At 34.2% G+C, this 72,089-nt stretch overlaps 3 protein-coding genes across 3 annotated transcripts; all 3 read right to left on the bottom strand.

Moving 5' to 3' along the window:
- Positions 1 to 20,552: 20,552 nt before the first annotated feature.
- Positions 20,553 to 24,041, bottom strand: LOC149797603 (uncharacterized). Its single transcript, XM_089960441.1, has 4 exons — positions 23,920 to 24,041; positions 22,939 to 23,304; positions 21,964 to 22,029; positions 20,553 to 20,665 (listed from the first exon to the last, which is right to left on the bottom strand). The coding sequence occupies exons 2-3, from the start codon at positions 23,300 to 23,302 to the stop codon at positions 21,971 to 21,973; spliced, it is 423 nt and encodes a 140-aa protein (XP_089816567.1). The 5' UTR covers positions 23,303 to 23,304; positions 23,920 to 24,041; the 3' UTR covers positions 20,553 to 20,665; positions 21,964 to 21,970.
- An 18,373-nt stretch (positions 24,042 to 42,414) lies between these two features.
- Positions 42,415 to 44,439, bottom strand: LOC149797602 (uncharacterized). Its single transcript, XM_089960440.1, has 3 exons — positions 44,365 to 44,439; positions 43,384 to 43,749; positions 42,415 to 42,485 (listed from the first exon to the last, which is right to left on the bottom strand). Exons 2-3 carry the CDS (start codon positions 43,745 to 43,747, stop codon positions 42,427 to 42,429), a joined length of 423 nt encoding a protein of 140 aa, XP_089816566.1. The 5' UTR covers positions 43,748 to 43,749; positions 44,365 to 44,439; the 3' UTR covers positions 42,415 to 42,426.
- A 15,058-nt stretch (positions 44,440 to 59,497) lies between these two features.
- Positions 59,498 to 62,914, bottom strand: LOC149797601 (uncharacterized). The gene is made up of 4 exons (XM_089960439.1): positions 62,788 to 62,914; positions 61,843 to 62,172; positions 60,867 to 60,932; positions 59,498 to 59,611 (listed from the first exon to the last, which is right to left on the bottom strand). Exons 2-3 carry the CDS (start codon positions 62,168 to 62,170, stop codon positions 60,874 to 60,876), a joined length of 387 nt encoding a protein of 128 aa, XP_089816565.1. The 5' UTR covers positions 62,171 to 62,172; positions 62,788 to 62,914; the 3' UTR covers positions 59,498 to 59,611; positions 60,867 to 60,873.
- Between the last annotated feature and the right edge of the window lie 9,175 nt (positions 62,915 to 72,089).

Below are 72,089 nucleotides of genomic sequence, written 5' to 3'. Positions count from 1 at the left end.
ATTTTCTCTAAAAGTAGAGAGCACGATGCTAATTCATAATAACCTGATTCCACCGTGTTACATTAGGTACATGGATGACTATTGCAGAACGTTTTCTAGTGGTCGATGCTCTGAACATGTGCTCATGTAGGTACTCATCGTAGATTATATTATAAATATTTACCACACATTATTATGCGATATTTAGAATCGAACAATTTGATTCAGGGATGCCAAATAACAAATTTACATGATTTAAACAACAAGGTATGTTGTTTTGTGCCACTATGTTGGGGAGTGATCCATAATTATAGTGTACCTTGTGTACAAAACCACATTTTCAAAATTTAACATAATCGAAAGAAACAATTCCTGATCAATGGAAACTAAGGAACCTAAAATGAATTTTCTACATTGTCTTATGATTCCATATCTTCGTGTCTGGTAGGAAAAAGAACACCCACTTTCCCGCGACTACTTCCCAGACAAACAGACAAACAAATAAAAACAGCAGCATCAGAAACAAAACAAAGGAACGAAAAACAAAGATTAGCGTATGGAGAACAATGGTTATCACATTTTTCAAAGATCCCAGAACAACTAGCACCATCGTGGAACAGTAGTACAACCAAACAACCATGTCAAGTATAGGCGCCTATAATTTTCACCCCGATTCAGAGTGACAACATCCGCTTTAGTGACGCAGTGCTAAGTATCAACCAAGACAACTTTAAAGTTAAATATTATTGTATTATACCATTATTTATTTACTTGGTTTAAGTAGGAATTGATATTAACGCGGTAGACTTGACTACAGTCATGTGGCAGACTAAACTGTACACACGGCATGGTACATTGGATATTGTGTGTATGTAGCTGTACGCATCCTGTCACTGCCAAATACTCAATTGAAACACATGCGAAAATGTAATCACACAGTTGTAGCTCTCTGCAGATAAATGAGTTGAAATATTTTATGATTATGTTCTTTTCGTTGCATCAGGAGCGTGTTTGCTTTTGCTACAAACAAAGGTATTTGTTCCTATCAAGGAGCTGTCAACCAGAAAACATCGTGTTAATTTGAGACAATGGATATAGTAGGAACAAATATGGCGACCTATTGTCCCTGCACCTTTTATCGTAGAAAAATTACGGCTAATAATGACAGCCATAATTTTTTTCTTCTTCTGTTGAACCGAATACATACCACGGTTGCATGTCCATATGACCTGGGACTCACGCAATCACAACCAAAATGGCAGACAAGAGATTAAAGAGAAAATTGTTCCATTCCAGAACTCTGACAAAACATAGCCCAAATAATAAAAACCATCTATGGTTTAGAGAACTGTAGAGTTTCTGAAAAGGAATAATTAGGTCAATGGTCCTATCTCAACTTCATGAGGTTCAGGACAGTAACAAGATGGAGAACTGTACAGGTGTTTTCGATGTTTTTATTGCCTTCAGGGTTGCTTAATAATATATATATATATATATATTGTATGGAACCGGATTGTAAACTTTTCTATAAATCAGCGTTTATTAAAACAAACATGGACACTAATATTAAAGAAAAAGCCAGCAGATAAAGAATGCACAAACTAATTTTTTTTATTTGCGATAGTATGTCATAAAATGTGACGCGATGTTGTTGATGATGCAGGTCCTTCGTTATCACAGAACTAAAATTTCTGTCTACTTAAAAGTCTGCAAGCAGAAAAAAGAGTACCTTATGAAATAATTATGCATTCATTATATATATATATATATATATGTATATATATATATATGTATATATATGTATATATATATATATATATATATATATATATATATATATATATATATATATATATATATATATATATATATATATATATATATATATATATAAAGTCAAACTTTTGTCAACGATTCCAACAATTTTCAATTGCTGATAGAAAAAAATTGGATGACTCAAATAGCACTAATCAGCCTTTACTCAGATGTTTATCCAAAAGATATTAAAATTGTTTAAATAGCCAAAACAATTAGTGACACACATGTAAAGTATCATTACATTGATTGAACCAATCATCTGATCTTGCTTCTGAGAATAGAATGAATTATATATTACATTCAGTGGAGAATAAGAAACAAGTCAAAAGCGCTAGATGTCATCAATAGAAGGCAGAGTTGAAGCCTAAAGAGGAAATAAATTGTTTATTGAGTTCAGCCCATCATGACACTACAAGCATACGCGGTTCGACAGGTCCGGAATGGCCTCTCTTACTAAGAATTCCTGCTATTTGATTCAAATGCGAGAATATTCGGAAACGCGATATAATATATGCTGATTATACTTTTATATGTCGTACTGCCTTTAGTGCTTCATATATCACCTTTTAAACATTGCACTGCATTTCAACAGGATATATATATATATATATATATATATATATATATATATATATATATATATATATATATATATATATATATTTGTGTGTGTGATTTTGCGTGGGCTGGAAGGTGATATGAATTACCTTATTTCTAGCCTGTGCCTGGTTTTATATTCGTTATTAGGGGTAGGATAATAATGAGAATAATCACTGAAAGAAACAAATTTATGAAAGCATTGGATATTTCATTACTAATTTCAAAACTAGGTTCTGCATTGAGTTTTAAATGCATGTTGGTACGTCCATTTCAAGTTATATCAGCACAATAACGGCTACCTGGTACTAATTAAATGCTGAGAAATACAACTTGAAAAGTGTGACAGGGTACAAATTTATAAAAAAAATTGCATTTACTTTAAAAATAGTTCTTCTATGTACCTTTATTTTATTAGCCTTTTGAAAGGTAATACAACATGTTACACTTCCAATAGAAAACAAAATGAAACAATGAAAACTAGTAAACGAAGGATCAACTATAATAACGTGCCTTATGAAGGTCTTGAAAGAAGCTATGTGAAGGTGCCCATATTTTCAATCAAAGGAGGAGAAATATAATTTGTAGAAGTTTAAACGGTAGCAGATATGTATAATACTTTTGACATAAACTCTAACAGACAGTAGAAGAAGACGCTGCTATGGAAATGGATAGAGACAGAATTAAAGATGTCTAGATTGAATCTAATGCTGACAGATAATGATATGTCAATATATATATATAAATACAGATGAGAAAGAATCTTTTTTTGGTACAAGACTCGTAAGCAGAAGTACAGTCGAATATATAGTCGGATATAAAAAAATACACTTAAATATTCAAATAAACTATACAGAAAGGTAAAAATAAATGGACTTTGAACAAATAAATGGATACATAAAAAGGAACGCGTATATAAAGAATGAACGGAACGGGAAAATATATACATGCTAGATAATTAATTCTATGTTTTTTGACAGATACAGGGACGGAGATCGAAATAAAGCTAAATAGATGGTTATGAAATTTGAATAATGGGATTGCAGATAATTAATTGATAAATACAACGATAAAAAGATCTTGTGCTTACGTGGAAAAATCAAACTTAGAATTCCGCCAAATCCACCGCCACCCCCAAATCCACCGCCTCCTCCACCTATTCCACCGATTCCCTTCCCCGATGTGACAGGAAGAAGAAGAACGCTGCTGGTTCCAGGTCCGTATCCTTTCTGGCCAAATAAGTTGCCGCCATAACCACCACCACTGAATCCGCCTAAACCTCCGCCAAAGCCTCCTCCATAGCCTCCGCCATAACCTACGCCAAAGCCTCCTCCCAAGCCTCCACCTCTAGTACTATAACCTGCGGCACAAGCAAATGCCAATGCCCACATGAAAGTGAGAGTTTTGATAACAGATATTTTCATCATTTCTGAAACCAATGTTAAGCATAGTTTAAAAATTGAAAACTCAGTCATGTGGTTATTCCCTTTATTATTTTTCTAAGTTATTATGTTTAAAATGATGGTTGTCAATTTTTAGGCATCAACTGCCTTTAATACTCACCTACATTTGTAAGGGACATCCTAAATCATTTCTTTATATAATTATCAACTGTCTGCAATATTGTGTTGTGTTATTTAATTAATTGGTTTAGGTAATTACGATATATAGTGAACTTCTTATGTATCTGTATTCATAAAGTTACTGAATAACTAGTATGATCAAATCAGCGTTATTAGTTTGTGAATTGGTTAAGCGTAGTAAGCTAATGAGGGTATCTAAGTACTCCAATGCATATTCCAACCGTTAATTGACCATAAGTTGTTGATTAAATGAAGGAATACGGTCCATACACAAAGGGGAAAATCTGCTACTTGACATGCTTTTGTTTTCTATCCTGTTTGCTAATTTGGGACGGGTTTGCCACAATTAAATAAAAGTAAAATGTAGAATCATGTGGAGCTATTGAAAGAAAAATTTAAAGAGACAGCTTGACATCCGAAACTAACGTGCAATATCTTGAAGTCATCATATCAATTTAGAATGTTGTATATATTATTCGACAAACACCACCCATTTAAATCAAACAATATTTGAATGTATCAAAAGCACAAGAGTATCTATGGATTAAGTTTAAGGCAGTCAAATAACTCAGGACCCACTATCAAGAACGAATTCGAAATTAGTTTCAGGTCTTGCAAAAAGAAAACTTCTCTATCAATCTGTTATACACCCTGAGGCATATATAATGGACTCCCTAGATTTCGCACTTCCGAACGATGCGTAGTTTCACTGTTCAAGAGAGAGGCTATTGTTACCAGTGGAGTGTGGCACCAATAGCGGCACTAATAGTGTGGACAATTATTTTCAACGTTAATATTTACTTACTTCAATACTGTGAGATGAACAAGTTTTTGTACTTTCTATTCGTCCTGTTTCCTTACTGATAGCAATGGCCTAGTTGGATGTTCTGAGCAGATATGAAAAAGTCATGCCTATATATACATAAATAAAAAGGAATGTCAAAACAACAGTTAGGAACAAATATTGTTTTCGGTTTAGGCAGTGAAACTGCACCTTCGTTTTTACTTCCGATCATGAGACGGAACTCATTATTCTGCCATAAGGATTGACATCAGTGCAGCTGTCTAATAGGAACATAAATCAAAATCCAAATGCTACAGTGTGTCATATAGTTGGATCTACGTTTACACCTGTCCCATTTCAGTATTAATTACATATCTGACATCTCTCATGGTTCATAAAGTTTGGATGTAAAATTATTAATGTGTTAACACTCGATTTTGTTTAAGATAAATAAAAGAACTATACTAATATTCATTTGTTAGTTAATGTAACAGTTGATTATTGTGACTCGAAATGTGGGATCAGTTTGAATTAAAGTATATCACATTATTAATTATGTTCTGTAGTGAAATGAATGTTTACTACTTGCATACAATCAATATTTGTATACATACGTGTCTGTACGATCGAAAATAGTTTAGGAACCTACATGTTGTTGTTCCTTTGCTTGCAATACGCACAGCTGGATCTTTAAATGCATGTGAAGGACATTACAGAGAACGGCAAAGAAAAAACATACACTATCATACATTGCCCGTAATATAATAGATGCATACGTATTTTTGAAAAATCATAATTTGCACGGTTTAAAAATCATAGACTCTTTGTATCAAATACACAAAGATAACGGCATGTAGATGAAAGAGATTTTATGTGAGTCATCTTTTTTTAGATCACGTTGTGTTATGGTATGCCGTGAATCATTCACAATAGCTTCCATTACTTTAGTAATTTCTTTCACATAAGTATTATTGCAATTAACCTATCAAGAATTTCGTAAAGAAACATGTAAGGACACCATGGAAGACAGTAACCAAGATTTTCCTCTGATAATGTATTATGTATTTGATTTTGCGGATTTAAATATCTTTTCCTTGTCCAAATTTATGAATAAATTTACAGAGGAGAATCACGTAATATTTCAAGTAAATAATTATTAAGTCGTTATTAATAACACATTAAGAGTTCATTAATAAATGTAAACATGAAACTGAGAAAAAAAAATGAAAAAAGTGGATATTGATAAAACCGCTCAGGAGGGTAACAAGGGTCATATCACCCTCTGTGTGTTGCCAGTCAGGAGAATAAAAAAAAATAATTATGCTTCTCAGTCAGTCACCTGGTGGTCAATAACCACAATATTAACAATGTCTCATTATTCGGCAATATCCAACCCAGTATATAACACACAGGTAAGACCCATCGCAAAACTATCATCTTCGGTCTCCGCCACACACCCCACATCGTGATTATGGTTTAAATTATACGGGATTGTACACATACACCACCTGCAAGACAAGGTGAGCAGTTGATCAATTATCTATTTGAGCAGATTTTTTAGTAGCTGTCTAGAATGAAGAAAGATCAAAGAAACAATATAACATTAATCTGAAGGTGGACACAATCTATTGTACAGTATCTGCTATTGACAACAGTAATTATAACACAGCGGAAGGCATGATAAATTTGAAGCTACCATAGTAAGGACATGACGCAGATCAATGATGATCCAACAGTGAAATATGTGACACAATCCAATGCTTTGTCTATAGTCCAGTCTCTGAATAAATGACATGTAACCCATTACAATCATTTCACCGTGAAGTAATCTTTGACACAATGGAAAATTGATTACTGAGAAACAAATGCAGAGAGACAAGAATAAAATTTATTGTCACTTGATTGCACACAAAGATCAGTTCATGTGTTTCACTACAAAAAGAGAAGTACAAATGTTTAGGTCTCGGCTACTGAGAATAATTTGTCAATCTCTAAAACTTTCAGAGTACATAAGTTTCAAAACATAGTACATTGTCCTTCTTGTTAAAAACCTCAATTAATCGTCAGAAATATATGAAATCTACAATGCTACAACATAAACGGAATCCAGAGTTTAAAGTAGGTTTCCTTTTCTTTACACGACAAGACATTGGGAACTTGAAAGAACACTGTAATAGTAGTACAATTAGACTTATAGACCAAAACTCAACGGATAAAAGTATGCGACTCTATTAACAAAAACGCATAAAGATATTTTGAAGGGAAAGAAACGTAACTATTATTGGATGGTACATTTAATGTTTAAGATAACGCCCGTTAGTTTCATTGGGAATGCAGAAAAAAGGAAACTATATGAGTGTGCTTTTAATAATCATAATTCTTCCAAATCATATGCAAATAGAGGGGAAAATAGAAAACAATAGGTTCTGCAGAATGACTTATGAAAAAGAGAGCCACACGAGTTTGGGAATATTTTTGAACATTATGATTTTTATGAACATTTTAAGAAACTGGCATCAGCATTACCAGACCATAATACTGGTCATTTGAGTTGATTATGCAAATGCAAGTCGAAGGTATGACTGAGAATTTAAGCGAACCGATATTTGCAGAGTTAGATGCTTCAATTGAAATTGAAGGATTTAGCTCAGCAGTAAAAGTTGTTAATAATAAATGTACAGAAATACACAAGGTCCAGACACAATTTTGAATGAATACATTGAGTCATACGAAAGTTTATCAAACTGTTTAAAATAACATTTAGCACCAGCGGTATTTTTCATCAAGTTTGTTCAAGGGTCTTATTATACCAATGTTTGAAGTAGGTGGTCCATCCGTAGCAAATAATTACAGAGCGAAATATTTCACCGCTGCACAGAAAACGTTTTTACTAGTATATTCAATCACAAACTGCCTTCTTGGCAATTAAATACAATATTACTGCTGCATATTTTGGTTTTAAGAAGAATAGTACTGTAGATGCCATCTTTATATTAAATTATTTTATATAAAATCTAATCGACGAAAAAAAACTTATTCTGCGGCTTTATCAATTTTCAGAATCATTTGATTATGCAGAAAGTACAAGTCTATGAAATAAACTGGTAATATGCGGTGTGAGGTTGAAGATTGCAACGATAATAAGATTTACTTACAGTTCAGTGGAGTGATATGTAGTGCATTAAATCTCAGAATGAGATTATTTCGAGTGTTCACTTGGACTTCTGCAAGGAGGGAGCATAGTACCACTTATAATTGTTCTTCATTACAATGATAGGAAAACTGCATTAAAATCAAATATAGAGTAGGGTATCATTTCAGAAGATATTAGTTTATTTCTTTGATTGTTTTTTGATGATACAGTGATATCTTCAGACACATCACACGGTACACAATGATTCTTAAATAATTTACATGCATATTGTATAATATGGAATATATTTTTAAATATTAATAAAACCCAAAAGTTATGATTTGTAACAAAAGAGTAAGAAGCATAATCGTTTAAATTAAAGGAAGGTCGTGTATTTTTAGACAATGTGAATAATTGTAACTATTTAGTACTTATGTTTAACTATAGAGGGTTCTTCTCGATGTGCTACAGAGAATATTACTGGAATACGGCATAAAAGGAAACGTGAACTTAAACAGATGGGATCGAATATGAATATCATTTTGACTCAATCTGTCCTTTATAGTCTCATTCATAAATCTTAAATTGATTGGTATTATTGTTATAAACCAATCTTGCACAAAATAATACATTTTACTTAAAAATGCATATTTATCAGTTTACAATACGTACGTAAATATATGTACAATGTATTCCACCCAGAGTATCTTGTTGTATTGTCCTCACGTTCTGGCTGTCTGTTTCTCTATCTCTCTCGGATACATGTGTGTACACAGGTTTCTATCGTTATTATTCCTGTATCTCTTCCTACATGCATGCAACATCATATTCTATAAGAATTATGTGATGTAATGACTAAACGATTTTTTCCATGCTTCAAATTAAATGAAGTAACATTCTAATCTGTTTGCTACACAGAAAATGATAAATTTAACGGGCATTCTTGTCTAAAGTCCGTTCCTTAGCAAACTGACGGCATATATGATATACAAATTAAATTAGATATAACCATTATTTTGAACAAAAGGGTTTCAAATTAGCAGTATTACTTATCTTAATGCAATATCGTATTGACATCAAATATATAAAATGAAATAAGCAAAACAATAACAACCCCCAATGAAAAATGATTTGTATAATTTACATGAAAATAAGGGTTCATTATCTATTCTGGTGGTAGTCTGGTTATTATAAGAACGTAAGACGTGTTCGTTTTCATCTTAAAATAGAAGAAACAAGTCGTAACCACGTCATTTGAGGTCATGCTATTGTGATATACTTCGCTAAATGTAACGTTTTATAGCTGTAGTTATCATACAATTATCACAACTTTCGAGCTCCACAATAAGCGTTGATTTTACAAAAGTGGTTATCATTAACATTTATTTAAGCAAATAAAAAATTCAAAAAACGATACTTGAATTTTTTGTTTGTGTACTATTATCAAATTTGGAAAAGCTTATTTCTCGGTAAAACTTATGAATGTTTTTTATTTTCCTAAGATGAAATGGTTCGTGCACAAACTATTTTTGCATTAAAGTACCCAATTAATGAGATTGATATTTAATGCATTATCTTTAGAAGAGGGCCTGACTAATCTGAAATTTTGAGGCAAGAATTATTTATCAATATTTTAACTGCATCTGACAATGAAAGGAAAACAGGTAGATGAGCTGATTAAAGCGTCGAGAAAGAAGCAGTGGGAAGGTCATTATTTATTTTCAAGTGCCCATAATGACAAAATGTTTGATTTACTCTGAAATATATAAGAAAGTTGCTTTCCTGTTTATGTTTGTTTCCACGAAAACATTAAACCTCATATACAGGCTATCTTAAAAACAATATACCATGGTTTTATTATTATGTAGGGACATAGCATCGCCAGGTATTTGCCTAAATAGTTAATGTTGAATGTATATACCTATAATTTGTATTGAAATAACATTAATATAATGAAAAAGTGGGGAAGAAACGATCACCAAATTTTTGGAACGATGTTTTTTCAACTGCTGTTCCAAGAAGTAAATGAGTACTCTTGTTAATATATGGACACAAAGAGATATAATGTGATTAATCTTCAAATACATTACTGTTCCAAATATCTCGATATTTTAAGAAGACATAAAAAGACACACAAGCTAACTATGGATTGGAACCAAGAAAAAGAAATGGAATGTTTGGAGTTACTTTATAGCCACTTGCTTACTGGACCGAAAGGAAACAAATAATGCAACCCTTTGATTGTGATGTCATTGTTAAGAGGTCAACTCGTAGACTATTAATCATCCACCGTTCGCCACTCATAGTGCCAAAGTTTGCAGATTACAGTCTGACAGATGTGGGTGATTTGCGAAGAAAGCCTTGTCAATATGGAAAACAATTCAGATACTTCGAATTGCAACCAAGGCATGTTAGGAAAGAAAATTTTAGTATAATCTTAAGGAGTGGCATCAGAACAGAAACGGAGACAAAAGCATGTACGAAAGGTTATTGTATGAACATCATTTATCCACGTAAAATTATAATGTAAGATGTATGCGAATGTTTTTGGTGATTAACGCATTTTAAGGAATTTGAGTGTCACAATACATCTAATACGTTTAGTGGGTATGTAATATGTGTGTGAAGAATGATCAACCCATTATAGACAGGTATAAAGAAAGCCGCTCAGAAACGTAAAGAGTAAGATAGGCGGATGGAACGAGTATATTGATCCTTTTGGGATAAAAAAAGTTAGTAAAGTTAAGGTGGAATGTCAAAATCATAACAGTGTCAGTGTTGTTTCTCATTCTGAGCAGTCATAAGAAACAAAGTACACAAACCCATATATGCCGTCCCATTAAAATCGAATACAGACGGTACTTTTAACGTAAAGCGAAACAAAAACATACGTTGATTGTTATTCATATCTTTAAAACGCGGTTAAAAGTAGGTAATTAATCCAGATTACATGTTACACATGCGTAAATGAGTCTTGCTGTTACAGATGATCAGAAGATTGATAAGGTCAAGCAAGAATTATCCGTCTGTGAAAATTATCGAAAAGAATCCTATATTTTATGAACATATATGTATCTTGGTTCGGACAAACCTGACCTTAGATAGAAGGAAAACAAACAAAAATTAGAAATACAGTAAATTCATTTTAGGTAGTTGCTTATGTTTAAAAGATCTTACAGATTTCAATATTTGACATATAAACCTCGTTGTATAGTCATCCATTATGAAAGAAATCCTTTGTATAGACATCCATTATGAAAATATGATTTTGTGTTATTTTCATTCATTGTATTTTTTCAAAAGGCATACTGAAGGTAATGTAAAATGCAAATCTTCATTACAGCAGTAACTGTATGAATCCAAAGAATTAAAATATTGTTTTTTCCTGTGGATTTTCATTTAGATAAAAGAAAACAGCCAAACGTAACATAACTAGAAAAATCAATTTGTCCCATACAATTTGAGATTGCATAAAGCATTATATTTTAACTGGGAAGATTTAGATATAGACGTAGTAATTTAGTTATGAAAGATACTGCACCATTGTAAGCGACCCACGGTCCACTGTATAGAAACCGTACTTAAATTCCCCTCTTCTTGCAAGAGGTTTGTGGGTTGGCGGGTTTTACCTTTATTCAAGGTGTCCGCTTAATTTGGAGGTTAACCACCATCGATGTTATTCCCCGGTTAGAGTAAATAAGTGGTGAAACTCATAGTTGGAATAGATAGAGATCTAAGCAGAGATATAGAACAGACCAGCACGAGTGCCCCCAATACATGTAAAAGACAATTTGATCAATTACATAAAACAACGTTGATAATTCATTACATCAGGAACATACTCTGCTTCTAGAAATAAAACTTCCTCCAAATTACAAATTCAAATATATTTAAATAAAGTAGCCGATCTGTTTTACAAATAGATTTAGTTTATCATAAGATCGAGTGAACAATCGAAGTCAATGCCTGTAGAAATGCATAACCTGCTTCCCCTGCTCACTGCACTTCCGCTGTAGCTGTTCCTTCGACTTTCATCTGTCTTGTCTTTTTCGGTCCTCAACTCTGTGCGTAGAACTTAGTTTCACATATATATGGATCTCAGGATAATACATCTCACTATACATCTGAGGATACGTCTCAGAATACGTCTCAGAGATAATACGTCACATGATACGTCTCAGAATAATACGTCAATGTATACATCGAAGAGATAATATGTCACAGGAGCTATTTTCTCCCTTTTAAAATATATAAATACAGACAACCTAAATTTTCTGTTGTTTATGATAACAGTGGATTGCATTATCAACCTCTCGATATCAGATCTTACTATCGGTGCTAATTATATGCTAAGGCTATTAGTCGGCTCCACATGTCAAATAATGACCCTCGTTAGATTATTGGCTACTTAATCACGCATTAACACAACGCATTAACACCACATGAGGCAACATACTGAGAGAAGATGGCCGCTATCGCTTAACCGACTTTAAGCAGCTGTTTCGTTTTTTAGTGCCGTTTTCATGATATTTTTGCTTATTGCATGTTTTCGTCTTCGTTATTGTGTTCATTATGTTTTAGCTGTTAAATTCGTATGTGTTTCTTCATCTCCTTGTTCTGGAAACGAGAACAATTATACTTTTTCTCAGCTGTCTTGCTCCACTGTTTTTGAACAAACCGCCATCACGTGATACTCGCCAGTCAAACCGTTTTTGCTACGATGGACCCTCATTAATTGCTTTAAATGATCACTCCTTGGCTCTCCTCACTACATTGTGCTCTAGACAAAACGAACTGGGACTACATTCATCATTACCTAAATGTAAACAGAAGCGATGAAAGAAACGTTGTTTCAGAGCTGGCCGGCGTAGAAGAGGAAGAAGAATCATAGTTATCTCCCTTATTTAGGCACAACCATTTAAAAATAATTCGACCGTTACTTTAGATAACCCAATTCAAATCCCTATTAATTCGTGAACCTTTGTGTCAACTATCCAAGAAATACCTCTGCGCATTGCATTATTCAATGCCCAGTCAGTAGGACCACAGGAAAAGCGCACAGAAATAGTTATATTTATCAACGACCAAAATGTTGACATATTTTTCCTGACAGAAACATGGCTAAAAACATCAGGCGATGAGCCCAAGTGTTCGGATCTAACACCCATTGGTTACTCCATCAAGTCGTTTCCCCGTAATTCTAGCGGAGGTGGAATTGCTGTAATCACAAAGAACTCCATGATAAAACGTCTTAACTACACCACAACATTAAATTTCGACCACACATCGTTTGAACTAGTCCAAACCACACTCACATGGGAGGAAAGGTCAGTCCATTTGTTCTGTCTATACTGCTCTCCTTCTAGTAGAAAAAAAACAAGCAGGCTGACTATCTCTTTTTGGAGCAGTTTCCGAATCTCCTGGACTATGGAAATTCGATAGGTGGCAACCTGATTATTCTTGGAGATTTCAGCTTTTACTTTGACTGTCCCGGAAACTCAAATACATCAAAACTCATAGATTTCATTAATGTTTTCCACCTCAAACTGTCAGTTAACCAACCCACCCATAATCATGGTCATATTTTAGACTGGATTCTTCATAGACCTGATGATAACATTCTATGGTCCTCCCTGGTATCCCATGACCATGCATCAGATCACCTTTGCATTATATGCCATCTTGACGTATCAGTCCCTAACCCTCCACCGTTATCTGCCACTAAGAGAAACCTCCGTATGATAAATAGAACCAAACTAATGCACGACATCCAAGCTAACCTAACAACATGCTTTCCTCCTACCGCAGAACAACTCGATAACTGTCTGCGTTCATTGCTTGACAAACATGCCCCAGCTACCAAGTGCAGAGTATCAATTCAAAAATGTTTTCCATGGTATAGCAGTGTTAGGGACCAGCTTCGCACTGCTAAAAGAGTCCGCCGTAAAGCAGAGAGGCTCTGGCTTTCCACCAGACTCACTATTTATAAGCAAATCTATGAAGTCGCTAAGAAGAATGTCACAAATATAGTCCATGCAGCAAAATCAGCCCACTACACTACTAAGATCATGCAAAGTTCCAGCTCAAAAAAGCTATACGAAGGAACAAATCAACACCACTTCCAACTACTTTCTCTCCAGTCGACCTTCCAGACATGTTTGCAGATTTCTTCCGTGACAAAGTACAAACCATTAGAGATAAGCTTGACACCACAATTTCAATTGACTTGTCGTCACCATACAGTTGGGATACATAATTTGAGCGGCAACCATTAGCAGCATTTGAACCTGTCTCTATGGATTTTGCACGTACAATCGTGATGAAGAGTGCACAAAAGTCATGTGAACTTGATCCAATTCCAACATCACTGCTGCTTGAGTGCTTAGATCCAGTATTGCCTTCACTAACTGATGTTATTAATACCTCTCTCTCATCCGGGGAATTCCCATCATTTTTCAAAACTGCCATTGTAAAGCCTCTGCTGAAGAAATAAACACAAGACCATAACGATTTAAAGAACTACCGCCCAGTTTCTAATCTCCCATTCATATAAAAAAAATCTTAGAAAAGATTGTTCTATCCCAGCTTGTATCTCATCTGAATTCAAACAGTCTTTTTAGCAATGTACAATCTGCATATCGCCCTTGCCACACTACTGAAACTACTCGTCTAAAAGTAGTTAATGACATTCTCTCTGCGTTGGATAGCGGAAAGAGTACATTCCTCACCCTCCTTGAATTGTCTGCAGCATTTGACACAATAGACCATGATACATTACTTCACCGTCTCCAGCATGTATTTGGCATTCATCATACAGCCATACTGTGGTTCAAGTACCAAATTAGTCAACAGGACACAAATTGTATCTGCAAATTGAATACCCTCCAGCCCAGTTGATCTCTTTTGTGGTGTTCAAGGGGGGTCTGTTCTTGGACCTGTTCACTTAGTTCTGTACACTCAGTCGCTCTCAAGTGTCATATATCATCGTCCATTGTTTCACCAGCTGTACGCTGATGACACCCAACTATACAAATCTAGCCACCGAACTGAAGTTCATGCTAACATCCAAGGTGTAGAGAGGTGCATTTCTGATGTGAAATCATGGATGACATGTAACAAGCTGCAGAAGAATGATGATAAAACTGAGGCCATTCTGATCACAACATAACAAGGTCAAGCAATCTTGGAATGAATTGCCCACTGAACTCAGACACAAAAACACAGTTATCACGTTCAATAGGGCTCTCAAACCTCACTTATTTCGACAGCAAGAACAAATATAAAGACCTAATAATGTTTCCTACCTGAAATATACTCACCATGTTTTCTATTTTTTAATGTTTTTCTAATTTCATGGTGTTTGTTCTTGTAATAATATTATTATATGTTTTTAATCTTATAGGTTTTGTCTAATGTTGTAAGGCGCTTAGAGCTTCTAATGATTAGGCGCTATACAAAGTCCTTATTATTATTATTATTATTATTATTATTATTATTATTACTATTATAACGTTTCCGTGCGATCCTCAATTTATACTAGAGAGTGGATGAGATAGATTAGATATCCTACTACGTCATTTCAGTCAAGACACACTCAACCTTGATCATACGTGAAATCTTTTAAATTCGGTGAATTCTCAGATTCTCGTAACTCATATCAACAAATGTAGTGCATGAAATTCTTAGAACCTGTTAAAACTGAGGCCATTCTGATCACAACACAAATAGTTTCTCATTCACATCCTTTACCTCAAACAATAAATATCAGCAACGCCAACATCAAATTCACACAATCAGTACGAAACCTAGGTGTTACTCTGGACAGTAATCTCACATTGCACCAACATGTCATGAACATATGCAAGGCTGCATATGTTGAGCTGAGACGGATCAGTTCAATTCGCAAATATCTTTGAGTTGATGCCACTAAAACACTTGTGTGTTCATTAGTACTTTCAAGACTGGACTACTGTAATTCAATTCTGTCTGGTTCATCTCAATATCTACTCCAGAAACTTCAAAAAGTTCAACACACAGCTCCTCGGATCATACTTAGAGTACCACGATCAGAGCACACCTCCCCGGTGCTCTGTACCCTACACTGGCTATCCATTCTACCCAGAATCAAACACAAAATTTGTTCTCTGTGCTATGTTTCACTGTCGGACTCTAGCCCTACATACCTATCCAATCTCACCCATGTGTACACACCAGCAAGATACTTACGCTCCTCTTCTGACAATCGTATACTCATTATTCCCACTATGAAAACAAAGTCATTTGGACAGCGTTCTTTTGCATACCAAGGTTAAGCAATCTTGGAATGAATTGCCCACTGAACTTAGACACAAAAACACAGTGATCACATTCAAGAGGGCTCTCAAAACTCACTTATTTCGAGTGCAAGAACAAACATAAAGACCTAATACCTGAAATATTCTCAGCATGTTTTCTATTTTTTAATGTTTTTCTAATTTCATGATGTTTGTTTTTGTAATAATATTATTATATGTTTTTATTTTATAGGTTTTGTCTAATGTTGTAAGGCGCTTAGTGCTTCTAATGATTAGGCGCTATACAAAGTCCTTATTATTATTATTATTATTATTATTATTATTATTATTATTATAACGGTTCCGTGCGAGCCTCAATTTATACTAAAGAATGGATGAGATACATTAGATATCTTACTACGTCATTTCAGTCAATACACACTCAACCTTGATCATACGTGAAATCTTTTAAATTCGGTGAATTCACAGATTCTCGTAACTCATATTAATAAATGTAGTGCATGAAATTCTTTGAACATAATTTTTATGCCTTTTTCCTCAGCCAACAAAGTCGTCGTCAACTTGAACTTGCAATATGATTAACAGTGTTCTGCAATCTGTCAATTCTGACATTTACACTCTGCAATCGAAGATTTTGACTCCACCAGTCTTCTGTTGGCTAAATAAACGAATGCTTAATTAAAAATAACATTCTCCCCTCGATAAAACATTACCAATCATGGCAGTATGGCGATTTGTTACGCACCTGTCCCATAAATCTAATTAATTGTTCTCTGGTCTCAAACGAATATTTTCTGAATAGACCGACATAAATTTGCCCCTTCACAACTATATATTACGGATATGATTTTCATAATACAATATATTATGGAGTGTACAATATTACTTTTTTACAGCTTCAGTCAGTGGGATCATATATATTAGATCGAATAGAGAAAAGCTATACACTTTTGTTCTTTTCTCGCTTTAATGCACGCGTTTTAAACTAAACATGACAACATAAGGCATTGTGTAAATCAAAATTTCGAATAACAGTTACCTTTGAATTTATTCATTGAAAAAGAAGGAATTGATGATACGTATTTGAAGGAAAAATATTAACAATTATTCTCAAAGGTTCATTAAAAAATCAGCCAAAGAACCCATGACTTTGTCACCCTAAAGTATGATTTTTAAAGAAAACATGCTTAGATGTAAAGGACCTATCTTTAAGCTCTGCTTTAAACCAAGAAAATACGAAGTTGATTTTGGTTTTGTATCTGGTACACGTTCTGTTTGCTGAAATAACAAAATTCAAGTTAACGTTGTAATTTTAAATGTATACACTATTGCAACTGGCAGCGTTGAATTTAATATCAATCGATATAAGCACCTAGCTGCTGTTTGTTCTTTAGCGTTCAGTTTCCAGATTCTAATTTATTATTGGTATTCCGGAGGTTTCAGCTGGAGGGAGTAAGATGGCCATCAGGGCAAACATTTTGAAAATTCTTTCTCCGATATTAGTGATATTAAACATTTACTATTGTAATGTAGTGATTCACTTTGAGCCTAAGTTCTATTTGACCAATTTCGCTTTTAGTATATGATTTCAGTGTCCATATGGAGCATGTTTCTTTTGTGAAATTTTGGAGTTTTGACAGTTTAGAAGTGAGCTTTCTTTTTCGTGTGTAAACTGCCTCTTTCGGCGTTATTTCTAACACCGGAGAAGGTGGACAATTACAATTTAAATAGCTCTGTGACCCCAGTTATCCACGCCGACGGTGTAGGTGTATAAATAACTCAAGGGTAAAGATGAAACAATTGAATTAAATAAATGGAATTTATTGAACAATTTTACCGACAAATTTCTCAACTTCATTGTTCTCGAACAATCACAATCACTTACTATTCACAGTTGCTTATTCTCATGATATGAATTCAAGGTCTAAAATGAGAGTGTTTCCTTCAGTGTTGTCTCTGTTACTCATCTGTCTACCTCTTGTTTCTCTTTTGGTATATGCGGTACCCTTGACTACGTGAGCTCATGTTACTTCCGGATCCGTCCTTCTGACACTTATTCTCTTCCACGCTTCCTCCAGTACTTCGCGTCCACATAAATTGCTTACGACAAAAACGACCTCCTAAGCGCTCTCAACGCTTCATCTCTGTCTTCGATCGTATAGTGCCGCCTCTTATACTCACCCGGAAAACCTTTTCAGGAAGTCTTTATTACAAATCCAAGCTTAGAATGTCACTGGAGGTTCTTCCCGTCATCACTGATTGCAATAAAGACAGAAGAGTCCCTACCTGGCCTTAGAATCCCCATTTAATTAAGCTGCGAATTAGTAGTTGTGTAATTTTATTTTAATCTAAATCGTCTGGAGATTTGTTAAATATTGGTTTCACTTGTATATGGCCTCCTGAACTTACAATGTAAGGTTTTATTCTAATTGTTCACGGCATAAGCATGAAATTGATGCAACCACGCCACCCACGAAGAAAGTATTTAATGATAATGCCGACTAATATATCCTGTTACAATGAGAAAAATTATTAATTGGGTTCCTAAGATATTCTACCGATTCTTGTTTATTCTTATACGTTAATAGTATAAACACCATGCACCTTTTTCTTCGTGCGCTTAGTGAACACCTTATAAGTAGATGGTACATCAAGAAACCTGTCACATGATCTTTTTCCAAAAAATGTACTGCATTCATTTTCAGTCAGGTAGACGTACAGGAAGGCGGTGTGTTCTAAATAGTTAATTTATTTGTATGGTTCATTTTCTCTAAAAGTAGAGAGGCAAGATGCTAGTTCATAATAACCTGATTCCACCGTGTTAAAGTACGCAAATGGGATGAGTATTGCAGAACGTTTTCTAGTGGTCGATGCTCTGAACATGTGCTCATGTAGGTATTCATCGTAGATTATATTATAAATAATTACCACATACATTATTATGTGATGTTTAGAATCGAACAATTTGATTCAGGGATGATAAATAATAAATATACATGATTTAAAACCAACAAGGTATGTTGCTTTGTGCCACTACGTTGCGGAGTGATCCTTAATTTTAGTGTACCTTGTGTACAAAACCTCATTTTCAAAATTTAACCTCATTGGAAAGAAACAATTCCTGATCAATGGAAACTAAGGAACCTACAATGGATTTTCTACATTGTCTTATTATTCCATATATTCGTGTCTGATAGGAAACAAACACCCACCCTACCTCTACTCCATCCCAGACAAACAAAGAAACAAATAAAAACAGCAGCATCAGAAACAAAACAAAACAATACATAAAAAGCATTAGCGTATGAAGAACACTGTTTATCACATTTTACAAAGAGCCCAGAGCAATTAGCATCATAGTGGAACAGTAATACAACCAAACAACCATGTCAAATATAGGCACTTATAATTTTCATCCCGATTCAGAGTGACAACATCCGCTGTAGTGACGCAGTGCTAAGTAACAACCAAGATAGCGTTAAAGTTAAAATATTACTGTATTATAACATTATTTATTTACTTGGTTTAAGTAGGAATTGATATTAACATGGTATACTTGACTACAGTGATGTGGCAGTTTTCGCTCCGTCAGACTAAACTGTACACCACGGAATGGCACATTGGATATTGCGTGCATGGTGTTTGTATGAATTCTGTCACTGCCAAATAATCACGTAAATTGAAACACATGCGAAAATGGAATCACACAGTTGTAGCACTCTGCTGATGAATGAGTTGAAATATTTTATGATTATGTTCTTTTCGTCGCAACAGGAGCGTGTTTGCTTTTGCTACGGCCAAAGGTATCTAAAGGTTCCTATCAAGGAGAAGTCAGCCAGAAAACATCTTGATAATTTGAGACAATGGATAAAGTAGGAACAAATATGGCGACCTATTGACCCTGCACATTTCATCGTAGAAACATTACGGGTGATAATGACAGGCACCATCTTTTTCTCTCTTGAACCAAATAGAGAAAATTGTTCCATGCCTGAACTCTGACATAAAATAGCCCAAATAATAAAAACCATCTATGGTTTAGATGACTGTATATACTCAATGTACAGTTTCTGAAAACGAATAATTAGGTCAATCATCCGATCTCAACTTCATGAGGTTCAGGATAGTAACAAGATGAAGAACTATAGAGGTGTTTTCGATGTTATTATTGCCTTCAGGGTTTGTTGATTATATATATATATATATATATATATATATATATATATATATATATATATATATATATATATATATATATATATATATATATATTATGGAACGGTACTGTACACTATTCTATAAATCAGCCTGTATTAAAACAAACATGAACACTAATATTAAAGAAAAAGCCAGCAAATAAAGAATGCACAAAATGATTTTTTAATTTCCGATAGTATGACACGAAATGTGACGCGATGTCCTTGATGCTCCAGGATCTTCGTTACTACATAATTAAAATTTCAGTGTGCTTAATAACCTGCAAGGATAAAAAAGAGTGCCTTATGCAATAATTATGCATTCATATATATATATATATATATATATATATATATATATATATATATATATATATATATATATATATATATATATATATATATATATATATATAACTTTACATTTTATCAACCATTCCTACAATTTTCAAATCAAGATCGAAACTTGGATCACTCAATTAGCACTAATGAACTATTACTCAGATGTTTATCCACTAAATGTCATCAATAGAAGGCAGAGTGGAAGCCTGAAGAGGAAATAAATTATTTATTGAGTTCAGCCCATCATGACACTACAAGCATGCGCGGCTCGAAAGGTCCGGAAAGGCCTCTCTTAATAACAATTCCTGCTATTTCATTCAAATGCGAGAATATTGGGAAACGCTATATAATATATGCTGACTATACTTTTGTATATCGTACTGCTTTTAGTGCTTCATATATCTCCTTTTAAATATTGCACTGCATTTCAACAAGATTGATATCAGTTTCATGCCGCCTTTCAAGTTACCGGTGAGAATCAACATTTCACATCCCCGAGTTAATATATATATATGTATATATATGAAATAATTATGCATTCATTATATATATATATATATATATATATATATATATATATATATATATATATATATATATATATATATATATATATATATATATATACATATATATAAAGTTAAACATTTGTCAACCATTGCTACAATTTTCAATTGAATATAGAAGAATTTGGATGACTCAAATAGCACTAATGAACCTTTACTCAGATGTTTATCGAAAAGATATTAAAATTGTTTAAATAGCCAAAACAATTAGTGACACACATGTAAAGTATCATTACATTAATTGAACCAATCATCTGATCTTGCTTCTGAGAATAGAATGAATTATATATTATATTCTGTGGAGAATAAGAAACAAGTGAAAAGCGCTACATTTCATCAATAGAAGGCAGAGTTGAAGCCTAAAGAAGAAATAAATTGTTTATTGAGTTCAGCCCATCATGACACTACAAGCATGCGCGGTTCGACACGTCCGGTATGGCCTACCTTGCTTACAATTCCTGCTATTTGATTCAAATGCGAGAATATGTCGTACTTCTGTTAGTGATTCATATATCATCTTTTAAATATTGCACTGCATTTCTACAAGATATATATATATACATATATATATATATATATATATATATATATATATATATATATATATATATATATATATATATATTTGTGTGTGTGTGATTTTGCTTGGGTGGGAGAGATGTATGTATTACCTTATTTCTAGCCTGTGCCTGGGATTATATTCGTTATTAGGGGTAGGATAATAATGAGAATAATCACTGAAAGAAACAAGTTGATGAAAGCATTTAATATATCGTTACTAATTTGAAAAATATGGTCTACATTGAGTTTAATATGCATGTTTGTACGTAGTTATATTTAAAGTTATATCAGCACATTAACGGCTATCTGGTACTAATTAAATGCTGAGAAATAAAACTTGAAAAGGTGTGACAGGGTACAAATTTTAAAATGATTGCATTTACTTTAAAAACAGTTCTTCTATGTACCTTTGTTATGAGCCTATTGAAACGTAACATAAATTGTTACACTTCAGTTAGAAAACAAAATAAAAAAAGAAAACTAGTAAACGAAGGATCAGCCATATTAATGTGCGTTATGAAAGTATTGAAATAAGCTATGTGAAGATGCCCATATTGTCAATCAAAGGAGGAGAAACATAATTTGAAGAAGTTTCAACTGTAGGAGGATGTGTATAATACTTTTGACATAAACTCTAAAAGACAGCACAAGAAGACGCTACTATAGAAATGGAAAGAGAAAGAATCAAAGATGTCTAGATTGAATCAGATGCTGACAGATAATTATGTCACTATATACATAAAAAGACATGAGAAAGAATCTATTTTGGTACAAGACTCGTAAGCACAAGTACAGCCGAATACATAGTCAGATATAAAATAATATAGCCAGATATTCAAATAAACTATGCAGATATATAAAAATGAATGGACATTGAACAAATAAATGGATATATAAATAGGCAAACATATATAAAGAAACAACGGAACGGGAAAATAAATACATGCTAGAGAATTAATTCTATTATATTTGACAGATACAGGGATGGAGATCGAATAAAGCTAAATAGATGGTTATGCAATTTGAATAATCGGATTCCAGATAATTAACTGATAAATACAACGATAAAAAGATCTTGTGCTTACGTGGAAAAATTAAACTTAGAATTCCGCCAAATCCACCGCCATCTCCAAATCCACCGCCACCCCCAAATCCACCGCCTTCTCCACCAAAACCGCCTATTCCACCGATTCCCTTCCCGGACGCAATAGGAAGAAGAAGAACGCTGCTGGTTCCAGATCCGTATCCTTTTTGGCCAAATGAGTTGCCGCCATAACCACCACCATTGAATCCGCCTAAACCTCCGCCAAAGCCTCCTCCATAGCCTCCGCCATAACCTACGCCAAAGCCTCCGCCATAGCCTCCACCTCCAGTACTATAACCTGCAGCATAAGCAAATGCTAACACCCCTAGGAGAGTGAGAGTTTTGATTGCACGTATTTTCATCATTTCTGAAACCAATATTAAACATAGTTTAAAAATTGAAACCTCAGTCATCTCGTTATTTTGCTACTTGTCATGATTTTGTTTTTCTATCCTGTTTGCTAACAGCTTGGGACGGGTTTGCCACAATTAAAGAAAAGTAAAATGAAGAATCATGTGGAGCTATTGAAAGAACAATTTAAAGAGACAGCTTAACATCCGAAACTAACGTGCAATATCTTGAAGTCATCATATCAATATAGAAGTTTGTATAGATTATTCGACAGGCACCAAGCACTTAAATCAAAACAATATTTGAATGTATGAAAAGCACAAGAGCATATATGGATTAAATGTGAAGGCAGTCAAATACCTCACGACCCATTAACATGAACGTAACTTACACTGAATCGAAATTAGTTTCAGGTCTTGTGATGAGAAAAAGTCTCTACCAATCTGGTATAACCTGAGGCATATACAATGGACTCTCTAGTTTTCACACTTCCGTACGATGCGTAGTTTCACTGATCAAGACAGAAGCGATTGTTAGCAGTAACTTGTGGCACGAATAGCAGTACTAATATTTAAACTATGTATTACTCACATAGTGTGGACACTTAATTTCAACGTTGAAATTTACTTACTTCAATAGTGTGTAGTGAACAAGGTTTTGTCCTTTCTATTCGTCCTGTTTCCTTACTGACAGCAAAGGCCTAGTTGGATGTTCTGAGCAGATATGAAAAAGTCATCCCTATATATACATAAATAAAAAGGAATGTCAAAACAACAGTTAGGAAATAATGTTGTTTTCGGTTCAGGCAGTGAAACTGCACCTTCGTTTTTACTTCCGATCATGTGACGGAACTCCTTATTCTGCCATAAGGATTAACATCAGTGCAGCTGTCTAATATGAACATAAATCCAAATCCAAATGCTACAGTGTGTCATATGTTTGCATCTACGTTTCCAACTGTCCCATTTCAGTATTAATTACATATCTGACGTCTCTTATAGCTCATAAAGTTTGGATTTAAAACTGTTAATGTGTTAACACACGATTTTATTTATCATAAATAAAAAGAACTCTACTAACATTCATTTGTTATTTAATGTCACAGTTGATTATTATGACTTGAAATGTGGGATCAGTTTGAATTAAAGTATATCACATTATTAATGATGTTCGGTAGTGAAATGAATGTTTACTACTTGCATACAATCAATATTTTGTATACATACGTGTCTGTACGATCGACAATAGTTTACAAACCTAGACGTTGTTGTTCTGTTCCTTGCAAAACGCACAGTTGGACCTTTAAAAGCATATGAAGGACATTATAGAGAACGGCAAAGAAAAAACGTGCTCTATCATAAATTGCCCGTAAACTAATGGATGCATACGTATTTTTAAAAGATCATAATTTGTACGGGTTACAAATCATAGACTATGTGTATCAAATGCACAAAGAAAACGTTGTGTAGATGAAAGAGATTTTATGTGACGCATTTATTAAGGTATACGTTGGGTTATGGCATGCCATAAATCATTAAAGAATTCACAACGGTCTCGTGTACTTTATTAATTTCTTTCACAGAAGTATTATTGCAATTAACCTCTCGAAAATTTTGTAAAGAAACATGTACGGACACCATGGAAGACGATAACCAATATCTACCTCTCATAATGTATTATGCATTTGATTTTTCGGGTTTAAATGTATTTTCCTTGTGCAAATCTATGAATAAATTTTCAGAGGAGGAGCACGTAACATTTCAAGTAAGCAATTATTCGGTCGTTATTAATAACACATTCAAAAGTTGATTAATAAAAGTAAACAGATGAACCTGAAGAAAAAAAATGAAAAAAGTGGATATGGATAAAATCGCTCAAGAGGGTAACAGTGGTCATATCACCCTCCGAGTGTTGTCAGTCAGGAGAAGGAAAATAATAATTATGCTTCTCAATCAGTCACATGGTGGTCAATAACCACACTATTAACAGTATTTCAGTATTCGCCAATATACAACCCAGTATATAACCCACAGATAAGACGCACCGCATGACTATCATCTTCGGTCTCCGCCACACACCCCACCTCGTGATTATGGATTAAATTATACGGGGATTGTACATATACACCACCAGCAAGACAAGGTGAGCAGTTGATCAATAGTATACGTGAGCAGATGTTATAGAAGTTGTCTACAATGAAGAAAGATCAACAAAAAACAATATAACATTGATCCTAAGGTGGACACAGTCTATTGTACAGTATATGCAATTGACAACAGCGTTAGTGACATTGAAAAAAGTCGTCAGTTCAATTCTAACATTGCGGAGGACGGGATAAAGGACATGACGCAAATCAATGATGATAATCCACTAGTGAAATATGTGACACAATCCTGTGCTTTGTCTATAGTCCAGTCTCTGAATAAATGACATTTAACTCATTACAATGATTTCACCGTGAATTAATTTTTGAATGTAATTCGGAAAAAATATGATTTATGATTATTTGACACAATGGAAAGTTCATTACTGAGAAACAAATGCAGAGAGTCTGAACTAAAATTAATTGTCACTTGATTGCACATAAAACTCAATTCATATGTTTCACAAGAAAAAGAGAAGTAATATTGTCTAGGTCTCGGCTACTGAGAATAATTTTTCAATCTCTTAAACCTTCAGAGTACATAGCTTTACAGAAGTTTCAAATCTTAGTCCATTGTCCTTCTCGTTAAAAACCGCAATTAATGGTCAGAAATATATGAAATGTACAATGCTACAACATAAACGGAATCCGGAGTTTAAAATAGATGTTCTTTACTGTATACGACAAGACATTGGAAACTTGAAAGAACACTGTAATAGTAGTACAATTAGACTTATAGACCAAAATTGAACGGATGAAAGAATTCGACTTTTACGCTCTTTATTAACAAAAACGCAAAAAGATATTTTGAAGGGAAAGAAACGGAACTTTTATTGAATGGTAAATTTAATGTTTAAGATAACGCCCGTTGGTTTCATTGCGAATGAAGAAAAAGGAAACTATATGAATGTGCTTTTAATAATTATAATTCTTTCAAATCCTATGTAAATAGAGGGGAAAATAGAAAACAATATGTTCTGCAGAATGCTTTATGAAAAGGAGAGTCACATGAGTTTGGGAATATTTCTGAGCATTGTGATTTTTATGAACATTTTAAGAAACTGGCACCAGCATTACCAGACCATAATACTAGTCATTTGAGTTGATTATGCAAATGCAAGTCGAAGGTATAACTGAGAATTTAAGCGAACCGATATTTGCAGAGTTAGATGCTTCAATTGAAATTGAAGAATTTAGCTCAGCAGTAAAAGTTGTTAATAATAAATGTACAAAAATGCACAAGGTCCAGACACAATTTTGAATGAATACATTGAGTCATACCAAAGTTTATCAAACTGTTTAAAATGACATTTAGCACCAGCGGTATTTTTCCATCAAGTTTGTTCAAAGGTCTTGTTATACCAATGTTTGAAGTAGGTGGTCCATCCGTAGCAAGTAATTACAGAGCGAAATATTCCATCGCTGCACAGAAAACGTTTTTACTAGTATATTCAATCAAAAACTGCCTTCTTGGCAATTAAATACAATATTACTGCTGCATATTTTGGTTTTAAGAAGAATAGTACTGTAGATGCCATCTTTATATTAAATTATTTTACATAAAATCTAATCGACAAACAAAAAATCTTATTCTGCGGCTTCATCAATTTTCAGAATCATTTGATTATGCAGAAAGTACAAGTCTATGAAATAAACTGGTAATATGCGGTGTGACGTTGAAGATTGCAACGATAATAAGATTTACTTATAGTTCAGTGCAGTGATATGTAGTGCATTGCAGCTCACATTGAGATTATTTAGAGTGTTCACTTGGGCTTCTGCAAGGAGACAGCATAGTACCACTTATATTTGTTCTTCATTACAATGATAGAAAAATTGTATTAAAATCAAATATAGAGGAGGGTATCATTTTAGAAGATATTAGTTTATTTCTTTGATTGTTTGTTGATGATACAGTGATATCTTCAGATGCATGACACGGTATACAATGATTCTTAAATAATGTACATGCATATTGTATAATATGGAATATATTTTTAAATATTAATAAAACCCAAAAGTTATGATTTATAAGAAAAGAGTAAGAAGGATGGGCGTTTAAATTAAAGGAAGGTCGTGTATGTTTAGACAATGTGAATAATTGTAACTATTTAGTACTTATGTTTAACTATAGAGGGTTCTTCTCGATGTGCTACGGAGAATATTACTGGAATACGGCCTAAAAGGAAACGTGAACTTAGTGTAAACAAATGGGATCGAATATGAATATCATTTTGACTCAATCTGTCCTTTATAGTCTCATTCATAAATCTTAAATTGATTGGTATTATTGTTAAAAACCAATCTTGCACAAAATAATACATTTTACTTAAACGTGCAGATTTATCAGTTTAAAATACGTAGGTAAATATATGTATAATGTATTCCACTCAGAATATCTTGTTGTATTGTCCTCACGTTCTGGCTGTCTGTTTCTCTATCTCTCTCGGATACATGTGTGTACACAGGTTTCTATCGTTATTATTCCTGTATCTCTTCCTACATGCATGCAACATCATATTGTATAAGAATTATGTGATGTAATGACTAAACGATTTTTTCCATGCTTCAAATTAAATGAAGTAACATTCTAATCTGTTTGCTACACAGAAAATGATAAATTTAACGGGCATTCTTGTCTAAAGTCCGTTCCTTAGCAAACTGACGGCATATATGATATACAAATTCAATTAGATATAACCATCATTTTCAACAAAAGGGTTTCAAATTAGCAGTATTACTTATCTTAATGCAATATCGTATTGACATAAAATATATAAAATGAAATAAGCAAAACAATATCAACCCCCAATGAAAAATGATTTGTATAATTTACATGAAAATAAGGGTTCATTATTTATTCTGGTGGTAGTCTGGATTTTATAAGAACGTAAGACGTGTTCGTTTTCATCTTAAAATAGAAGAAACAAGTCGTAACCACGTCATTTGAGGTCATGCTATTGTGATATACTTCGCTAAATGTAACGTTTTATAGCTGTAGTTATCATACAATTATCACAACTTTCGAACTCCACAATAAGCGTTGATTTTACAAAAGCGGTCATCATTAACATTTATTTATGTAAAAAGAATAAAAAAAAAAAAAAAAAAAAAAAAAAAAAAACGATTGTTGAATTCTTTTGTGTGCGTACTATTATCAAATTAGGAAAAGCTGATTCTTCGGTAAAACTTTTGAATGCATTTTATTTTCCTAAGATGAAATGGTTCGTGCACAAACTAGTTTTGCATTAAAGTACCAAATTAATTAGACTGTTATTTAATGCATTATCTTTACAAGAGTTCATGACTAATCTGAAATTTTGAGGCAACAAATATTCATCAATATTTTAACTGTATCTGACAATGAATGGGAACAGGTAGCTTAGCTGATTAAAGTGTCGAGAAAGAAGCAGTGGGAATGTTACTGATTATTTTCAAGTGCCCATGATAACAAATTGTATGAGTTACTCTGAAATATATAAGAAAGGAAAATTATAACGTTCCTAACATGGAACTATCAACAATTAACTAACGAGAAAAAAAACTCAAACATGAATTTAACAAATGGAATTTCAAAACAAACGTGAATTCCTTTCACCGATCAACAAAATAAAAGTGGCCTACACCCCAATATAAAGAGTCTTGAATGTATCGTTCAAATAACGATTTAGAAAAGAATGTAATTATGAATGTATTGTCCAAATAACGATTTAGAAAAGCAGGTAAATTTGAACGTATCTTTCATAAAACGATATTGAAAAGTAGTGTAAATTACGAACCTATCGATCGTTCATATAACGATAGGAATGAATGAAATTATGAACGATAGGTTCATAATTTCATTCATTCCTATCGTTATATGAACGCTCGATAGGTTATTGCAATGCCGTTGTGTGAACGATCGATAGGATCGTTCACACAACGGCATTGCAATAGGAATGAACAACATTATAAACCTATCGATCGTTCACATAACGATATAGCAAAATGAATTAATTAAATTATTAGCCTATCGATAGTTCACATGACGATATAGCAATACGTGTAATTATGAACCTATCGATCGTAAACCGATATTGAAATAGGAATGAATGAAATGATGAACCTTTCGATCGTTCATATAACGACATAACAATAGGAATGAATGACATTATGAACTTATCGATCGTTCATATAACGACACAACAGGAATGAATGAAATGAACTTATCGATCGTTCATATAACGACATAACAATAGGAATCAATAACATTATAATCCTATCGATCGTTCATATAACGACATAACAATAGGAATGAATGACATGAACCTATCGATCGTTCATATAACAACATAACAATAGGAATGAATGACATTAACCTATCGATCGTTCATATAACGACATAACAGTAGGAATGAATGACATTATGAACCTATCGATCGTTCATATAACGACATAACAATAGGAATGAATGAAATGATGAAATGAAATTGTGGAAATAACATTGAACACTATAACTATCGTGGCGCCCATTTGACAACCAAAATGTTAACTCCGTTTCCACGCGCTCTAGTAAATGGCCAGAGAAGCACCCACGCATTGTCCGCTCCTCTCAGTCTGCTGAAGGATCCCTCACATCACAGACCCGTTGGTCGCGAAGCCCTGGTCCCTCGCAGCGAGAAAACCAGTCCACTCTTCCGATCCAACGTCACCAAAACACAGCGTATACGTCACAGGAAACCCCACAGAGTTATGTGACTCCACATCAAACGATGTATAAGGCTTGGCAGGCATGTATAAAGCAGCTCTACAGCTGGTGACTCCACATCAAACCATATACAAGGCATGGCATTTAGGCAGCTCTAAAGCTGGAGATTTGCTTCTGTAAAGGGGTAAGCTTCCTGACAAGACTTGGCGTAATGTGATTTCGTTATAGAGAATTTGCTCTATATGTACACTAGCTGTGACAGATATGCGCAGCTAGGTACTTAGGTTTCCTGCTTTAGGCAATTTGCACGTGCAGGGGTCTGAGTTTCGCACAGGATTTCGAAATAACTAAGCCGAAAAAATATACCACCCTCGGGTGACGCTGTACGCGGCAACGAAACCCGAGTACATTTTTGACAACACATACCTATTGATATCACTCCTACACAATTTCGTGACAATGTCGTTGTTGAGATGTCAACTCGTACATTATTATTCATCCACCATTCGCCAGTCATAGTGCCAAAGTTTGCAGATTACAGTACTGACAGATGTGGGTGATTTGCGAAGAAAGCCTTGTCAATGTGGAAAAAAATTCAGATACTTCGAATAGCAACCAAGGCATGTTAGGAAAGAAAATTTTAGTATAATCTTAAGGAGAGACATGAGAACAGAAACGGAGACAAAAGCATGTACGAAAGGTCATTGTGTGAACAGCATTTACCCACGTAAAATAATAATGTAAAGTGTATGCGAATGGTTCTTGGTGATTAACGCATTTTAAGGAATTTGAGTGCCACAATACATCTAATACGTTTAGTGGGTATGTAATATGTGCGTGAAGAATGATCAACCCATTATAGACAGGTATAAAGAAACCCCCTTAAAAAGTAAAGAGTAAGATAGGCGGATGGAACGAGTATATTGAGCCTTTATACAGACATATATGGTTATTAGGATACAAAATGTTAGTAAAGTTAAGGTGGAATGTCAATATCATAACAGTGTCAGTGTTGTTTCTCATTCTAAGTAGTCATAACAAACAATGTACACAAACCCATATCTTCCGGCCCATTAAAATCGAGCACAGACGGTATGTTTAACGTAAAGCGAAACAGAAACATACGTTGATTGTTATTCATATCTTTAAAACGCGGTTAAAAGTACGTAATGAATCCAGATTAAATGTTACACATGCGTACATGAATCTTGGTGTTACAGATGATCAGAAGATTAATAAGGTCAAGCAAGATATATCCGTCTGTGAAAATTATCGAAAAGAATCCTATATTTTATGAACATATATGTATATGGAGTCGGACTAGCCTGACCTTAGATAGAAGGAAAACAACAAAAATTAGAAATACAGTACATTCATTTTAGGTATTCGTTTATGTTTGAAAGATCTTACAGATTTCAATATTTGACATTATAAACCCCTTTGCATAGGCATCCATTGTGACAAAAATCCTTTGTATAGACATCCAATATGAAAAGATGATTTTGTGTTATTTTCGTTCGTTGTATTATTTAATAATGCATACTGAAGGTAATGTAAAATGCAAAAACTTCATGATAGCAGTAACTGTATGAATCCAAAGAATTAAAATAATATTTTTTCCTGTGGATTTTCATTTAGATAAAAGAAAACAGTCAAAAGTAACATAACTAGAAAAATCAGTTTGTCCGTTACAATTTGAGATTGCATAGTGCATTATATTTTAACTGGGAAGATTTAGATATAGACGTAGTAATTTAGTTATGAACGATACTACACCATTGTAAGCGACCCAAGGTCCACTTTATACAAACCGTACACAAATTCCCCTCTTCTTGCAAGAGGTTTGTGGGTTGGCTCGTTTTACCTTCGTTCAAGGTATCCGCTTAATTTGGAGGTTAACTAACATCGATGTTATTCCCCGGTTAGAGTAAATAAATGGTGACACTTATAGGTGGAATAGATAGAGATCTAAGCAGAGATATAGAACAGACCAGCACGAGCGGCCCCCGTACATGTAAAAGACAATTTAATCAATTACATAAAACAACGTTGATAATTCATTACATCAGGAATATACTCTGCTTCTAGAAATAAAACTTCCTCCAAATTACAAATTCAAATATATTTAAATAAAGTAGCCGATCTGTTTTACAAATAGATTTAGTTTATCATAAGATCGAGTGAACAATCGAAGTCAATGCCTTGTAGAAATGCATAACCTGCCTCCTCTGCTCACTGCACTTCCACTGTAGCTGTTCCTTCGACTTCCATCTGTCTTGTCTCTTTCGGTCCTCAACTCTGTGCGTAGAACTTAGTTTCACATATACATGGATCTCAGGATAATACATCTCATTATACATCTCAGGATACGTCTCAGAATACTTCTCAGAGATAATACGTCACATGATACGTCTCAGAATAATACGTCAATGTATACATCGTAGAGATAATATGTCACAGGAGCTATTTTCTCCCTTTAAAAAATATAAATACAGACAACCTAAATTTTCTGTTGTTTATGATAACAGGGGCTTGCATTATCAACTTCTCGATGTCAGATGTTACTATCGGTGCTAAACATATGTTAAGGCTATTAGTCGGCTCCACATGTCAAATAATGACTATAGTTAGATTACTGGCTACTTAATCACGCATTAACACAACACATTAACACCACATGAGGCAACATACTGAGAGAAGATGGCCGCTATCGCTAAACCGACTTTAAGCAGCTGTTCCGTTTCTTAGTGCCGTTTTCATGATATTTTTGCTTATTGCATGTTTTCGTCTTCGTTATTGTGTTCATTATGTTTTAGCTGTTAAATTCGTATGTGTTTCTTCATCTTGTTTTGGAAACGAGAACAATTATACTTTTTCTCAGCTTTCGTGCTCCACTGATTTTGAAAAAAAAAACGTCATCACGTGATACTGGCCAGTCAAACCGTTTTTGCTACGATGGACCCTCAATAATTGCTTTAAATGATCACTCCTTGGCTCTCCACACTACATTGTGCTCTAGACTAAACGAACTGGGACTACATTCATCATTACCTAAATGTAAACAGAATCGAAGAAAGAAACGTTGTTTCAAAGCTGGCCGGCGTAGAAAAGGAAGAAGAATCATAGTTATCTCCCTTATTTAGGCACAACCATTTATTTAGATAACCTAAGTCAAATCCCTATTAATTCGTCAACCTTTGTGTCAACTATCCAAGAAATACCTCTGCGCATTGCATTATTCAATGCCCAGTCAGTAGGACCACCGGAAAAGCGCACAGAAATAGTTAATTTTATCAACGGCCAAAATGTTGACATATTTTTCCTGACAGAAACATGGCTAAAAACATCAGGCGATGAGCCCAAGTGTGCCGATCTAACACCCATTGGTTATTCCATCAAGTCGTTCCCCCGTAATTCTAGCGGAGGTGGAATTGCTGTAATCACAAAGAACTCCATGATAAAACGTCTTAACTACACTACAATCTTCAATTTCGACCACACATCGTTTGAACTAGTCCAAACCACACTCACATTGGAGGAAAGGTCAGTCCATTTGTTCTGCCTATTCCGCCCTTCTCCTAGTAAAAAAAAAAACAAGCTGGTTGACTATCTCTTTTTGGAGCAGTTTCCGAATCTCCTGGACTATGGAAATTCGATAGGTGGCAACCTGATTATTCTTGGAGATTTCAGCTTTTGCTTTGACTATCCAGGAAACTCAAATACATCAAAACTCATAGATTCCATTAATGTTTTCCACATCAAACAGTCAATTAACCAACCCACCCATAAACATGGTCATAGTTTAGACTGGATTCTTCACAGACCTGATGATAACATTCTACGGTCCTCCCTGGTATCCCATGACCATGTATCAGATCACCTCTGCATTATATGCCATCTTGACGTATCAGTCCCTAACCCTCCATCTTTATCTGCCACTAAGAGAAACCACCGTATGATAAATAGAACCAAACTAATACACGACATCCAAGCTAACCAAACAACTTGTTTACCTCCTACCGCAGAACAACTCGATAACTGTCTGCGTTCATTGCTTGACAAACATGCCCCAGCTACCAAGTGCAGAGTATCAATTCAAAAGTGTTCTCCATGGTATAGCAGTGTTAGGGACCAGCCTCGCACTGCTAAAAGAGACCGCCGTAAAGCAGAGAGGCTCTGGCTTTCCACCAGACTCACTATTCATAAGCAAATATATGAAGTCGCTAAGAAGAATGTCACAAATATAGTCCATGCAGCAAAATCAGCCCACTACACTACTAAGATCATGGAAAGTTTCAGCTAAAAAGATCTGTACGAGATTACTAACAAGCTAATGTCAAGGAACAAATCAACACCACTTCCAACTACCTTCTCTCCAGTCGACCTTCCAGACATGTTTTCAAATTTCTTCCGTGACAAAGTACAAACCATTAGACATAAGCATGACACCACAATTTCAATTGACTCGTCGTCACCATACAGTTGGGATACAGAATTTGAGCGGCAACCATTATCAGCATTTAATCTGTCTCTATGGATGTCGTACGTACAATCGTGATGAAGAGTGCACCAAAGTCATGTGAACTTGATCCAATTTCAACATCACTGCTGCTTGAGTGCTTAGATCCAGTATTGCCTTCACTAACTGATGTTATTAATACCTCTCTCTCATCCGTGGAATTTCCGTCATTTTTCAGAACTGCCATTATAAAGCCTCTGCTGAAGAAACCAACGCAAGACCATAACAATTTAAAGAACTATCGCCCAGTTTCTAATCTCCCATTCATATAAAAATCTTAGAAAAGATTGTTCTATCCCAGCTTGTATCTCATCTAAATTCAAACAGTCTTTTTAGCAATGTACAATCTGCATATCGTCCTTGCCACAATACTGAAGCTACTTTTCTAAAAGTAGTTAATGACATTATCTCTGCGTTGGATAGCGGAAAGATTACAGTCCTCACCCTCCTTGATTTGTCTGCAGCATTTGAAACAATATACCATGATATATTACTTCACCATCTCCAGCATGTATTTGGCATTCATCATACAGCCATAATGTGGTTCAATTACCAAATTGGTCAACAGGACACAAATTGTATCTGCAAATTGAATACACTCCAGCCCAGTTGATCTAGGTTGTGGTGTTCCAGGGGAGTCTGTTCTTGGACCTGTTCTCTTAATTCTGTACACTCAGTCGCTCTCAAGTGTCATATAGCATCATCCAGTGTCTCACCAATTGTACGCTGATGACACCCAAATATACAAATCTAGCCACCCAATTGAAGTTGATGCTACCATCCAAGGTGTAGAGAGGTGCATTTCTGATGTGAAATCATGGATGCCATGCAACAAGCTGCAGATGAATGATAATAAAACTGAGGCCATTCTGATCACAACACAAATACTTTCTCATTCACATCCTTTACCTCAAACAAGAACTATCAGCAACATCAACATTAAATTCACACAATCAGTACGAAACCTAGGTGTTACTCTGGAGAGTAATCTCACATTGCACCAACATGTCATGAACATATGCAAGGCTGCATATCTTGAGCTGAGACGCATCAGTTCAATTAGCAAATATCTTTCAGTTGATGCCACTAAAACACTTGTGTGTTCATTTGTACTTTCAAGACTGGACTACTGTATTCAATTCTGTCTGGTTCATCTCAATATCTACTCCAGAAACTTCAAAAAGCTCAAAACGCAGCTGCTCGGATCATACTTAGAGTACCACGATCAGAGCACTCCTCCCCGCTGCTCTGTACCCTACACTGGCTATCAATTCGATCCAGAATCAAACACAAAATTTGTTCTCTGTGCTATGTTTCACTGTCGGACTCTAGTCCAACATACCTATCCGATCTCACCCATGTGTACACACCAGCAATATACTTACGCTACTCTTCTTACAATCGTATACTGATTATTCCCACTATGAAAACAAAGTCATACGGACAGTGTTCTTTTGCATACCAAGGTCAAGCAATCTTGGAATGAATTGCCCACTGAACTTAGACACAAACACACAGTGATCTCATTCAATAGGGCTCTCAAAACTCACTTATTTCGACTATAAGAACAAACATAAAGAACTAATAATGTTTCCTACCTGAAATATTCTCAGCATGTTTTCTATTTTTTAATGTTTTCCTAATTTCATGGTGTTTGTTTTTGTAATAATATTATCATACGTTTTTTATCTTATAAGTTTTCTTTAATGTTGTAAGGCGCTTAGAGCTTCTAAAGATTAGGCGCTATACAAAGTCCTTATTATTATTGTTATTATTATTATTATTATTATTATTATTATTACGGTTCCGAGCGAGCCTCAATTTACACTAGAGAATGGATGAGATAAATTAGGTATCTTACTACGTCATTTCAGTCAATACACACTCAACCTTAATAATGCGTGAAATCTTTTAAATTCGGTGAATTCACAGATTCTCGTAATTCATATAAAAAAATGTAGCGCATGAAATTCTTAGAACCTAATTATTATGCAAACAGGATGATAATTCAACCAATTCGTCAAAATTATCTAAAGATTAATGTACAACTTCCTATGGATAAACTCAACACAGTTATGCTTCTTAAAGCAAATTGATATACGAATGTTACAAATAGATTCATGCAAATATAAGTAAATAAATTCGTCAAAGCATATGGTATCAACAAATTGTAAGGAATTGTCACAAATATATTTGAGCTTTCAGTGTCCCTGGTTTTTATCCGCCAAATTTTGTTTGTCTGTTTTCCTCGACAACAGTCATCTTGGCGAACAGTTTTACGAGAGAATTTCTCCCAAATTTACTCTCTTATTATACTTGTTTTCTCTTGCAGAAAAGCTTGGACTGATTAAATGTTTCGATGTGGCGATATTAAATCTAGGAAACTTAGTTTGGGATACACGCACATTATTATTAACTAATCAGACTCAAATATATCTGCTGCCTTTTTCCTGAGCCGCCAAAGTCGTCGTCAACTTAAACTTGCAATATGAGGAACAGTGTTCTGCAATCTTTCATTTCTGACATTTACACTCTGCAATCGAAGATTTTGTCTCCACCAGTCTTATGCTGGCTAAATAAACGATTGCTTAATTAAAAATAACATTCTCCCCTCGATAAAACATTACCAATCATGGCAGTATGGCGATCTGTGACGCACCTGTCCCATTAATCTAATTAATTGTTCTCTGGTCTCAAACGAATATTTTCTGAATAGCCCGCCATAAATTTACCCCTTCACAACTATATATTACGGATATGATTTTAATAATACAATATATTATGGAGTGTACAATATTACTATTTTACAACTTCAGTCTGTGGGATCACATATATTAGATGGAATAGAAAAAAGCTATACACTTTTCTTCTTTTCTCGCTTTAATGCTAGGCGTTTTAAACTAAACATGACAACATAAGGCATTGTGTAAATCAACATTTCGAATAACAGTCACCTTTGAATTTATTCATTGAAAAAGAAGGAATTGATGATACATATTTGAAGGAAAAATGTTAACAATTATTCTCAAAGGTTCATTAATAAATCAGCCAAAGAACCCATGACTTTGTCACCCTAAAGTGTGATTTTTAAAGAAAACATGATGAGATGTAAAGGACCTATCTTTAAGCTCTGCTTTAAACCAAGAAAATACGAAGTTGATTTTTTGTTTTGTATCTGGTACACGTTCTGTTTGCTGAAATAACAAAATTCAAGTTAACGTTGTAATTTTAAATGTATACGCTATTGCATCTGGCAGCGTTGAATTTAATATCAATCGATTTAAGCACCTAGCTGCTGTTTGTTCTTTAGCGTTCAGTTTCCAGATTGTAATTTATTATTGATATTCCGGAGGTTTCAGCTGGAGGGAGTAAGATGGCCATCAGGGCAAACATTTTGAAAATTCTTTCTCCGATGTTAGTGATATTACACATTTACTATTGTAATGTAGTGATTCACTTTGAGCCTAATTTCTATTTGACCAATTTCGCTTTCATTATATGATTTCAGTGTCCATATGGAGCATGTCTCTTCTGTGCAATTTTGGAGTTTTGACAGTTTAGAAGTGAGCTTTCTTTTTCGTGTGTAAAATGCCTCTTTCGGCATTATTTCTAACACCGGAGAAGGTGGACAATTACAATTTAAATAGCTCTGTGACCCCAGTTATCCAAGCTGACGGTCTAGGTGTATAAACAACTCAAGGGTAAAGATGAAACAATTGAATTAAATAAATGGAATTTATTGAACAATTTTATCGACAAATTTCTCAACTTCATTGTTCTCGAACAAACACAATCACTTACTATTCACAGTTGCCTATTCTCATGATATGAATTTAAGGTCTAAAATGAGAGTGTTTCCTTCAGTGTTGTCTCTGTTACTCATCTGTCTACCTCTTGTTTCTCTTTTGGTATATGCGGTACCCTTGACTACGTGAGCTCATGTTACTTCCGGATCCGTCCTTCTGACACTTATTCTCTTCCACGCTTCCTCCAGTACTGCGCGTCCACATAAATTGCTTACGACAAAAACGACCTCCTACGAGCTCTCAACGCTTCATCTCTGTCTTCGATCGTATAGTGTCGCCTCTCACACTCACCCGGAAAACCTTTTCAGGAAGTCTTCGTTACAAATCCAAACTTAGAATGTCACTAGAGGTTCATCCCGTCATCACTGATTGCAATAGAGACAGAAGAGTCCCTACCTGGCCTTAGAATCCCCATTTAATTAAGCTGCTAATTAGTAGTTGTGTAATTTTATTTTCATCTAAATCGTCTGGAGATTTGTTAAATATTGTTTTCACTTGTATATGGCCTCCTGAACTTACAATGTAAGGTTTTGTTCTAATTTTTCACGGTATAAGAATGAAATTGATGCAACCACCCCACCCATGAAAAAAAGTATTTAATGATAATGCCGACTAATATATCCTGTTACAATGAGAAAAATATTAATTGGGTTCCTACCATATTCTACCGATTCTTGTTTATTCTTTTACGTTAATAGTATAAACACCATGCACCTTTTTATTCGTGCGCTTAGTGAATACCTTATAAGTAGATGGTGCATCAAGAACCCTGTCACATGATCTTTTTCCAAAAAATGTACTGCATTCATTTTCAGTCAGGTAGACGTACAGGAAGGCGGTGTGTTCTAAATAGTTAATTTATTTGTATGGTTCATTTTCTCTAAAAGTAGAGAGGCAAGATGCTAGTCCATAATAACCTGATTCCACCGTGTTAAATTAGGCATATGGGATGAGTATTGCAGAACGTTTTCTAGTGGTCGATGCTCTGAACACGTGCTCATGTAGGTATTCATCGTAGATTATATTATAAATAATTACCACATACATTATTATGTGATGTTTAGAATCGAACAATTTGATTCAGGGATGCTAAATAACAAATATACATGATTTAAAACTAGCAAGGTATGTTGCTTTGTGCCACTACGTTGCGGAGTGATCCTTAATTATAGTGTACCTTGTGTACAAAACCTCATTTTCAAAATTTAACCTCATCGGAAAGAAACAATTCCTGATCAATGGAAACTAAGGAACCTAAAATGAATTTTAGACATTAAGTCTTATAATTCCATATATTTTGTGTCTGGTAGGAAACAAACACCCACCCTACCTCTACTCCATCCCAGACAAACAAAGAAACAAATAAAAACAGCAGCATCAGAAACAAAACAAAACAATACATAAAAAACATTAGCGTATGAAGAACACTGTTTATCACATTTTACAAAGAGCCCAGAGCAATTAGCATCATAGTGGAACAGTAATACAACCAAACAACCATGTCAAGTATAGGCGCCTATAATTTTCATCCGCTGTAGTGACGCAGTGGTAAGAAACAACCAAGATAACGTTAAAGTTAAAATATTACTGTATTATAACATTATTTATTTACTTGGTTTAAGTAGGAATTGATATTAACATGGTATACTTGACTACAGTGATGTGGTAGTTTTCGCTCCGTCAGACTAAACTGTATACCGCGGCATGGCACATTGGATATTGTGTGCATGGAGTTTGTATGAATTCTGTCACTGCCAAATAATAACGTAAATTGAAACATATGCGAAAATGGAATCACACAGTTGTAGCACTCTGCTGATGAATGAGTTGAAATATTTTATGATTATGTTCTTTTCGTCGCAACAGGAGCGTGTTTGCTTTTGCTACGGCCAAAGGTATCTAAAGGTTCCTATCAAGGAGAAGTCAGCCAGAAAACATCTTGATAATTTGAGACAATGGATAAAGTAGGAACAAATATGGCGACCTATTGTCCCTGCACCTTTCATCGTAGAAACCTTACGGCTAATAGTGACAGCCACCATCTCTTTTTCTGTTGAACCCAATAGAGAAAATTGTTCCATGCCTGAACTCTGACAAAAAATAGCCCAAATAATAAAAACCATCTATGGTTTAGATGACTGTATATACTCAATGTACAGTTTCTGAAAACGAATAATTAGGCCAATGATCCTATCTCAACTTCATGAGGTTCAGGAGAGTAACAAGATGAAGAACTATAGAGGTGTTTTCGATGTTTTTATTGCCTTCAGGGTTTCTTAATAATACATATATTCATATGTATATATATATATATATATATATATATATATATATATATATATATATATATATATATATATATATATATATATATATATATATATATATATATATATATGTATATATTTATATATATATATATATATATATATATATATATATATATATATATATATATATATATATATATATATATATATATATATATATATATATATATATATAGATATAATGAAACGGTATTATACACTATTCTATAAATCAGCCTGTATTAAAACAAACATGAACACTAATATTAAAGAAAAAGCCAGCAAATAAAGAATGCACAAAATGATTTTTTTAATTTCCGATATTATGACACGAAATGAGACGCGATGTCGTTGATGTTCCAGGTTCTTCGTTACTATATAATTAAAATTTCAGTGTACTTAATAACCTGCAAGCATAAAAAAGAGTGCCTTATGCAATAATTATGCATTGATTATATATATATATATATATATATATATATATATATATATATATATATATATATATATATATATATATATATATATATATATATATATATATATATAGATAGATAGATAGATAGATAGATAGATAGATAGATATAACTTAACATTTTATCAACCATTCCCACAATTTTTAATTCCAGATCGAAACTTGGATCACTGAAATAGCACTAATGAACTTTTACTCGTATGTTCATCCACTAAATGTCATCAATGGAAGGCAGAGTTGAAGCTTGAAGAGGAAATAAATTATTTATTGAGTTCAGCCCATCATGACACTACAAGCATGCGCGGCTCGAGAGGTCCGGAAAATCCTCTCTTACTAACAATTCCTGCTATTTCATTCAAATGCGAGAATGTTGGGAAACGCTATATAATATATGCTGATTTTACTTTTGTATATCGTACTGCTTTTAGTGCTTCATATATCTCCTTTTAAATAGTGCACTGCATTTCAACAAGATTGATATTAGTTTCATGCCACCTTTCAAGTTACCGGTGAGAATCAACATTTCACATCCCCGAGTTAATATATATATATATATGTATATATATGAAATAATTATGCATTCATTATATATATATATATATATATATATATATATATATATATATATATATATATATATATATATATATATATATATATATATATAAAGTTAAACATTTGTCAACCATTGCTACAATTTTCAATTGAAGATAGAAGAATTTGGATGACTCAAATAGCACTAATGAACCTTTACTCAGATGTTTATCGAAAAGATATTAAAATTGTTTAAATAGCCAAAACAATTAGTGACACACATGTAAAGTATCATTACATTAATTGAACCAACCATCTGATCCTGCTTCTGAGAAAGAATGAATTATATATTACATTCCGTGGAGAATACTAAACAAGTGAAAAGCGCTACATCAATAGAAGGCAGAGTTGAAGCCTAAAGAAGAAATAAATTGTTTATTGAGTTCAGCCCATCATGACACTACAAGCATGCGCGCTTCGACAGGTCCGGAATGGCCTCTCTTACTAACAATTCCTGCTATTTGATTCAAATGCGAGGAGATGTCGTACTGCTTTTAGTGCTTCATATATCACCTTTTAAATATTGCACTGCATTTCAAAAAGATATATATATTGTGTGTGTGTGATTTTGCGTGGGTGGGAGAGATGTATGTATTACCTTATTTCTAGCCTGTGCCTGGGATTATATTCGTTATTAGGGGTAGGATAATAATGAGAATAATCACTGAAAGAAACAAGTTGATGAAAGCATTTAATATATCGTTACTAATTTGAAAACTATGGTCTACATTGAGTCTAAAATGCATGTTTGTACGTAGTTCCATTTAAAGTTATATCAACACATTAACGGCTATCTGGTACTAATGAAATGCTGAGAAATAAAACTTGAAAAGATGTGACAGGGTACAAATTTTAAAAAGATTGCATTTACTTCAAAAACAGTTCTTATGTGTAGCTTTTTTATGAGCCTATTGAAACGTAACATAAAATGTTACGCTTAAGTTAGAAAACAAAATAAAAAAAGAAAAGTAGTAATTGAAGGATCAGCCATATTAATGTGCGTTATGAAAGTATTGAAATAAGCTATGTGAAGATGCCCATATTGTCAATCAAAAGAGGAGAAACATAATTTGAAGAAGTTTCAACTGTAGGAGGATGTGTATAATACTTTTGACATAAACTCTAAAAGACAGCACAAGAAGACGCTACTATAGAAATGGAAAGAGAAAGAATCAAAGATGTCAAGATTGAATCAGATGCTGACAGATAATTATATGTCACTATATACATAAAAAGACATGAGAAAGAATCTTTATTGGTACAGAAGTACAGCCGAATATATAGTCGGATATAAAATAATATAGCCAGATATTCAAACAAACTATGCAGATATAAAAAAATGAATGGACATTGAACAAAAAAATGGATATATAAATAGGCAAACGTATATAAAGAAAGAACGGAACGGGAAAATAAATACATGCTAGATAGTTAATTCTATGATTTTTGACAGATACAGGGATCGAGATCGAATAAAGCTAAATAGATGGTTATCCAATTTGAATAATCGGATTGCAGATAATTAACTGATAAATACAACGACAAAAAGATCTTGTGCTTACGTGGAAAAATTAAACTTAGAATTCCGCCAAATCCACCGCCACCTCCAAATCCACCGCCACCCCCAAATCCACCGCCTCCTCCACCATAACCGCCTATTCCACCGATTCCCTTTCCGGACGCGACAGGAAGAAGAAGAACGCTGCTGGTTCCAGATCCGTATCCTTTTTGGCCAAATGAGTTGTCGCCATAACCACCACCATTGAATCCGCCTAAATCTCCGCCAAAGCCTCCTCCATAGCCTCCGCCATAACCTACGCCAAAGCCTCCGCCATAGCCTCCACCTCCAGTACTATAACCTGCAGCATACGCAAATGCTAACACCCCCAGAAGAGTGAGAGTTTTGATAGCACGTATTTTCATCATTTCTGAAACCAATATTAAACATAGTTTAAAAATTGAAACCTCAGTCATCTCGTTATTTTGCTACTTGTCATGCGTTTGTTTTTCTATCCTGTTTGCTAACAGCTTGGGACGGGTTTGCCACAATTAAAGAAAAGTAAAATGAAGAATCATGTGGAACTATTGAAAGAACAATTTAAAGAGACAGCTTAAGATCCGAAACTAACGTGCAATATCTTGAAGTCATCATATCAATTTAGAATGTTGTATAGATTATTCGACAGGCACCAACCACTTAAATCAAAACAATATTTGAATGTATGAAAAGCACAAGAGCATATATGGATTAAATGTGAAGGCAGTCAAATACCTCAGGACCCACTAACATGAACGTAACTTAGACTGAATCGAAATTAGTTTCAGGTCTTGTGATGAGAAAAAGTCTCTACCAATCTGGTATAACCTGAGGCATATACAATGGACTCCCTAGATTTCGCACTTCCGTACGATGCGTAGTTTCACTGATCAAGACAGAAGCGATTGTTAGCAGTGGCTTGTGGCACGAATAGCAGTACTAATATTTAAACTATGTATTACTCACATAGTGTGGACACTTAATTTCAACGTTAAAATTTACTTACTTCAATAGTGTGGAATGAACAAGGTTTTGTCCTTTCTATTCGTCCTGTTTCCTTACTGACAGCAAAGGCCTAGTTGGATGTTCTGAGCAGATATGAAAAAGTCATCCCTATATATACATAAATAAAAAGGAATGTCAAAACAACCATTAGGAAATAATGTTGTTTTCGGTTCAGGCAGTGAAACTGCACCTTCGTTTTTACTTCCGATCCTGTGACGGAACTCCTTATTCTGCCATAAGGATTAACATCAGTGCAGCTCTCTAATATGAACATAAATCCAAATCCAAATGCTACAGTGTGTCATATGTTTGGATCTACGTTTCCACCTGTCCCATTTCAGTATTAATTACATATCTGACGTCTCTTATTGCTCATAAAGTTTGTATTTAAAACTGTTAATGTGTTAACACACGATTTTGTTGATCATCAATAAGAAGAAGTATGCTAACATTCATTTGTTATTTAATGTCACAGTTGATTATTGTGACTTGAAATGTGGGATCAGTTTGAATTAAAGTATATCACATTATTAATGATGATCGGTAGTGAAATGAATGTTTACTACTTGCATACAGTCAATATTTTGTATACATGCGTGTCTGTACGATCTACAATAGTTTACAAACCTAGACGTTGTTGTTCTGTTCCTTGCAAAACGCACAGTTGGACCTTTAAAAGCATATGAAGGACATTATAGAGAACGGCAAAGAAAAGACGTGCTCTATCATAAATTGCCCGTAAACTAATGGATGCATACGTATTTTTAAAAAAATCATAATTTGTACGGGTTACAAATCATAGACTATGTGTATCAAATACACAAAGAAAACGGTGTGTAGATGAAAGAGATTTTATGTGACGCATTTATTAAGATATACGTTGGGTTATGGCATGCCATAAATCATTAAAGAATTCACAACGGTCTCGTGTACTTTATTAATTTCTTTCACAGAAGTATTATTGCAATTAACCTCTCGAAAATTTTGTAAAGAAACATGTACGGACACCATGGAAGACGGTAACCAATATCTACCTCTCATAATGTATTATGCATTTGATTTTTCGGGTTTAAATGTATTTTCCTTGTGTAAATCTATGAATAAATGTTCAGAGGAGGAGCACGTAACATTTCAAGTAAGCAATTATTCGGTCGTTATTAATAACACATTCAAAGTTGATTAATAAAAGTAAACAGATGAACCTGAAGAAAAAAAATGAAAAAAGTGGATATGGATAAAATCGCTCAAGAGGGTAACAGTGGTCATATCACCCTCCGAGTGTTGTCAGTCAGGAGAAGGAAAATAATAATTATGCTTCTCAATCAGTCACATGGTGGTCAATGACCACACTATTAACAGTATTTCAGTATTCGCCAATATACAACCCAGTATATAACCCACAGATAAGACGCACCGCATGACTATCATCTTCGGTCTCCGCCACACACTCCACCTCGTGATTATGTATTAAATTATACGGGGATTGTACATATACACCACCAGCAAGACAAGGTGAGCAGTTGATCAATAGTATACATGAGTAGATGTTATAGAAGTTGTCTACAATGAAGAAAGATCAACAAAAAACAATATAACAATGATCCTAAGGTGGACACAGTCTATTGTACAGTATATGCAATTGACAACAGCGTTAGTGACATTGAAAAAAGTCGTCAGTTCAATTCTAACATTGCGGAGGACGGGATAAAGGACATGACGCAAATCAATGATGATAATCCACTAGTGAAATATGTGACACAATCCTGTGCTTTGTCTATAGTCCAGTCTCTGAATAAATGACACTTAACTCATTACAATCATTTCACCGTGAATTAATTTTTGAATGTAATTCAGAAAAAAATATGATTTATGATTATTTGACACAATGGAAAGTTCATTACTGAGAAACAAATGCAGAGAGTCTGGACTAAAATTAATTGTCACTTGATTGCACATAAAACTCAATTCATATGTTTCACAAGAAAAAGAGAAGTAATATTGTCTAGGTCTCGGCTACTGAGAATAATTTTTCAATCTCTTAAACCTTCAGAGTGCATAGCTTTACAGAAGTTTCAAATCTTAGTCCATTGTCCTTCTCGTTAAAAACCGCAATTAATCGTCAGAAATATATGAAATGTACAATGCTACAACATAAACGGAATCCGGAGTTTAAAATAGATGTTCTTTACTGTATACGACAAGACATTGGAAACTTGAAAGAACACTGTAATAGTAGTACAATTAGACTTATAGACCAAAATTGAACGGATGAAAGAATTCGACTTTTACGCTCTTTATTAACAAAAACGCAAAAAGATATTTTGAAGGGAAAGAAACGGAACTTTTATTGGATGGTAAATTTAATGTTTAAGATAACGCCCATTGGTTTCATTGCGAATGAAGAAAAAGGAAACTATATGAATGTGCTTTTAATAATTATAATTCTTTCAAATCCTATGTAAATAGAGGGGAAAATAGAAAACAATATGTTCTGCAGAATGCTTTATGAAAAGGAGAGTCACATGAGTTTGGGAATATTTCTGAGCATTGTGATTTTTATGAACATTTTAAGAAACTGGCACCAGCATTACCAGACCATAATACTAGTCATTTGAGTTGATTATGCAAATGCAAGTCGAAGGTATAACTGAGAATTTAAGCGAACCGATATTTGCAGAGTTAGATGCTTCAATTGAAATTGAAGAATTTAGCTCAGCAGTAAAGGTTGTTAATAATAAATGTACAAAAATGCACAAGGTCCAGACACAATGTTGAATGAATACATTGAGTCATACCAAAGTTTATCAAACTGTTTAAAATGACATTTAGCACCCGCGGTATTTTTCCATCAAGTTTGTTCAAAGGTCTTGTTATATCAATGTTTGAAGTAGGTGGTCCATCCGTAGCAAGTAATTACAGAGCGAAATATTCCATCGCTGCACAGAAAACGTTTTTACTAGTATATTCAATCAAAAACTGCCTTCTTGGCAATTAAATACAATATTACTGCTGCATATTTTGGTTTTAAGAAGAATAGTACTGTAGATGCCATCTTTATATTAAATTATTTTATATAAAATCTAATCGACAAACAAAAAATCTTATTCTGCGGCTTTATCAATTTTCAGAATCATTTGATTATGCAGAAAGTACAAGTCTATGAAATAAACTGGTAATATGCGGTGTGACGTTGAAGATTGCAACGATAATAAGATTTACTTATAGTTCAGTGCAGTGATATGTAGTACACTGAAGCTCACATTGAGATTATTTCAAGTGTTCACTTGAGCTTCTGCAAGGAGACTGCATAGTACCACTTATATTTGTTCTTCATTACAATGATAGGAAAACAAGCTGCATTCGAATCAAATATAGAGGAGGGTATCATTTTAGAAGATATTAGTTTATTTCTTTGATTGTTTGTTGATGATACAGTGATATCTTCAGATGCATGACACGGTATACAATGATTCTTAAATAATGTACATGCATATTGTATAATATGGAATATATTTTTAAATATTAATAAAACCCAAAAGTTATGATTTGTAAGAAAAGAGTAAGAAGGAGGGGCGTTTAAATTAAAGGAAGGTCGTGTATGTTTAGACAATGTGAATAATTGTAACTATTTAGTACTTATGTTTAACTATAGAGGGTTCTTCTCGATGTGCTACAGAGAATATTACTGGAATACGGCCTAAAAGGAAACGTGAACTTAGTGTAAACAAATGGGATCGAATATGAATATCATTTTGACTCAATCTGTCCTTATAGTCTCATTTATAAATCTTAAATTGATTGGTATTATTGTTAAAAACCAATCTTGCACAAAATAATACATTTTACTTAAACGTGCAGATTTATCAGTTTAAAATACGTAGGTAAATATATGTATAATGTATTCCACTCAGAATATCTTGTTGTATTGTCCTCACGTTCTGGCTGTCTGTTTCTCTATCTCTCTCGGATACATATGTGTACACAGGTTTCTATCGTTATTATTCCTGTATCTCTTCCTACATGCATGCAACATCATATTGTATAAGAATTATGTGATGTAATGACTAAACGATTTTTTCCATGCTTCAGATTAAATGAAGTAACATTCTAATCTGTTTGCTACACAGAAAATGATAAATTTAACGGGCATTCTTGTCTAAAGTCCGTTCCTTAGCAAACTGACGGCATATATGATATACAAATTCAATTAGATATAACCATCATTTTCAACAAAAGGGTTTCAAATGAGCAGTATTACTTATCTTAATGCAATATCGTATTGACATAAAATATATAAAATGAAATAAGCAAAACAATATCAACCCCCAATGAAAAATGATTTGTATAATTTGCATGAAAATAAGGGTTCATTATCTATTCTGGTGGTAGTCTGGATTTTATAAGAACGTAAGACGTGTTCGTTTTCATCTTAAAATAGAAGAAACAAGTCGTAACCACGTCATTTGAGGTCATACTATTGTGATATACTTCGCTAAATGTAACGTTTTATAGCTGTAGTTATCATACAATTATCACAACTTTCGAGTTCCACAATAAGCGTTGATTTTACAAAAGCGGTCATCATTAACATTTATTTATGTAAAAAAAATATAAAAAAAAACAAAAAAAAAAACGATTGTTGAATTCTTTTGTGTGCGTACTATTATCAAATTAGGAAAAGCTGATTCTTCGGTAAAACTTTTGAATGCATTTTATTTTCCTAAGATGAAATGGTTCGTGCACAAACTAGTTTTGCATTAAAGTACCAAATTAATTAGACTGTTATTTAATGCATTATCTTTACAAGAGTTCATGACTAATCTGAAATTTTGAGGCAACAAATATTCATCAATATTTTAACTGTATCTGACAATGAATGGGAACAGGTAGCTTAGCTGATTAAAGTGTCGAGAAAGAAGCAGTGGGAAGGTAATACTTATTTTCAAGTGCCCATAATGATAAATTGTATGAGTTATTCTGAAATATATAAGAAAGTTGCTTTCCTGTGTATGTTTGATTCCACGAAAACATTAAACCACATATACAGTCAATCTTAAAAACTACATGCCATGGTTTTATTATTATGTAGAGACATAGCATCGCCAGGTAATTGCCTAAATCGTTAATGTTGAATGTATATACCTATAATTTCTATTGAAATAACATTAATATAATGAAAAAGCGGGGAAGAATCGATCACCTAAGTTTTTTTAGTATAATCTTAAGGAGCGAGATCAGAACAGAAACGGGGACAAAAGCATGTAAACAAGGACTTTTACAAAGCAGGGAAGAGGCAATCACCTAAGTGTTTGGAACTCTGTACTTCAACTGCCGTTAAACTCTTTTATTCCAAGAAATAAATGAGCACTCTTAATAAGATATGGACACAGAGATTTATGATGTGATTAATCTTCAAATACATTAAAATGTGAAAAGTAATACTGTTCCAAATATATCGCCCTTTTAAGAGGACATAAAAAGACACACAAGCTGACTATGGATTGGTACCAATAAAAAGAAATCCAATATTTGGAATAACAGTATTGCTACTTGCTTACCAGAGCTAAAGGAAACAAATAATGCAACCCTTTGACTGGCATGTCGTTGTTGAGAAGTCAACTCGTACAATATTATTCATCCACCGTTAGCCACTCATAGTGCCAAGGTTTGCAGATTACAGTACTGACAGATGTGGGTGATTTGCGAAGAAAGCCTTGTCAATGTGGAAAAAAATTCAGATACTTCAAATTGCAACCAAGGCATGTTAGGAAAGAAAATTTTAGTATAATCTTAAGGAGAGACATGAGAACAGAAACGGAGACAAAAGCATGTTCGAAAGGACATTGTGTGAACAGCATTTACCCACGTAAAATAATAATGTAAAATGTATGCGAATGGTTCTTGGTGATTAACGCATTTTAAGGAATTTGAGTGCCACAATACATCTAATACGTTTAGTGGGTATGTAATATGTGCGTGAAGAATGATCATCCCATTATAGACAGGTATAAAGAAACCCCCTTAAAAAGTAAAGAGTAAGATAGGCGGATGGAACGAGTATATTGAGCCTTTATATAGACATATATGGTTATTAGGATACAAAATGTTAGTAAAGTGAAGGTGAAATGTCAATATCATAACAGTGTCAGTGTTGTTTCTCATTCTAAGTAGTCATAACAAACAATGTACACAAACCCATATCTGCCGGCCCATTAAAATCGAGCACAGACGGTATGTTTAACGTAAAGCGAAACAGAAACATACGTTGATTGTTATTCATATCTTTAAAACGCGGTTAAAAGTACGTAATGAATCCAGATTAAATGTTACACATGCGTACATGAATCTTGGTGTTACAGATGATCAGAAGATTAATAAGGTCAAGCAAGATATATCCGTCTGTGAAAATTATCGAAAAGAATCCTATATTGTATGAACATATATGTATGTGGAGTCGGACTAGCCTGACCTTAGATAGAAGGAAAACAAACAAAAATTGGAAATACAGTACATTCATTTTAGGTATTCGTTTATGTTTGAAAAATCTTACAGATTTCAATATTTGACATTATAAACCCCGTTTGTATGGGCATCCATTGTGACAAAAACCCTTTGTATAGACAATATGAAAAGATGATTTTGTGTTATTTTCGTTCATTGTATTTTTTCATAAGGCATACTGAAGGTAATGTAAAATGCAAAAACTTCATGATAGCAGTAACTGTATAAATCCAAAGAATTAAAATATTGTTTTTTCCTGTGGATTTTCATTTAGATAAAAGAAAACAGTCAAACGTAACATAACTAGAAAAATCAGTTTGTCCGATACAATTTTAGATTGCATAGTGCATTATATTTTAACTGGGAAGATTTAGATATAGACGTAGTAATTTAGTTATGAACGATACTGCACCATTGTAAGCGACCCACGGTCCACTTTTTAGAAACCGTATACAAATTCCCCTCTTCTTGCAAGAGGTTTGTGGGTTGGCGGGTTTTATCTTCTTTCAAGGTGTTCGCTTAATTTGGAGGTTAACCACCATCGATGTTATTCCCCGGTTAGAGTAAATAAATGGTGAAACTCATTGTTGGAATAGATAGAGATCTAAGCAGAGATATAGAACAGACCAGCACGAGCGCCCCCATACATGTAAAAGACAATTTAATCAATTACATAAAACAACGTTGATAATTCATTACATCAGGAATATACTCTGCTTCTAGAAATAAAACTTCCTCCAAATTACAAATTCAAATATATTTAAATAAAGTAGCCGATCTGTTTTACAAATAGATTTAGTTTATGATAAGATCGAGTGAACGATCGAAGTCAATGCCTTGTAGAAATGCATAGTATACTTCCCCTGCTCACTGCACTTCCACTGTAGCTGTTCCTTCGACTTCATTCTGTCCTGTCTTTTTCGGTCCCCAACTCTGTACGTAGAACTTAGTTTCACATATACCTGGATCTCAGGATAATACATCGCACTATACATCTCAGGATACGTCTCAGATTACGTCTCAGAGATAATACGTCACATGATACGTCTCAGAATAATACGTCAATGTATACATCGTAGAGATAATATGTCACAGGAGCTATTTTCTCCCTTTTAAAAAATATAAATACAGACAACCTAAATTTTCTGTTGTTTATGATAACAGTGGATTGCATTATCAACCTCTCGATATCAGATCTTACTATCGGTGGTAAACATATTCTAAGGCTATTAGTCGTATCCACATGTCAAATAATGACCCTCGTTAGATTATTGGCTACTTAATCACGCATTAACACAACACATTAACACCACATGAGGCAACATGCTGAGAGAAGATAGCTGCTATCGCTAAACCGACTTTAAGCAGCTGTTTCGTTTTTTAGTGCCGTTTTCATGATATTTTTGCTTATTGCATGTTTTCGTCTTCGTTATTGTGTTCATTATGTTTTAGCTGCTAAATTCGTATGTCTTGCTCCACTGTCTTTGGACAAACCGCCATCACGTGATACTCGCCAGTCAAACCGTTTGCTACGATGGACCCTCATTAATTGCTTTAAATGATCACTCCTTGGCTCTCCTCACTACACTGTGCTCTAGACAAAACGAACTGGGACTACATTCATCATTACCTAAATGTAAACAGAAGCGAAAAAAGAAACTTTGTTTCAAAGCTGGCCGGCGTAGAACAGGAAGAAGAATCATAGTTATCTCCCTTATTTAGGCACAACCATTTAAAAATAATTCGACCGTTACTTTAGATAGCCTAATTCAAATCCCTATTAATTCGTCAACCTTTGTGTCAACTATCCAAGAAATGCCTCTGCGCATTGCATTATTCAATGCCCAGTCAGTAGGACCACCCGATAAGCGCACAGAAATAGTTAATTTTATCAACGACCAAAATGTTGACATATTTTTCCTGACAGAAACATGGCTAAAAACATCAGGCGATGAGCCCAAGTGTGCCGATCTAACACCCATTGGTTACTCCATCAAGTCATTCCCCCGTAATTCTAGCGGAGGTGGAATTGCTGTAATCACAAAGAACTCCATGATAAAACGTCTTAACCACACCACAACATTCAATTTCGACCACACATCGTTTGAACTAGTCCAAACCACACTCACATTGGAGGAAAGGTCAGTCCATTTGTTCTGCATATACCGCCCTCCTCCTAGTAGAAGAAAACAAGCTGGCTGACTATCTCTTTTTGGAGCAGTTTCCGAATCTCCTGGACTATGGAAATTCGATAGGTGACAACCTGATTATTCTTGGAGATTTCAGCTTTAACTTAGACTGTCCCGGAAACTCAAATACATAAAAACTCATAGATTCCATTAATGTTTACCACCTCAAGTAGTCAGTTAACCAACCCACCCATGGTCATATTTTAGACTGGATTCTTCATAGACCTGATAATTACATTCTACGGTCCTCCCTGGTATCCCATGACCATGCATCAGATCACCTCTGCATTATATGCCATCTTGACGTATCAGTCCCTAACCCTCCATCTTTATCTGCCACTAAGAGAAACCACCGTATGATAAATAGAACCAAACTAATACACGACATCCAAGCTAACCTAACAACTTGCTTACCTCCTACCGCAGAACAACTCGATAACTGTCTGCGTTCATTGCTTGACAAACATGCCCCAGCTACCAAGTGCAGAGTATCAATTCAAAAGTGTTCTCCATGGTATAGCAGTGTTAGGGACCAGCCTCGCACTGCTAAAAGAGACCGCCGTAAAGCAGAGAGGCTCTGGCTTTCCACCAGACTCACTATTCATAAGCAAATATATGAAGTCGCTAAGAAGAATGTCGCAAATATAGCCCATGCAGCAAAATGAGCCCACTACACTACTAAGATCATGGAAAGTTCTAGCTGAAAAGAGCTCTACGAGATTAATAACAAGCTAATGTTAAGGAACAAATCAACACCACTTCCAACTACCTTCTCTCCAGTCGACCCTACAGATAAGTTTGCAAATTTCGTCCGTGACAAAGTGCAATCCATTAGAGATAAGCATGACACCACAATTTCAATTGACTCGTCGTCACCATACAGTTGGGATACAGAATTTGAGCGGCAACCATTAGTAGCATTTGAACCTGTCTCTATGGATGTCGTACGTACAATCGTGATGAAGAGTGCACCAAAGTCATGTGAACTTGATCCAATTCAAATCGTCACTGCTACTTGAGTGCTTAGATCCAGTATTGCCTTCACTAAATAATGTTATTAATACCTCTCTCTCATCCGTGGAATTCCCATCATTTTTCAAAACTGCCTTTGTAAAGCCTCTGCTGAAGAAACCAACACTAGTCCATAACGATTTAAAGAACTACCGCCCAGTTTCTAATCTCTCATTCATATAAAAAATCTTAGAAAAGATTGTTCTATCCCAGCTTGTATCTCATCTAAATTCAAACAGTCTTTTTAGCAATGTACAATCTGCATATCGCCCTTGCCACAAGACTGAAACTACTCGTCTAAAAGTAGTTAATGACATTCTCTCTGCGTTGGGAGCGGAAAGATTACAGTCCTCACCCTCCTTGATTTGTCTGCAGCATTTGACACAATATACCATGATATATTACTTCACCGTCTCCAGCACGTATTTGGCATTCATCATACAGCCATACCGTGGTTTAAGTACCAAATTGGTCAACAGGACACAAATTCTGTCTGCAAATTGAATACATTCCAGCCCAGTTGATCTAGGTTGTGGTGTTCCAGGGGGAGTCTGTTCTTGGACCTGTTCTCTTAATTCTGTACACTCAGTCGCTCTCAAGTGTCATATATCATCATCCAGTGTCTCACCAATTGTACGCTGATGACACCCAAATATACAAATCTAGCCACCCAACCGAAGTTGATGCTGCCATCCAAGGTGTAGAGAGGTGCATTTCTGATGTGAAATTATGGATGCCATATAACAAGCTGCAGATGAATGATGATAAAACTGAGGCCATTCTGATCACAACACAAATACTTTCTCATTCACATCCTTTACCTCAAACAATAAATATCAGCAACGCCAACATCAAATTCACACAATCAGTACGAAACCTAGGTGTTACTCTGGACAGTAATCTCACATTGCACCAACATGTCATGAACATATGCAAGGCTGCATATCTTGAGCTGAGACGCATCAGCTCAATTCGCAAATATCTTTCAGTTGATGCCACTAAAACACTTGTGTGCTCATTAGTACTTTCAAGACTGGACTACTGTAATTGAATTATGTCTGGTTCATCTCAATATCTACTCCAGAAACTTCAAAAAGTTCAAAACACAGCTGCTCGGATCATACTTAGAGTACCACAATCAGAGCACACCTCCCCGCTGCTCTGTACCCTATACTGGCTATCAATTCGATCCAGAATCAAACACAAAATTTTTTCTCTGTGCTAGGTTTCACTGTCGGACTCTAGCCCTACATACCTATCCAATCTCACCCATGTGTATAGACCAGCAAGATACTTACGCTCCTCTTCTGACAATCGTATACTGATTATTCCCACTATGAAAACAAAGTCATTTGGACAGCGTTCTTTTGCATACCAAGGTCAAGCAATCTTGGAATGAATTGCCCACTGAACTTAGACACAAAACCACAGTGATCACATTCAAGAGTGCTCTCAAAACTCACTTATTTCGAGTGCAAGAACAAACATAAAGACCTAATACCTGAAATATTCTCAGCATGTTTTCTATTTTTTAATGTTTTTCTAATTTCATGATGTTTGTTTTTGTAATAATATTATTATATGTTTGTATCTTATAGGTTTTGTCTAATGTTGTAAGGCGCTTAGAGCTTCTAATGATTAGGCGCTATAAAAAGTCCTTATTATTATTATTATTATTATTATTATTATTATAACGGTTCTGTGCGAGCCTCAATTTATACTAGAGAATGGATGAGTTACATTAGATATCTTACTACGTCATTTCAGTCAATACACGCTCAACCTTGATCATACGTGAAATCTTTTAAATTCGGTGAATTCACAGATTCTCGTAACTCATATTAATAAATGTAGTGCATGAAATTCTTTGAACGTAATTTTTATGTCTTTTTCCAGAGCCGCCAAAGTCGTCGTCAACTTGAACTTGCAATATGAGGAACAGTGTTCTGAAATCTTTCAATTCTGACATTTACACTCTGCAATGAAAGATTGTGTCTCCACCAGTCTTCTGTTAGCTAAATAAACGAATGCTTAATTAAAAATAACATTCTCCCCTCGATAAAACATTACCAATCATGGCAGTATGGCGATTTGTTACGCACCTGTCCCATAAATCTAATTAATTGTGAATAGACCGCCATAAATTTGCCCCTTCACAACTATATATTACGGATATGATTTTCATAATACAATATATTATGGAGTGTACAATATTACTATTTTACAGCTTCAGTCAGTGGGATCACATATTTTAGATCGAATAGAGAAAAGCTATACACTTTTGTTCTTTCTCGCTTTAATTCTAGGCGTTTTAAACTAAACATGAAAACATAAATCATTGTCTAAATCAAAATTTCGAATAACAGTCACCTTTCAATTTATTCAGGAAAAAGAAGGAATTGATGATACATATTTGAAGGAAAAATATTAACAATTATTCTCAAAGGTTCATTAATAAATCAGCCAAAGAACCCATGACTTTGTCACCCTAAAGTATGATTTTTAAAGAAAACATGCTTAGATGTAAAGGACCTATCTTTAAGCTCTGCTTTAAACCAAGAAAATACGAAGTTGATTTTGGTTTTGTATCTGGTACACATTCTGTTTTCTGAAATAACAAAATTCAAGTTAACGTTGTAATTTTAAATGTATACACTATTGCATCTGGCAGCGTTGAATGTAATATCAATCGATTTAAACACCTTGCTGCTGTTTGTTCTTTAGCGTTCAGTTTCCAGATTGTAATTTATTATTGATATTCCGGAGGTTTCAGCTGGAGGGAGTAAGATGGCCATCAGGGCAAACATTTTGAAAATTCTTTCTCCGATGTTAGTGATATTACACATTTACTATTGTAATGTAGTGATTCACTTTGAGCCTAATTTCTATTTGACCAATTTCGCTTTCAGTATATGATTTCAGTGTCCATATGGAGCATGTCTCTTCTGTGCAATTTTGGAGTTTTGACAGTTTAGAAGTGAGCTTTCTTTTTCGTGTGTAAAATGCCTCTTTCGGCATTATTTCTAACACCGGAGAAGGTGGACAATTACAATTTAAATAGCTCTGTGACCCCAGTTATCCAAGCTGACGGTCTAGGTGTATAAACAACTCAAGGGTAAAGATGAAACAATTGAATTAAATAAATGGAATTTATTGAACAATTTTATCGACAAATTTCTCAACTGCATTGTTCTCGAACAAACACAATCACTTACTATTCACAGTTGCCTATTCTCATGATATGAATTCAAGGTCTAAAATGAGAGTGTTTCCTTCAGTGTTGTCTCTGTTACTCATCTGTCTACCTCTTGTTTCTCTTTTGGTATATGCGGTACCCTTGACTACGTGAGCTCATGTTACTTCCGGATCCGTCCTTCTGACACTTATTCTCTTCCACGCTTCCTCCAGTACTGCGCGTCCACATAAATTGCTTACGACAAAAACGACCTCCTAAACGCTCTCAACGCTTCATCTCTGTCTTCGATCGTATAGTGTCGCCTCTCACACTCACCCGGAAAACCTTTTCAGGAAGTCTTCGTTACAAATCCAAACTTAGAATGTCACTAGAGGTTCTTCCCGTCATCACTGATTGCAATAAAGACAGAAGAGTCCCTACCTGGCCTTAGAATCCCCATTTAATTAAGCTGCGAATTAGTAGTTGTGTAATTTTATTTTCATCTAAATCGTCTGGAGATTTGTTAAATATTGGTTTCACTTGTATATGGCCTCCTGAACTTACAATGTAAGGTGGGTTCCTAAGATATTCTACCGATTCTTGTTTATTCTTTTACGTTAATAGTATAAACACCATGCACCTTTTTCTTCGTGCGCTTAGTGAACACCTTATAAGTAGATGGTGCATCAAGAACCCTGTCACATGATCTTTTTCCGAAAAAAGTACTGCATTCATTTTCAGTCAGGTAGACGTACAGGAAGGCGGTGTGTTCTAAATAGTTAATTTATTTGTATGGTTCATTTTCTCTAAAAGTAGAGAGGCAAGATGCTAGTTCATACAAACCTGATTCCACCGTGTTAAATTAGGCAAATGGGATGAGTATTGCAGAACGTTTTCTAGTGGTCGATGCTCTGAACATGTGCTCATTTAGGTATTCATCGTAGATTATATTATAAATAATTACCACATACATTATTATGTGATGTTTAGAATCGAACAATTTGATTCAGGGATGCTAAATAACAAATATACATGATTTAAAACCAACAAGGTATGTTGCTTTGTGCCACTACGTTGCGGAGTGATCCTTAATTATAGTGTACCTTGTGTACAAAACCTCATTTTCAAAATTTAACCTCATCGGAAATAAACAATTCCTGATCAATGGAAACTAATGAAGTCTTATAATTCCATATATTCGTGTCTGGTAGGAAACAAACACCCACCCTACCTCTACTCCATCCCAGACAAACAAACAAACAAATAAAAACAGAGGCATCAGAAACAATACAATACAATACATAAAAATCATTAGCGTATGAAGAACACTGTTTATCACATTTTACAAAGAGCCCAGAGCAATTGGCATCATAGTGGAACAGTAGTACATCCAAAGAACCATGTCAAGTATAGGAACCTATAATTTTCATCCCGATTCAAAGTGACAACATCCGCTGTAGTGACGCAGTGCTAAGTAACAACCAAGATAACGTTAAAGTTAAAATATTACTGTATTATAACATTATTTATTTACTTGGTTTAAGTAGGAATTGATATTAACAAGGTATACTTGACTACAGTGATGTGGCAGTTTTCGCTCCGTCAGATTAAACTGTATACACGGCATGGCACATTGGATGTTGTGTGCATGGAGTTTGTACGAATTCTGTCACTGCCAAATAATCACGTAAATTGGAACACATGCGAAAATGCAGTTACACAGTTGTAGCACTCTGCAGATGAATGAGTTGAAATATTTTATGATTATGTTCTTCTCGTCGCATCAGGAGCGTGTTTGGTTTTGCTACGGCCAAAGGTATCTAAAGGTTCCTATCAAGGAGAAGTCAGCCACAAAACATCTTGATAATTTGAGACAATGGATAGAGTAGAAACAAATATCGCGACCTATTGTCCCTGCACCTTTCATCGTATAAAATTACGGCTAATAATGACAGCCACCATCTTTTTTCTGTTGAACCCAATATATACCACGGTTGCATGTCCAAATGGCCTGAAACTCACGAGACCACAACCAAAATGGCAGAGAAGAGATTAAAAAGAAAATTGTTCCATTCCAGAACTCTGACAAAACATAGTTCAAATAATAAAAACCATCTGTGGTTTAGATGACTGTATATACTCAATGTACAGTTTCTATATATATATTATGGAACTGTATTGTACACTATTCTATTAATCAGCCTGTATTAAAACAAACATGAACACTAATATTAAGGAAAAAGGCAGCAAATAAGGAATGCACAAACTGATTTGTTTTATTTCCGACAGTATGACACGAAATGTGACGCGATGTCGTTGATGATGCAGGTTCTTCGTTATTACATAATTAAAATTTCAGTCTAATTAATAACCTGCAAGCATAAAAAAGAGTACTTTATGCAATAATTATGCATTTATTATATATATGTATATATATATATATATATATATATATATATATATATATATATATATATAACTTAACATTTTATCAACCATTCCCACAATTTTCAATTCAAGATGGAAAATTGGATCACTCAAATAGCACTAATGAACCTTTACTCACATGTTTATCCACTAAATGTCATCAATAGAAGGCAGAGTTGAAGCCAGAAGAGGAAATAAATTGTTTATTCAGTTCAGCCCATCATGACACTACAAGCATGCTCGGTTCGAGAGGACCGGAAACGCCTCTCTTACTAACAATTCCTGCTATTTCATTCAAATGCAAGAATATTCGGAAACGAGATATAATATATGCTGATTATACTTTTATATATCGTACTGCTTTTAGTGCTTCATATATCTCCTTTTAAATATTGAACTGCATATTAACAATATTGATATTAGTTTCATGCCGCCTTTCATGTTACCGGTGAGAATCAACATTTCACATCCCCGAGTGTATATATATATATATATATATATATATATATATATATATATATATATATATATATATATATATATGAAATAATCATGCATTTATTATCTATATATTCATATAAAGTTAAAAGTTTGTCAACCATTCCTACAATTTTCAATTGAAGATATAAAAAATTGGATGACTCTAATAGCACTAATGAACCTTTACTCAGATGTTTATCCAAAAGATATTAAATTTGTTTAAATAGCCAAAACAATTAGTGACACACATGTAAAATATCATTACATTAATTGAACCAATCATCTGATCCTGCTTCTGAGACTCAAATCAATTATATATTACATTCCGTGGAGAATAAGAAACAAGTCAAAAGCGCTACATTTCATCAATAGAAGGCAGAGTTGAAGCCTAAAGAGGAAATAAATTGTTTATTGAGTTCAGCCCATCATGACACTACAAGCATGTGCGCTTGGACAGGTCCGGAATGGCCTCTCTTACTAACAATTCCTGCTATTTGGTTCAGTGCGAGAATATTCGGAAAGGCGATATAATATATGTTGATTATACTTTTATATATCGTACTGCTTTTAATGCTTCATATATCACATTTTAAATATTGCACCGCATTTCAACAAGATATATATATATATATATATATATATATATATATATATATATATATATATATATATAGCTGTGTATGTGTGATTTTGCGTGGTTGGGAGAGAGGTGTGTATTACCTTATTTCTAGCCTGTGCCTGGGATTATATTCGTTATTAGGGGTAGAATAATAATAAGAATAATCACTGAAAGAAACAAGTTTATGAAAGCATTGAATATATCGTTAATAATTTGAAAACTAAGGCCTACATTGAGTTTAAAATGCATGTTTATACGTAGTTCCATTTAAAGTTATATCAGCAAATAGCAGCTATCTGGTACTAATTAAATGCTGAGAAACAAAAGTTGAAAAGGTGTGACAGGGCACAAATTTAAAAAAAATGCATTACTTCAAAAACAGTTCTTCTGTGTACCTTTTTATGAGCCGTTTGAAACGTAACATAAAATGTTTCACTTAAGCTAGAAAACAAAATAAAAAACAGAAAACTAGTAAACGAAGGATCAACCGTATTAACGTCCGTTATGAAAGTATTGAAATAAGCTATGTGAAGATGCCCATATTGTCAATCAAAGGAGGAGAAACATAATTTGAAGAAGTATCTACTGTAGGAGGATGTGTATAATACTTTTGACATAAACTCTCAAAGGCAGCACAAGAAGACGCTACAATAGAAATGGAAAGAGAAAGAATCAAAGATGTCTGGATTGAATCAGATGCTGACAGATAATTATATGTCACTATATTGATAAAAAGACAGATGAGAAAGAATCTTTTTTGGTACAAAACTCGTAAGCAGAAGTACAGCCGAATATATAGTCGGATATAAAATAATATACCTAAATATTTAAATAAACTATGCAGATATATAAAAATGAAAGGACATTGAACAAATAAATGGATATATAAATAGGCAAACATATATAAAGAAAGAACGGAACGGGAAAATAAATACATGCTAGATAATTAATTCTATGATTTTTGACAGATACAGGGTTGGAGGTCGAATAAAGCTAAATAGATGGTTATGCAATTTGAATAATCGGATTGCAGATAATTAATTGATAAATACAACGACAAAAAGATCTTGTGCTTACGTGGAAAAATTAAACTTAGAATTCCGCCAAATCCAGCACCACCTCCAAATCCACCGCCACCCCCAAATCCACCGCCTCCTCCACCAAAACCGCCTATTCCACCGATTCCCTTGCCCGACGCGACAGGAAGAAGAAGAACGCTGCTGGTTCCAGATCCGTATCCTTTCTGGCCAAATGAGTTGCCGCCATAACCACCACCACTGAATCCGCCATAACCTACGCCAAAGCCTCCGCCATAGCCTCCACCTCCAGTACTATAACCTGCAGCATAAGCAAATGCTAACACCCCCAGAAGAGTGAGAGTTTTGATAGCAGATATTTTCATCATTTCTGAAACCAATATTAAACATAGTTTAAAAATTGAAACCTCAGTCATCTCGTTATTCTGCTACTTGTCATGCGTTTGTTTTTCTATCCTGTTTGCTGACAACTTTGGACATGTTTGCCACAATTAAAGAAAAGTAAAATGAAGGATCATGTGGAGCTATTGAAAGAAAAATTTAAAAAGACAGCTTAAGATCCGAAACTAACGTGCAATATCTTGAAGTCATCATATCAATTTAGAATGTTGTATAGATTATTCGACAGGCACCAACCACTTAAATCAAAACAATATTTGAATGTATGAAAAGCACAAGAGCATATATGGATTAAATGTGAAGGCAGTCAAATACCTCAGGACCCACTAACATGAACGTAACTTAGACTGAATCGAAATTAGTTTCAGGTCTTGTAATGAGAAAAAGTCTCTACCAATCTGGTATAACCTGAGGCATATACAATGGACTCCCTAGATTTCGCACTTCCGTACGATGCGTAGTTTCACTGATCAAGACAGGAGTGATTGTTAACAGTGGCTTGTGGCACGAATAGCAGTACTAATATTTAAGCTATGTATTACTCACATAGTGTGGACACTTAATTTCAGCGTTAAAATTTACTTACTTCACTATTGTGTAATGAACAAGGTTTTTTCCTTTCTATTCGTCCTGTTTCCTTACTGACGGCACAGGTCTATTTGGATGTTCTGAGCAGATATGAAAAAGTCATCCCTATATATGCATAAATAAAAAGGAATGTGCAAACAACAGTTAGGAAAAAATGTTGTTTTCGGTTCAGGTAGTGAAACTGCACCTTCCTGTTTACTTCCGATCATGTGACGGAACTCTTGATTCTGCCATAAGGATTGACATTAGTGCAGCTGTCTAATATAAACATAAATCATATTCCAATTTCAACAGTGTGTCATATGTTTGGATGTACGTTTCCACCTGTCCCATTTCAGTATTAATTACATATCTGACGTCTCTTATTGCTCATAAAGTTTGTATTTAAGACTGTTAATGTGTTGACACACGATTTTGTTTAACAAGTGTTTAAATTAAAGGAACTATACTAACATTCATTTGTTAGTTAATGTAACAGTTCATTATTGTGACTTGAAATGTGGGATCAGTTTGAATTAAAGTATATCACATTATTAATGATATTCGGTAGTGAAATGAATGTTTACTACTTGCATACAATCAATATTTTGTATACATACGTGTCTGTACGATAGAAAATAGTTTACAAACCTACACGTTGTTGTTCTTTTCCTTGCAATACGGACAGTTGGATATTTAAATGCATGTGAAGGACATTAAAGAAAACGGCAAAGAAAAAACGTACTCTATCATAAATTGCCGGTAAACCAATGGATGCATATGTATTTTTAAAAAAATTGTAATTTGCACGGGCTAAAAATCATAGACATTGTGTATCATATACACAAAGAAAACGGTATGTAGATGAAAGAGATTTTATGTGACACATTTATTAAGATATACTTTGGGTTATGCCATACCGTAAATCATTAAAGAATTCACAATGGTGTTGTGGACTTTATTAATTTCTTTCACAGAAGTATTATTGCAATCAACCTATCGAAAATTTTGTGAAGAAACATGGAAGGACACCATGGAAGACGGTAACCAATATTTACCTCCGATAATGTAGTATGCATTTGATTTTGCGGATTTAAATATCTTTTCCTTGTCCAAATTTATGAATAAATTTATAGAGGATGATCAGGTAACATATCAAGTAAGTAATTATTAGGTCGTTATCAAAAACACATTCAGAGTTCATTAATAAAAGTAAACAGATGATCCTGAAAAAAAAATTGGAAAAAGTGGATATCGATAAAACCGCTCATTTGGGTAACAGTGGTCATATCACCCTCCGAGTGTTGCCAGTCAGGAGAAGGAAAATAATAATTATGCTTCTCAATCAGTCACATGGTGGTCAATAACCACACTATTAACAGTATTTCAGTATTCACCAATATCCAACCCAGTATATAACACACAGATAAAACCCAGTGCATGACTATCATCTTCGGTCTCCGCCACACACCCCACCTCGTGATTATGGATTAAATTATACGGGATTGTACACATTCGCCACCAGCAAGACAAGGTGATCAGTTGATCAATACTATACTTGAGTAGATTTTTTAGAAGTTGTCTACAATGAAGAAAGATCAAAGAAAAAATATAACATTGATCCTAAGGTGGACACAGTCTATTGTACAGTATATGCAATTGACAACAGCGTTAGTGACATTGAAAAAAGTCGTCAGTTCAATTCTAACACAGCAGAGGGAGGGATCATTTTGAGGCTACCATAGTAAGGACATGACGCAAATCAAATCAATGATGATGATCCACCAGTGAAATATGTGACACAATCCAGTGCATTGTCTATAGTCCTGTCTCTGAATAAATGCTATGTAACATATTACAATCATTTCACCGTGAAGAAATCTTTGAATGTACTTCAGAAAAAATATGATTTACGATTATTTGACACAATGGAAAGTTCATTACTGAGAAACAAATGCAGAGAGTCTAGAGTAAAATTAATTGTCACTTGATTGCATATAAAGATCAGTTCATATGTTTCACAACAAAAAGAGAAGTAAAACTGGCTACGTCTCGGCTATTGAGAATAACTTTTCAATCTCTAAAATCTTCAGAGTACATAGCTTTACAGAAGTTTCAAATCATGGTGCATTTTATTTCTCGTTAAAAACCGCAATTAATCGTCAGAAATATATGAAATCTACAATGCTACAACTGAAATGGAATCCAGAGTTTATAATAGGTTTTCTTTTCTTTATACGACAAGACATTGAGAAATTGAAATAACACTGTAATAGGAGCACGATTAGACTTATAGACCAAAACTGAACGGATGAAAGAATTCGACTTTTACGCTCTTTATTAACAAAAACGCAAAAGATATTTTGAAGGGAAAGAGACGGAACTTTTATTGGATGGTAAATTTAATGTGTAATGCCCGTTGATTTCATTGCGAATGAAGAAAAAGGAAACTATATGAATGTGCTTTTAATAATTATAATTCTTTCAAATCCTATGTAAATAGAGGGGAAAATAGAAAACAATAGGATCTGCAGAATAATTTATGAAAAGGAGAGTCACATGAGTTTGGGAATATTTCTGAGCATTGTGATTTTTATGAACATTTTAAGAAACTGGCACCAGCATTACCAGACCATAATACTGGTCATTTGAGTTGATTATGCAAATGCAAGTCGAAGGTATAACTGAGAATTTAAGCGAACCGATATTTGCAGAGTTAGATGCTTCATTTAAAATTGAAGAATTTAGCTCAGTTGTAAAAGTTGTTAACAATAAATGTACAAAAATGCACAAGGTCCAGACACAATGTTGAATGAATACATTGAGTCATACCAAAGTTTATCAAACTGTTTAAAATGACATTTAGCACCAGCGGTATTTTTCCATCAAGCTTGTTCAAAGGTCTTGTTATACCAATGTTTGAAGTAGGTGGTCCATCCGTAGCAAATAATTACAGAGCGAAATATTTCACCGCTGCACAGAAAACGTTTTTACTAGTATATTCAATCAAAAACTGCCTTCTTGGCAATTAAATACAATATTACTGCTGCATACTTTGGTTTTAAGAAGAATAGTACTGTAGATGCCATCTTTATATTAAATTATTTTGTATAAAATCTAATCGATGAAAAGAAAACTTATTCTGCGGCTTTATCAATTTTCAGAATCATTTGATTATGCAGAAAGTACAAGTCTATGAAATAAACTGGTAATATGCGGTGTGACGTTGAAGATTGCAACGATAATAAGATTTACTTATAGTTCAGTGCAGTGATATGTAGTACACTGAAGCTCACATTGAGATTATTTCGAGTGTTCACTTGAGCTTCTGCAAGGAGACTGCATAGTACCACTTATATTTGTTCTTCATTACAATGATAGGAAAACAAGCTGCATTCGAATCAAATATAGAGGAGGGTATCATTTTAGAAGATATTAGTTTATTTCTTTGATTGTTTGTTGATGATACAGTGATATCTTCAGATACATCATACGGTATACAATGATTCTTAAATAATTTACATGCATATTGTATAATATGGAATATATTTTTAAATATTAATAAAACCCAAAAGTTATGATTTGTACCAAAATTGTAAGAAGGATAGGCACTATGAATAATTGTAACTATTTAGTACTTATGTTTAACTATAGAGGGCTCTTCCCGATGTGCTACAGAGAATATTACTGGAATACGGCCTAAAAGGAAACGTGAACTTAGTGTAAACAAATGGGATCGAATATGAATATCATTTTGACTCAATCTGTCCTTTATAGTCTCATTCATAAATCTTAAATTGATTCTTATTATTGTTAGAAACCAATCTTGTACAAAATAATACAATTTATTAAACGTGAATATTTATACGCTGTAAAATACTTAGGTAAATATATGTATAATATTTTCCGCTCAGACTATCTTGTTGTATGATCCTCACTTTCTGTCTGTCTCTCTCTATTTCTCTCGGATACACGTGTGTACAGAGATTTCTATCGCTATTATTCCTTTATCTCTTCCTATTGTATACGAATTGTGTAATTTAAGAACTTAACGATTTTTTATGCTTCAAATTAAGTCCAAAAAATTGAGCTCTGGTTGCAACACACAAAGTGGTAAATTTGACGGTCATTCTTGTCCAACGTCCGTTCCTTAGCAAACTGACGGCATATATGATGTACAAATGAAATTAGATATAAGCATCATTTTCAACAAATTGTTTTGAAATTAGCTGTATTACTTATGTTTCATACAATATCGCATTGACATGAGTGGCAAATGAAATAAACAAAACACCCCCCTCCAAAAACAAATTATTTTGTATAATTTGCATGATAATAAGAGCACATTATCTAGTCTGGTGGTATACTGGTTATTACAAGAGCATAATACGTTTCCGTTTCCATCATAAAATACTATAAGCAATATACTTCGCTAAATGTTACGTTGTACTGACGTAGTTATCATAAAATTATCACAGCGTTCGAGCTGCGCAGTAAACGTTCATTTTAAAAAAGCAATCATCATTAACATATATTTAGGTAAACATAAAAACGATACTTAAAATTTTATTTGTGTGTACTGTTATGAAATTAGGAAAAGCTGGTTCTTCGGCAAAACTTTTGAATGTATTTTATTTTCTTAAGATGAAAAGGTTCGTGCAAAAAACTATTTTTGCATTAAAATACCATATTAATAAGAATGGTATTTAATACCATATCTTTAAACGAGGTCCTGCTCAATCTTTGAAATTGTGAGGGAACCAATGTTTATCAATATTTTAACTGTACCTGACAATGAATGGAAAGCAGGCTGATAAAAGGGTCGAGAAGGAATAAGTGGGTAGGTCATTAAATATTTTGAAGTGTCCATAATGACAAACTGTATTAGTTGCTCTGAAATATCTCAGAAACTGGCATTCCTGTTTATATTTCTTTACACGAAAATATTAACCCCATATACAGTCTCTGATTGAAACAAAAAAAGAAAAATACGAAGTTGATTTTGATTTTGTATCTGGTACTCCGTTCTGTTTGCTGAAATAACAAAATTCAAGCGAACGTTGTAATTTAAATTTATACACTCTTGCAACTGGCAGCGTTAAATTTGATATTTGTCGATTTAAGCACCGTGACGAATTTAGTTCTTTAGCGTTCGGTTACCAGATCCTAATTTATTCTTCATATTCTGGAGATTGCAGCGGGATAGAGCAAGATGACCATCAGGGCAAATATTTTTAAATACTTTCTCCGATGTCAGTGATATTACACGTTTACAAGTTTGATGTAGTGATTCAGTTTCAGACTATTTTGTATTTGACCCATTTCGCTTTAATATATGATTTTAGTGTCCATATGGAGCTTGTGTCTTTTGTGAAATTTTGGAGTTTGACATTTTAAAGTGAGGTTTCTTTTTTGTGTTAACTGCCTCTTGCAGTATTATTTCTAACACCGGAGAAGACGGACAATGAAAATTTTATTAGCTCCATGTCCCCAGTTAGCCGAGTCGACGGCCTAGGTCTATAAATAACTCAAGGTTAAAGATGAAACAATTTAATAAAATAAATTTATTGAACAATTTTATCGACAAATTTCTCAGTTGCATTGTTCCCGAAGAGACACAAAAAATTACAATTCACAGTTGTTTATTCTCATGATATAAATGTAAGATCTTTAATGAGAGTGTTTCCTTTTACTGTTGTCTCTGTTGCTCTGTTGCTCATCTGTCTGGCTCTTGTTTCTCTTTTGCTACTTGCGGTACCCTTGACTACGTGGGCTCATCGCGCTTCCCGATCCGTCCTTCTGACACTTAATCTCTTTCACCCTTACTTCCGGCACTGCTCCTCCACACAAATTGCTTGCGACTAAATAGACCTGCTACGTGCTGTCAACGCTTCTTCCCTCTCTCTGATTCTCGAGTGTCACCTATCACACTCACCCAGAAAAAGTTCTCAAGAAGTATTCTTTCACAATCCAAAATTAGAATGTCACTAGAGGTTCTTCCCTCTTTTAACGAGCGCACAAGTTGGAGTACAGTCTAATGTCTCTCAACGTCTCAACGATCCCCATATGGCGACGTTCGCAAATGTACTGACGGGAATATGGATATAGTGCGAACAAATGGCTTATTGAGAATCCACACTAGATTTGAATATCTCATTTTCGGTTGGATACGGTCTTGTGTCTTTGAAAACTGCCATGTGGTAATTGAGCACGTACCTGTTTCGCTGGGGTTTCCGTTCCCCAGAAGCCCAAGATTGCTTCCAAGCTGGTCGCGACATCATAACTGACTGAAAAACAGACAGGAGAGTCTCTACCGGGCCGTAGAATCCTCGTTGAATTTAACTGCGAATTGGTAGTTGAGTAATGGTTAAACAAAAGACATGGATTTTATTGTGTTCAGAATCGGTCCAAAGTCGTAATCATGCGTACTACGTATTGACATTATTCCATGTACCTTAACTACGAATTAAGTATAAGAAAATATGTGTATACATGAAGTATGAAGCATGCGCTTCGTTTTCCACACAATGCGGCATCTTGTATATATACCTAGTTTGAGTTTGAACCTTCTTTAGATGACCCCACGCTAAACAAATTTCACAAACGATATTATTTAACTCCACATTGACACTGAAGTCCCTGCATTATGCTGTGTTTAACTTTCTTAACATGTACAGATTATTGTGCGAAAATGGGCAGTTCAAAGACAACTGTTCAGAATACGCTAAATACTGGTTTCCCGTGTACTAGACAGGAAATCAGCAAGCTCATAACTAAGTCAGATACATGTTCGTAGTCTGTTAATTTGGATAGTAAAGATGTGAGTAGTGTTGCTTTAATCACGAGGGACATACTGCAAATGAAAACTGCCTTTATTTCATTATTGACATATCACAGCTGTTCAATAATCTTAAAGTCGATCTAATGAAATAAATGGAAATGCAAATAATGTACACAGGAGTTGGACGAAAAAATTAGTCAGTAAAATTTGAAAATAACTGGTTGAGACAAGAATTAGGGTGCTCAAGTGAAGAAAGTGAGAAGTTAACTTAAAAAAAATACAAATAATTGAGATCAATCTAAGGAGGCAATGAAGACTGCTAAACATAATAAACAATGCTCAAGAAAAAATGACATCAACAAATGTTCAACTTCCCTGAGTATCAGAACGAAAATGTCGCGGGAACGTTCGCAGAGATGGTGAAAACTATCACCGGCCCTGTATCAAATGACAGGGATATTCTTGCAATATATCGGATACCCGGGAAATGTGGTGGCCCAAAAGCAGTATTTGTAAAAGTTAGGAATGCAGAATCTAGAGTCAATATCCTCATATACAAAATGGAATGTCGCCCTTCAAAATATGTGATTTTGAAAACGATTGACCACTCATCGGAAAATTGAATCGACCTGGTATTACACCTACAGTGTGCACTCAAAAACAAAGGCTGGTTAAAGATACAAATGTGATCAATAAAACAATCAATCCCAATTCAAAAGTGAAATTAAATTATTTTAGATAGTGATACTGGATACAGCTGGAAGTGTAAAAGTTTGTACCAAAAGAGGTGCGAACAATGTTTATTCTCACTCAGGTATAATCTGAATTAGGAAAAGTGGCTTTGATAACTGGAGGTGTAAAAGTTTGTACCAAAAGAGATGCGAACAATGTTTATTCTCACTCAGGTATAATCTGAATTAGGAAAAGTGGCTTTGATAGCAGCATAAAGTTTGTAATGGGAAGAAATTTCACATGATCAAAATGGTATTTAATTAGTAAGTAGAGACAATTTTAAATCATTCACAAGGTGGAGAATATATAGCGTTGTACTTATTAGACAATTAAAAACCTGTTTGATACACAAGGAGCTCTATTAAGGAATGATTAAATAAATGGAACAACACAAATGAATCATTTTAGACAGTACTTAACTCTTATCTCAAAGATATCAGTGAAGTGGAAAATGAAAACTAATCATCTTTGTCAAAAGTGGAAATACTTATCATTGAATACTCAACAAAACGTATGTCCATAGGACAAGAACAAAACATACATTTATTGATAAGATCTGATACGAAACAATATGCAAAAGCCAAGTGGTAAATGTGAAGCTTTGACCAGGGAACTAGGTTTGCAATCGTTGTAAATGAATGGACGCGATTAGCTTTAATTTTAGTTTTCTACATAATTATATTGCCATAATCTAATTTTTGAAAAACAATTACTTTAAATGATAATGATAAATGCACATTCATTAAGGAATAAACAAACAGATTGAGCAATTGTTACTTTTCAAGTAAAGCACGTTTTTGGAAATTATCAACTTTCTGATTTTGCATGCACGATATGTTACATATCGATATATACATATCACGTTTTGTATGAAATATCCCAACTCTCACATAATTTAAAAATTGTGCTGAACATATAAAAGACTGGACAAATATGTCACCAAAGTGAATGAGAGAAAGAATAAGTTAAAGAAAAAGTGGACCAATTTGCCAACTTTCGGTTTGATTTCTTAGTTTTTCTTTGCTTTTGCACGAAACAAAGAAACACGCGATGTAAAACACATTATAGTCTGTAAAAGGGTTGTTGTTTTTGTATTTGTGAATGTATGTATATGTGTATGTGTGTGTGCGTGTGTGAGTGTGTGGTCAGAATTATAGAACATTATATAAAGATCAGGTTGGAAAATAATGGCGAGGTTATTACTCATACTTGGTGAGTTGTTGCTGCTGAGGGACATGTAAAATCCTTGCAACTTTTTTCAATTAAAAGCAAGAAATTGGAGATTTCAGAAGAGAACACACACTCATACACACATACACACACACACCCACACACACCCACACATGATTAACTAGCTATCTTGGCAAAAAAGTGGAAGATATGGATTTGGGGGCGGAAAATAGTACAGCAAGATCTATATATTCTGTTATATTTAAATTATTGTTTCGTTGTTATTGATTTAACAGATAACTTGGCAAAGATGTTGAAGAGATGGATTTTGGTTTGCAAGATAATACTACATTTGTATTTTCTTTCAAGATAATTTGACACCTATATTTTCTATCAAGATAATGCTACACCTATATTTTCTATCAAGATAATACTACACCTATATTTTCTATCAAGATAATACTACATTTGTATTTTCTACCAAGATAATAATAGACCTATATTTTCTATCATGATAATACTACATTTGTATTTTCTATCATGATAATACTACATTTGTATTTTCTATCATGATAATACTACATTTGTATTTTCTATCAAGATAATACTACACCTATATTTTCTATCAAGATAATAAT

This window comes from Sinohyriopsis cumingii, chromosome 6 (genome assembly GCF_028554795.1).
Source record: "Sinohyriopsis cumingii isolate HCF-2022 chromosome 6, ASM2855479v2, whole genome shotgun sequence".
NCBI classification, from domain to species: Eukaryota; Metazoa; Mollusca; class Bivalvia; order Unionida; family Unionidae; genus Sinohyriopsis; species Sinohyriopsis cumingii.
Note: the sequence above shows the minus strand (reverse complement) of the source record. Positions and strands in the feature narration are given on the sequence as shown.

Coding starts and splice junctions, on each gene's coding strand:
- LOC149797603 (XM_089960441.1), bottom strand. CDS start 23,302: ATGATGAAAATACGTGCAATCAAAACTCTCACTCTCCTAGGGGTGTTA. Junction 22,030..22,938: donor TCTAAGTTTAATTTTTCCAC/GTAAGCACAAGA, acceptor TGTTTCTTTCAG/TGATTATTCTCATTATTATC.
- LOC149797602 (XM_089960440.1), bottom strand. CDS start 43,747: ATGATGAAAATACGTGCTATCAAAACTCTCACTCTTCTGGGGGTGTTA. Junction 42,486..43,383: donor TCTAAGTTTAATTTTTCCAC/GTAAGCACAAGA, acceptor TGTTTCTTTCAG/TGATTATTCTCATTATTATC.
- LOC149797601 (XM_089960439.1), bottom strand. CDS start 62,170: ATGATGAAAATATCTGCTATCAAAACTCTCACTCTTCTGGGGGTGTTA. Junction 60,933..61,842: donor TCTAAGTTTAATTTTTCCAC/GTAAGCACAAGA, acceptor TGTTTCTTTCAG/TGATTATTCTTATTATTATT.